General features: G+C 35.8%; 1 protein-coding gene across 1 annotated transcript; it reads right to left on the bottom strand.

The window, feature by feature from the left end:
- Window positions 1-8,957: 8,957 nt before the first annotated feature.
- On the bottom strand, window positions 8,958-62,093 carry LOC128552199 (uncharacterized; the record flags this gene model as incomplete). The annotated part of the gene is made up of 13 exons (XM_053533222.1): window positions 62,011-62,093; window positions 58,990-59,230; window positions 56,356-56,601; window positions 44,443-44,678; window positions 42,397-43,599; window positions 39,730-39,930; window positions 36,611-36,795; window positions 35,773-35,910; window positions 35,490-35,552; window positions 29,870-29,974; window positions 28,535-28,608; window positions 24,656-24,812; window positions 8,958-9,062 (listed from the first exon to the last, which is right to left on the bottom strand). Coding segments are annotated over exons 5-13 (1,881 nt in total), but the record flags the coding sequence as incomplete, so codon positions are not given.
- Between the last annotated feature and the right edge of the window lie 1,393 nt (window positions 62,094-63,486).

The raw sequence follows: 63,486 nt of genomic DNA, 5'->3' as shown, positions 1-63,486 counted from the left end.
GATCTACTTGCAATGTATCATAACTTCCTATTTAGAGCCTTATAGAAGAAAATAATGCCACATACAAGTATCACACTGGCCATAGCTTTCGCAGAAGCGGTGGTTCCAACGGAGAAGCGGTGGAGAAATATGGCCGACTGTCTATATTTACGCTCTCATCGGTACTTTTTCAAACGAGTGTTTCACGTTTGACTGAAAACAGCCAGTGAGACAGGAGCCCACATGTGTACTCTTCCAGCCACAAACACTTGTTCAGTACAATTCTTTGCCATTAATTTAAACACTTCTGTAAAGTTTGACGCGGGACTGCCGTTTTTGTAGAATTTCTATCAAAAATGGTAAAATCTTGTACAAAACGACCCCTGAGTACGTTTGCATCAAAATGTAAGTCTGACACTGTCAAGCAAAAACTTTTTCTCCGTAATCGGTGATTTTTCATTGCAAGCATACAAACTGATCGACCAAAAATGATTCCAACGCAGTGCGCGGTGGGTGCAATTGCAGCGCATTACGGTGGATCTTGTTTCTTTTATGTTCGCTATTGACTTTAAATTAGAGTGTGTGTGTGTGTTCGGGTTTAACGTCTTTTTCAACAATTTTTCAGTCATATAAACGACGGTGTCTACTTGGAGCAGAGAGCACAATGCCCAACTTTATAGTGTTGCCTCACTGGAATATCACGCCGTAGACACGTGACATGATACCCCACCCAGTCACATTATACTGACACCGGGCTGACCAGTCCTAGTACTACCCTCTTAATGCTGAGCGCCAAGCGAGGAAGCTACTAGAACCATTTTTTACGTCTTTGGTATGACGCGGCCGGGGATCGAACCCACGACCTCCCGCACTCGAAGCGGACGCTCTACCACTAGGCTACCGAGGCGGTGGCTTAAATTAAAGTAAACAGCATTTTCCCAGAATATTGATTGGGGTAGGACCGTGAAATCACTTGACATTAGATAGCAACAGAAACTGAATGTTTAGAATAAATATGATTTTGATTTGCACATCCGTAAATACAAAATATCAAGGGACAATATTGATATTCTGATTAAATGCTGTCCACATGCGACTTCTGCATCGTACGATAAACCAACTTGACTAAAGTATAATATAATTACTAATACGTAGCATACAATAACAAAATGCCATTGAGCAGCTGTGTTATAAGACTTTTTACACTTAGGCTAATTTACCTCTTCTTCAACAATATCCTTTTATTTTCAGACGTTTACCACAGAATCTCAAAGTGTCAAGGAAAAGTTTAGATTTTTTCGTAGTAACAAGATGCGATTATTTTATTGCCCTTCGTCCGTCATCTGTCTGTCCGTCGTCCGTCCACAATTTCTTGTGAACATGATAGAGACCTCATTTTTCAACAGATTTTAATCCCTGAAGGAGCCAAAATGTTCATCTTATGATGATAGCAGTGACATTTTACTTTCGACTTTAACCACATTTACACACAAATTAAGTCACAATAAGATCTCGGTTCCTATTGAAAACCATGTAGATTACATTGAATGTTCAAGAGATACTACCCGTGAAAGGGGTAAATTTTCTATTCTGTCCCTCTCAGCCTTATAAGGTTTCATTTATGCTTGGATGTGATACAAACTTGCATATGTGTGCCCAATCACATGATCGCGCTGCGTCATTTTGAGCTCGAAAGTGAAAGTGGAAACGTAAACAAAAATTATAAAATTATAAAATCAGGGCGTATGTTTTTTTATTCAATATATTGTGTTAATACCATCATTCGAAACCTATTTGAAAGTGCTAACCCTGGTCTTACAATTTTCCCGCAAAACCTTCTCGTTTTAACGCTATTCCTGTTTTACCACTTTCGACAGTATGCGCTCAATGTGCACGTCAGTTGAACAGGAATAGCATTACAACGAAAAGCTTTTGGTGGGGAAATTGTAGTACCGGGGATAGCACTTTCAAATTTCGAATCATGCATGATATAAACACAATATATAGATTGAAAAACTTACGCCCTGATTTTCAATTTTTGTTTACCTTTCTACTTTCACTTCCGAGCTCAAAATGACGTAGCACGATCATGTGATTAGGCACACTGTACATGGAATTTTTATCTTACTAATTTCTAGGTCAAGCTCGAAACTTTGTCATGTAGGGTCAAAAACTAGATCACCAGGTCAAATCAAAAGAAAAAGCATGTTGACACCATACGCCACATTCACGGCCTTATCTTCAGTAATGTTTACTAGTATCTTGATGATTCTAAGGCTAAGTTTAACACTGAAAGATAAACATAGAAACAGAGTACAAACAACTAACAACAGACAAGCAGAAAGAAATGTTAAATAAATGAAAGACAAAAACTACATTATCCTCTGAAAATTGTCACAGCGCCAATCAAACATACTAAGAGACCTTTAACTCCTTGTTCTAGTGCCAAGAGGACGACAAGGAAACAGCTCATTTCAGTTACTCTTATTATAACAACTGAAGAGAAATTACAGCCGGGAACATACTTAAATATGCTAAAACATTATTAAAAAACCTAAATAAATGACAAATGGTTGCAGCATGTGCAGTGTGTTGGAGAATACTCCCCCGCCCCCACCCCAGTGCGTACCCGACTTTGATATTATGTGGCCAAAACAAAAATAAGGGACAGCAGAAACCCTGTCAGTTTGTATATTAGGTAAGTTGGTCTGTTGTATGATGTAAAAGTCGCATGTGGTAAGCATTTAATCAAACAAACGATCTTGTCCGTTGTTATTTTGAATATAAGGGGAAAGGAAAATGAAGAAAACATTTATGCGTTAATATGAATAATCATAACTGAGGTGTATTCAGTTCGAAAGAACATGGCGTTATTATTTGGCAGTTGATTTCGTAAAATAATTATGATTTAAAATAAAGCTTTTCGTGTGTGCATTCAACAGAACGGAAGTACAAATCAATAGTATATTATTACTAAACATTAAGTTTCTATTGCAGTCCGATGTCAAGGTGATTTCATGGACCTACTCGAATCAAAATCCCAGGAAAATGCTGTTTACTTAAGTTAAAAGTCCATAACGAAAAATGATCCACCGTCATACGTTGCAACTGTACCCACCGCACACTGCGTTGGAATTATTTTTGGTCTTTTTTTTCATATGCTTGTAATGAAAATTCACCTATTACGAAGAAATAGTTTTTACTTGACAGTGCCGTACTTAAGATTTGCATCAAACGTGCTCAGGAGTCGTTTAGTACAAGATTATACCATCTTTAAAGGGAATTCTACCAAACGGCAGTCCGTCGTCAAACTGTACAAAAGTGTTTACATTAATGACAAATAATTGCACTGAGCAAGTGTTTGTGGTTGGAAGAGTACACATGTGGGCTCCTGTCTCACTGGCTGTTTTCAGCCAAACGTGAAAAACTCATTAGAAAACTTACCGATGACAGCATAAATGTAGTCAGTCGGCCATACTTCTCGACCGCTTCTGCGACGAATCCTCCACGACCGCGGCGTTGGAACCACCGCTTCTGCGAAAGTTGCGAAATTTATGGCCAGTGTGAGTATAGTATATTAAAGTGATACAGTGGCGGTTACAGCGGCTTAGTATAACAATTTCTATGTTAATAACTTTTATCCCCGCTAGTAATTTTTCGGTGTTGAAACTGACGACAAAAAAAATACAGATACTGCGTAACTGCTCGGCGACCTAAAAGAAAGAAAAAGATAGCATTTATAAAATTGAATATAACTTATAGGGTTGTAGAACCTGTTTTAGTTTTTTAAAGAAAACAGAAAATGCTATCTTGTTGTTGAAGCATATATTATGGCAATATTTGAAATAGCAAAAACATATTACAAATCGTCTAACCCAAAGGTTTCCATGAATATATAGACGGTTGACGAAAAGAAAATTAAAAGATTATTGACAAGTTCAACTGTATATAATTATTGAGAATATATCTAATCTGGCGTGCGTAGATTAAGTATGCATAATTATGAAGCTTAAACGTATACGAACAAATATCAATGTCTGAATAGTAAAAAATAACGTTTCTGAGTCTCTTTAATAATCAAAACTATTTTATTTCTTCGTCAAATTTAGACAAGTGACCGAGTATTGCAGTGCCAAAACGGAAGTTCCTTTCCGGTAAAAAACAATTTACTTGACTTTAATAGTGACATTGACCTTTGACCGATAACACTATGGGTCATGTGTGTGACAAATAGTCTGTCTAGTCATGGTGAACATTTCCGTGTAGTACTAAAAATTCTTCAATGCAATTAAAAGTAATGGAGCAGAAACAATTTTTACTTGACTTTTACAAGTGACCTTGACCATTTACCGACGAGCATAGATTATGCGTAGACACATTGTCTCATTATGGGTAATATTTGTATGTAGCACTAAGATAATCCATCAATGCATAGAAAAGTTATGGAGCAGAAACAATTTTTACTTGACCTTCAATAGTGACATTGACCTTGACATACAAGCATAAGTCATGTAATATACAAATTTCCCTTTACGTACCAAGATATACGAACCTAGCTTAAAAACATTTTGAATTATTACAGGCTCCAGATTTGCGGACACAAAGGCGGACAGACTGACGGAGCGTATTCCTATAGGCTCCCCGGTGTATTACCTTCATGTATCTCGGGATCGGTTTTACAATCATAGTAATTTCTGAGAACCAGATGCATCACCTTCATGTGATCGATGTATTTGCTTGGAGCTTTTGGCACAACATGGTTCCCACTTGTTCTGAAATTAATACGCAGCAATAAAAAATATGATCGTACTAACATAGATTGTAATAGTTGCGTGACTGACATCATGATGAGCGAATGCGTTGAAACAGTACCATGTTTAAAGAATCACTATAACATATAAAAAGCATAAATTACGTTGAATACAGAACAAGCAAAAGAAATATGGCTGAGCAATACAATCCACTTGTGGTTAAGGACAATGCAAGAAAACAGAAAATACCATTGTTTAACAGATATGAATCTCTATAAAGTCTTTTCGTAACTGATGTTTCGTCGATGACCCGAATCCGCTCACCTGAATATCTTTATCACCAGGTGAGTGTTACATGGACAAAACTTAAATGAAACCAATTTCAAATATAACTTAGTCAAAAAAATCAACGTCGTAATAATCAAAAGTCATCCTCTGTAATACAATTTTATGTTTTCCCAAAACAAAACAATTCGAAAGTTTACCTACATTTTATAAAGACATCTGACTAAATTTCATGCAAGCTATGTACAAGATTTGGTATCTGGAGTGAAACACTAAGGGTTTTTTTTCCTACGAAGCCCATAACAAAGATGCATGTGGAATATGCCTCTGTAATGTTTACAAGGCTTTTTTATAATCTGAAATAGTGATCTAGAGTCTGACCAAAAATGTCAAAATTTCAAAATTTACCTAGATTTTATAAAGGCTAACGTTCTAACTACATTTCATGTAGACCAAATACAAAATGTGATCTAAAGTGATAATAATTTATCTCTATACAAAATATGGTTTTCTACAAAAATAATAACTAGGAGTCATGGAAATCGAGCCTTTGTAGTGTTTTCAAGGCGTTTCTTTCATTTGGCATAGTGATATTGTTTGTAACTAAAGATGACAAAGTTCCACAAGTTATCTTAATTTCAGAAAGACAAACATTCTGACTATATGTCACGTAGCTCAAGAATAAAATGTGGTATCTGGAGTGGAATAGTAATATGTTTCTTCTATGATTTGGCCCAGTGACCTAGCATTTGACCAAGGTGGTTAGATTAAATAAAGAAAATATTGTGACTACATTACAGGTAAAACTGTTGTACCGTAGTGTTTTCAAGGTTTTTTTATTTGACATAATGACCTAGTTTATCTCATATCACCCCGTTTTAAACTCATTATCGATGTGAGTAAGAACATTCTGAATAGGTTTCATGTAAATATGATCTGGAATGTTAAATTATAATAAGGTTTTTCCATTTTTTGACACAGTAACCTAGCTTTTTACCCTTAAATAGATCAGTTTCACGAACAATATTCTGACCAAGTTTCATAAAAATCTTTTTGAAAATAAGGTCTCCAGAGTGTAAGCAATTTCTTTTTACACTCTAATTTAGTGACTTTACTTTTGACTGCAAAAAAAACCAGTTTCGAACTTATTATAGATTCTACCAAGACTTAATGTTGTAATTGTGTTTTCTACATATCAAGTGGAAATTGTGGCCTATTGAATGATAATAATATCTTTCTATGATATGACCTAGTAGCCTAGTATTTACCCCCAGATAACATAGTCACTAATTTTATCTACATGAATAAAAAAAACTATTTACCAGATTCCATTTACCTTAAATAGAAATGTGTCATCTAGCAATAAACTTTTTTCTATGATTTCACTAACACAGTATCAAAATCGTCAGACAAACATTCTATCGTTGAAATCAAGAAGAAAGTGCGACTTCTAAAGTTGAAGCACGATTTTTCTAAAATTTGACCTTCTGTCCTAGTTTAAATCCACGATAACCCAGTATCAAAAAGCGTCAAAGGTTGTATTGAGGTAAAAATGTTGACAAGCTTTCTCAAAAAATTGGGTCTCTACTGCGACATATAGAGTATAAACAAACAAATATGTGGGCAACGGGCAATCGACAATGGACCTTTATAACTACAATTTAGTTCAGGTGTCCTAAACTTATGAACTTGGTAAGACAAATGACGCGCAGTCTTCAACTTTGACCATTGAGAAAGCGATGCAGGTCTTGCAAGGGATATGTTGCCTTGTTAGTTTTTTATGTTAATTTATTTGGAAATCCGTAAAAAAATAGCATATCGGAGAATATAGAATAGCATCTGACATCTTACTGTACTCTTTATAATCGAGCGATTGTTCTGGACTTTCGACATGACATTTTGCCTTCTTATGCAAGTTATCTGCAGATCACATATCAATGGGTTAAACGTTAATTATAAACCGAACAAGGAAAACTACCTTAAATCTTTACTGTATATGTGTAGCATGCATGTGTCCTATTATGACAAGTCTTTTCATGTTGTTTGAATACCAGCCATTGCATAAAAAGCTTCAGACCAGACGTAAAAGAGACCTACAAATTTGACCTTTAAGTGTGACTATGATATTAAAGGGTCTGAGTCATGTCTTGTTATGGTGATTGTATGCTCGAAGTTGTTTGAATACCAACGTATGCATAAAGGTTACAGATTGCACAGGATAAGCGACCAATTGTTTTATCTCTATATATGATCTTAACCTTTGATCAAAGGATCTTGGTATTACATGCAATTAGTCAAGCTGTGAAGTAATGTAACCTTTGGATAAATTAGAATTTTGACATTTACAAATTTTATGAAGGTTACTGAATTTGACCCTGGCGACAGAAATATGTCTAACTTAAATTGATCTTTTCCTCAAATAAGTTCAAATTCGCATGTACAATTTGCAGATATTATAATAAAAGTTGTCAGACATTAGTTTTAGGTATCTAGAAGCAATCTTTTAGCAATAGGGTCATTATCGCCCTTACGAGCTCTCTTAAGTATGTCACACTGCCTAGTTTGTTTGTTTTGGGTTGTTTAACGCCGTTTTTCAACAGTACTTCAGTTATGTAACGGCGGACAGTTAACCAAACCAGCGTTCCTGGATTCTGTACCTGTACAAACCCGTTCTCCGCAAGTAACTGACAACTTCCCCACGAGAATCAGACATAATGTATTTTATCAAATCGTCACGAAGAACATACGCCCCGCCCGGGGATCGAAGTCACGACCCCGCGATCCGTAGATCTGATGTATGAAAAATATTCATCAAGAAATACAAAACAATTGATTAGAACAAGTATAAGAAGCGGGTACATAAAATGGCACATTGTCTCAACATGGGTGTAACATCTTTAATGATGCACTTACGAAAAGGGCATTATTTTAATCGTCTATGTGAAACGGACCGCTAATATGGTCATAGGAACCAGTCTTACCAAACTTGGAAGAGGATAACCAGCCTATTGTTGAATTTATGTATATTACTTCTTAGACTTGCATCTTTGAGCACAATGTTGGTTTAAATGTTTTCCATATGTATTTATATGTAAAAAATTGATACATGTGTCGGCCCCAAGTTTGATCTAAGGGATTTGGCTTTAACGAACTTGGAAGTTGACCATTAGTCTATGCCTTATGTAAATATATTACTTCCAAACCTTGCATTCTCACTTTTTAGGTTTAGATTGTTTAAAGTTTTCAGCATATTACTCTATAAAAACTGACATCCCTTTGCGGCCCTAAATTTAGTCAAAGGAAACACACTTAATAGGAAACAGTTAGCCAATTATAATTAATCAAACCCTAAGCCCTGTATTTTCTAAAAAAAATCATATGTATCAATGTAAAATACTGAATACTATGGCGGCTCAATAGTTGGTCCTTGGGTCCGTCTTTAAAATATTGGGCAGGGAACCATAAGTTAGATGCTCCATACAAAAACGCTTACCTCTAAGCCTTGTACTCTCAGAAAAAAATGTTTCCAATTGTTTATATAGTCATATAAAGAAAACATAAATGACAAACTTATGCTTTTAAGCAGATCTAAATTCTTTTGATAATTTGGAAACAATGTTGACATGATGAATTCCGCATCTGAAAGGCGGTTCAATATGAGCAGATGCTTTGTAGGAATAGCATCTAGTATTTTAGAACTGTCGCAAAACATTCTAAAACCTTTTTCTTTTACCGTCTCTCAGAATCACATCTGTAAGGCTTAACTCCAACTCACGCAATGGTCTCAGAGGAAAGGAAGACGGACGACACACGAAAAGCGATCACAACAGCTTATCTTTGCAGGTAAGCAAAACTTCAAAATTCTTAAATGTTACACACGAGATGAAATAAACAAAACTGTTCTATCTTCGTGCATGTCAATTTCGCAAACCGCATTCTTACCATTCTTAAGTCAATGACATCTTTCAATATAATCCTGATATATGGCGGTATAGTCTTGTTGTTTACCATATTTGCCATATGTCGAAAATATTGATCCATCCTTGGCTAAAACAGAACAAATACAAAATTATTCGTTTAGAAGACTTCAAAAAATGTGTGCAACTTATCATTCACTGTGCATTTATTATCAAATACTCCATAGTATGTTTTGTGATATATACAACTTAACAGAAGATTTAAGATGGTCGAGGGTTGGCTTGGAAAAAAATTGCACAGAGTTACCCAAGAAACAGTTGTATTAAATAATTCGGAGCAATTCCTGATTTTTTTAATTCCACTAAATACGTATACATATAGGGAAAACAGACTTCGCCGCTGTGCTTTCCGCCCACAAAAAATAATTCAAACGTTATACATAACGTCACCAAAGGAATATTTCTGTAAAATTACTGGACTAACGAATCGATGATTTCTAACAGGTAGATTTTTCTGGTTTTCAGAGCTTTATGTGAAGCGAAGCTGTACCATTTGAACAACTTTGGCAGACAACCATCATAACGATTTACGTTGAAGGATGGGCAATGGATAGAGGCGTGTATAAATGGCCAGTGACTGGTCACAATACTCCGCTCTGTGCATTTGATAATCTGCTAAACTTAAGTTATGACACTGACCTTGAGCTTGCATGGCTGACTCATGGGTTTTGCAAACCATCTCAATAAGGTGAACACTTGATCAAAGTTTCAAGAAAATCCTTTAAGTGGTTTAGCAGAAAAGGAGGGGACAGGAAATTAAAGCCTCAAACATTTGAGTTGTGACCTTGACCTTGTGCTAGCATGGGTGAATTTTTAGTTCTGCACATCGTCTTGATAAGGGGAATATTACAACCAAGTCATATTAAAATCCTTCAAGACATTTAGGAGATACAGAGCAGACACAAAACGGAAGGCTCAAACCTTTGACCTTGAGTTGTGACCTTAACCTTGAGCCAAATGGCTAACTCATATTTTTTGTACAGCGTCTTGATCATGAGGTGATCGTTTGACCAAAGTTTCATGAAAATCCTTCAAGAGGTTTAGGAAATGCAAAGTGGACACAGATGGAATTTTCTTCAAACCCTTGATCATGAGTTGTGACCTTGATCTTGAGCCGACATGGCTGAGTCATAAGTTTCATGAAAATCCTTCAAGGGGTTTAGGAGAAACAGAGCGGACACAAAATGGAAGGCTCAAACCTTTGACCTAGACTTGTGACCCTGACCTTTAGCCGACATGGCTAACTTGTAAGTTCTGCACATCGTCTTGATGAGGTGATCATTTGACCCAAGTTTCATGAAAATCTTTCAAGGGGTTTAAGTTATATGGAGCAGACACAATTGTTACGGACTAACGGACGGAAGGACGGACGGACGGAGTCCATTTCTATATCACCCAGTACTTGTGTCGGGGGATAAACAAGCCAATTCGATTAATTGGTATCCCCTGCCGAATTGGACTGTGGTAAGGAAAAATATTCGGCAAAAAGTTAAGGATGTTACTAAGAAGCAAATAATTTCATTACACTTTAACGTAAAAGAACAGATGACCTGAAGAGAGTACAATCACGTAAGACAACTGTAACGTGGTTGGTGGCGGAGGGAGGTACAACTTCACATGTAGATAAATATTCTTTGAAAGTTTGAAATGACCGGGTGAGGGTACAAAACTTCAGATGAGGATAATAAATATTCATGGAAAATAAAAAAATTAAAAAAAAACTTTTGTTGGGGGTGCATGATCGGGATGGTGGGGGAGATTTGGTGGAGGAGCGAGTTGGGGGGAGGGTACAACTTTTCATGTTGATGAATATTCATTGAAGGTTTAAGGGGGGGGGGGTTAAGAAAAATGAAAGAAAAATGTGGGTAGAGTGAGGCTGGTGAGGGGGAGGGGTTAAGGAGGGAGTGTGACCAAGGCGGTGGGGGTGACCAGGTGTGGGTAAACAACTTCGCATGTTGATAATAAATGTTCATGGACAAAATTAAGGAAGTTTAATGCAATTCTACCAATTGGTTAGTTTGTTATGTACAAATATGTGATTTTTTAAAACAATTAAAGGGCAATAACTCTAAAGTTACATAAGAGATCCTAACGAAATTATGTGTGCACTACCACATTATGGTGATCTAAATTCATTCTAAGTTTCATTGTTCTAGGTCAAATATGTCACAAGTTATGAAACAGAAATTGCCATATTTATAGTACCCTATATAGTTGGCACTAGAGGCAACTAAGAACCATAACTCTGGTGTTATTCGGGCCATCTGCCTGAAACTTCACGTGCCGCGCGGTGAATATTTATATGAAGTTTTATTAAGTATTCCAAATCACTTCCTAGATATGGCTCCGGAAGGACGGACGGACGGAAAGACGGAAGGACAACACCAAAACTATCCCTCCGCCTTCGACGGGGGATAATACCTTTTGGCAAGTGTTGAGAAATACCAATCAGAAGATATTTCAACCTTTAATTTGAAAGTTCAGTGAATTTTCAGTACGATGGATGATAAATGCTATAGTGTTTTATATGCCAGACTGTCACAAAATACGCCCGTCTAAATATTCATGTAATAATGTTGATGTTGTATGCCTTGTTAACCCATAACAAAGAGTAAGAAGGAATCAAGGTATTTGTGAGGTTTCATGTGGGATAAAACTGACATCGGATCAAAATTGTGTGAATGGACAAGGTTAATTTTGCAGATTTCGAGTAATTCAAGGGCCATAATCAAAGAGTTCTAAGGGCGATTTAGTTAGTTATCAAACTAGGCCGAGATATTATGCCCACAAACATTGTCACCAAGTTTTGTGAAGATCGGATGAAAACTGTTCGACTTAGAGGGTGGACAAGGCTAAATTCGCAGATTTCGAGTAATTCAAGGGCCATAATCCAGGAGTGCCTGGAGCGATTTGGCTGGTTATCGAACCTGGCCGAGATATTATGCCCATAAACATTATCAGCAAGTTTGGTGAAGATAGGATGAAAACTGTTCGATTTAGAGAGCGGACTTGCTTTTGGACGCGGACCAGCCACAGGTGTTCACATAATACGCCCCGCTCTTTCAGAGACGGGCATATAAAAATATGTACAACAGTAATTTTTTTAATATTTATGATAAGTAAAAGGTATACGTGTATGGTTTGAAATTTATTGAACATATCAAATGTGTGTGGGTATTGTTTTTAGAATCACTCTTTCTGCACAAAGCTGACATGAAAATAAAACTTTACCTAGAAAAGTTGTTGCCGAATGAAAGATAATTTAAACCACATGCCAAATTTCAAGAATGTCCAGTAATTTTAATTACTAAAATTGTCAACTCAAAATTGAGTTATTTTACAGGTGCACAGGGGACACATATTAAAAATCAGTGTAATATCCATTCATTATTAGTTTTCTGTTCATAAAAAACTATTGGTGGCCAACTTAAGATAAATACTATCAAACAATTAGTGTATTCCACACACAGACAAACTACAAAACTGAAAATTTTTGCAACAAAAACATGAAAATTCAACAGCATGTAATACTTTAAATGAAAAACAAGTGAATGAAGTATTGTCATGCAATACAAAGTCCCCTACTGGAAGGCACCTAAAGTTTTTACTGCAATATAACATAATGAACTGATATCTGTCAATTATGTATAAACAATATTGTACTATATATACAATATGTTATAACAAAACACCTGGATTAAAATTTGCATATATAAAAACCTACAGTTGTTTTCATATAGCATTTTTTAGCCGATTATCAAAAAGGTATCATATGAGTTATTTATAGTAAAAAAAACAAAAACAAAAACAAAACATTCTATATATGTCCACATAAAACTCTTTACCAGGTAGAGATAGGTGAAAATACACCTAAAAATTGGATGTAACATGCATGTTGTACCACAGAAACTGGTCTCAATTTTTCCCTACGGCCTGTAATACATAAGTTACAATATAAGCTATTTATAGTAAAACAAAGAGACATAATTCCAAAAACAAGAGTGCGTCATGGTGGTGAACATTTGTGCCGAGTTACATCAAAATCCCTCCATGCAAAAAGAAGAAATGCTCCGGACAAAATCATTTTTGTATCTGACTTTTGGCCTCTATGTGTGACCTTGACCTTCGACCTAGGGACCAGGTTCTTGCGCAAAACATTCCGACCCATAGTGGTGAACATTTGTGCCAAGTAATATTCAAATCCTGTTTTGCATGACAAAGTTATACACCGGAGAGGAAATATGTCCCATTGACCTTTGATCTCCAAGTGTGACCTTGACCTTTAAGCTAGGGTTCTGGGTGTTGGGCATGACACATCAACTCATCATAGGGAATATTTATGCCAAGTAATATTAAATCCCTTGATGAATGACATTAATGAGTTCTGGACCGGACAGGAAAAAAACCCTATTGACCTTTGACCTCCAATTCAGACCTTGACCTTTCAGCTACGGGTCCGGGTTTTGCGCATTACATGTCATCTTATCATGGGGAACATTAGTGCCAAGTAATATTAAAATATCTTCATGGATGGCAGACCCTGTTCATGCCATGTTAACATTTGACTGCCAAGTGTGACCTTGACCTTTGAGCTAGGGGTCTGAAAGTTGTGCATGACACATCGTCTTATTATGAGGTACATTTGTGCCGAGTGATATTAAATCCCTTCATGGATGGCAGAGTTACGGACCGGACAGGAAAAAGGCCATATTGACCTTTAACCTCAAATTGTGACCTTGACCTTTAAGCTAGGGGTCCGGGTTCTGCGCATGACACGTCATTTCATCATGGGGAACATTTGTGCCAAGTAATATTAAAATATCTTCATGGATGGCAGAGTTATGGACCGGACACAAAACAGACCCTGTTCATGCCATGTTGACATTTGACTGACAAGTGTGACCTTGACCTTTGAGCTTAAAAATCCCTTCATGGATGACAGAGTTATGGACCGGACATGAAATTGCGGACTGACGGAAGGACGGAAAGACGGACGGAATGATAGAATGACGGACGGACGGAAAAGCGCAGTCCTATAGTCCCCGAAACTGGTTTTCAACCAGTAGGGACTAGTAAGTGGCTTTAAACATAACTAACACATTGTAATCACTTAAGTTTACATGCACTGCTTATTTAAAGTATAAAAATGACAAAATGTCATGCATGGTAAAATAGAATAGTAAAATTCATACATACTTTATAATGTTACTGAGAAGGTGCACAGGGGACAAATTGCAGCAAAAATAATTATTGAATATAGTAAGACTAGTGAACATTAACATATGCAGGTAAACTTAAAAGCTTCAGAAGCAATAGAAGCTGATGTTTCCACTTTTTAACTTGAAAACAGGCAACTTCAAAAAAATGCAAACAATGGATTTTAAATTGTCCAGTTTTTCTTATATAAAGCTAAATTATAAAGTAATGCCTAAATTGTGTGTACACATTGCTAAGAATATAGAACTACCACAACATATTACAGTAATGCCAAGGTAATTGATGAATGTTAAACAAGAGGGTCATTGACCCTGAAGCGCTCACCAGTGTACAAGGCTTCAAGTGTGTTTGTATAAGTACAGAGTTAGGTTTCTTCTATGTTAGCCTATATTATATACATGTCACATACACTTTTGAACCTAGGGCAATAATTTGAAGAATTATGGTAGACATTACAGATTAGATTAGATTAGATTAGATTAGATTAGATTAGATTATCGATTCGATTCGATTCGATTCGATTCGATTAGATTAGATTAGTTTAGATTTAGATTTAGATTTAGATTTAGATTATTTTAAGATAGGATAGGATAGGATAGGATAGGGATAGGGATAGGGATAGGATAGGATAGGATAGGGATAGGGATAGGGAGCGGATAGGATAGGATAGGGATAGGGATAGGGATAGGGATAGGGATAGGATAGGGATAGGGATAAGATAACATAAGATATTTTATTGAACAAAAGGTCAAAGACCCGTGAGTTCACATTGTATATATAAAAAGTGCATAGTATATTATGTTCAATGTTGGTACAATCATATAAAGCTTATTAAAATTACAGAAGTTGATAATCACTATAAATTTTCATTAACAATGTACATGATGAGGCAAAGTAAGATATAGCATAAATGTGCCTAAACAAAATATGTCACGGTGCACAATTTAAAGCAAATTATACTTTCTAATATAAGATTAATAAGCATGCATATAAATTTCACGTATAACGTGACATGTTCATCTCTATTCTGGTAGACCATAGTTTCTGTAATGACTAATTAAAGTAGAGATCAACTTTAAATAAAGCAAAAATATGTCGTTTCATGATTTTCAAGTACAGTGTAACATATTACGCTGACTTGACCTAAAACTTTCTATAATTTATGAAAGGTTATTAAGGTAAACGGTTAACAGTAATGTGCACGTATGAATATATAAATGCCAATTTGTGATAGTTTTTAATGTAAAAATCAATATGTAGCATAATGCTCTATGTCTTAAGGAGAAAAGTGTTAGTTATAATATATAGGTCTACGGAGTTCAAATGCCTTGTATACAAATATTGACAGATTTTTCTGGATCTGGAAGTTTTCAGATGTCAACAACTCTATAAATGTTGGTATGTTTCCAATGATATTTCTTAATATGATTTTGTCTAAGATCTTTATATATCTGACATTCTAACAAGAAGTGGAACTCATCTTCAATAACATTGCATATAATACACCCTCTTTCATTTCTCGGTATTTTGTTTGGTTTATGCCATCTTCCTGTTTCTATATTACACGCCAAGTATCAAGGCTCTAGCTATTATTGATTCAGAGAAGAAAAGTGACCACGCCCCCTGGCAGCCATGTTTTTTGACGAATCGAAAGAATTTAAACAATCTTGATAGAAGGTCACACAAGAACCATTCGTGTAAAATTATTCTAAAATAGGCTTGCAGTTTCAAACAAGAAGATTTTTAAAGTTTCCACTATATACATATAGGGAAAAGTGACCACGCCCTCTTGCGGCTATGTTTTTTGACGAATCAAAATAATTTGAACAATCCTGGTAGAGGGTCACACAAGAACTATTTGTGTAAAATTATTCTAAAATCGGCCAAGCAGTTTCACACAAGAAGATTTTTAAAGTTTCCGCTATATATATACTAGTATAGCGAAACGTGGACATGTTTTTTATACGCCCGTTTGAAAAACGGGACGTATTATGGGAACGCCCCTGGCGGGCGGGCGGGCGGCGTCCACAGACCTTGTCCGGAGCATATCTTCTACATGCATGGAGGGATTTTGATGAAACATGGCACAGTTGTTCACCATCATGAGACGGAGTGTCATGCCCAAGAACCAGGTCCCTAGGTCTAAGGTCAAGGTCACACTTAGAGGTCAAAGGTCAAATTCAAGTATGACTTTGTCCGGAGCATATCTTCTTCATGCATAGAGGGATTTTGATGAAAGTTGGCACAATTGTTTATCATCATGAGACGGAGTGTCATGCGCAAGAACCAGGTCCCTAGGTCTAAGGTCAAGGTCACACTTAGAGGTCAAAGGATAAAAGAATGAAAACTTTGTCCGGAGCATATCTTCTTCATGCATAGAGGGATTTTGATGAAAGTTGGCACAATTGTTCATCATCATGAGACGGAGTGTCATGCGCAAGAACCAGGTCTCTAGGTCTAAGGTCAAGGTCACACTTAGAGGTCAAAGGATACAAGAATGTAAACTTTGTCCGGAGCATTTCTTCTTCATGCTTGGAGGGATTTTGATATAACTTGGCACAAATGTTCACCACCACAAGTCGCAGTGTCATGCGCAAGAACCAGGTCCCTAGGTCTTAGGTCAAGGTCACACTTAGAGGCCAAAGGTCAGATACAAGAATGACTGTCCGAAGCATTTCTTCTTCATGCATGGAGGGATTTTGATGTAACTTGGCACAATTATACACCATCATGAGACGAAGTGTCATGCGCAGTTCCCTTCTTTAGAATTACTTCCCTTTGTTATTACTATAAATAGCTTATATTGTAACTTTTTCATTACTAGACGTAGGGAAAAATCGAGACCACTTTTCTGTAGTACAACATGCATGTTACATCCAATTTTGAGGTGTATTTTGACCAATCTCTACCTGGTAAGGATTTTTGTGTGGACTTACAATTTTTTTTTGTATTTTTTTTTTAAAGATTAACTTCCCTTAGTTGTTACTATAAATAACTTATATTGTAACTTTTTTATAACTGACCGTAGGGAAAAACCAAGACCACTTTTCTGTGGTACAACATAGTTGTTACTTTCTAATTTTAGGTGTATTTTAAGGTATCTCTACCTGGTAAGGAGTTTTTTTGTGGACTTAGAAAAACAAAAGAATTACAATGATTACTAAACAACCACAAAATTAAAATTACATCTGCAAATACAGGTGCTAGAGTAAAGAAATTTGCTGTGACGGGCGTATATTGTGACATTCTGGCACTCCTGTTGACAAATCAAAAGAATTTCAAAAATCTTGGTAGAGGGTCACACAAGGATCATTTGTGTAAAATTATTTAAAATCGGACCAGCAGTTTCACGCAAGAAGATTTTTATAGTTTCCACTATATACATACAGGAAAAAGTGACCACGCCCTCTGGCAGCCAAGTTTTTTGACAAATCAAAAGAATTTGAAAAATCTTGGTAGAGGGTCACACAAGGACCATTTGTGTAAAATTATTTTAAAATCGGACCAGCAGTTTCACGCAAGAAGATTTTTAAAGTTTCCACTATATACATATAGGGACAAGTGACCACGCCCCATGGCAGCCATGTTTTTTGACGAATCGGAATAATTTGAACAATCTTGATAGAGGGTCACACAAGGATCATTTGTGTAAAATTATTCTAAAATCGGGCCAGCAGTTTCACACAAGAGGATTTTTAAAGTTTCCACTATATACATTATAGGAAAAAGTGACAACGCCCTCTGGCGGCCATGTATTTTGACGAATCAAAATAATTTGAACAATCTTGGTAGAGGGTCACACAAGGGCCATTTTTGTAAAATTATTCTAAAATCGGGCAAGCAGTTTTATACAAGAAGATTTTTAAAATTTCCATTATATACATATAGGGAAAAGTGACCACGCCCTCTAGCGGCCATGTTTTTAGACGAATTGGTATAATTTGAATAATCTTGGTAGAGGGTGACATAAGGACCATTTGTGTGAAATACTTTTAAAATCGGATCGTGCGTGCATGCGTCCGTTAAGTCGTCCGTCCGTCGTCAACATTTGTGTTTAAACGACATCTTCCAAAACCACTGAATGGATTTTGATGAAACTTAGCCAGGATATTTCTTGGGTGGTCCTCTACCAAAGTTGTTCAAACGGTTCCACTTGGTTGAACACAGGGGCTGCCAGAGCTAAAAACAAAAACAAAAAACTTCAAACGACATCTCCTCCTAAACGGACGGACGGACGACGGACACAGCGTGATCACAATAGCTCACCATGAGCACTTTGTGCTCAGATGAGCTAAAAAGGGTGCACAGGGGACGTCACTTTTAGCTTTGTGAGTGTTTGACAATCCTTTAAATGTGAAGTTGAAATCTGCTTTTGTATCCATTGTAACTCCCTTTTAAGGAAAATAGAGTAAAAAAACATTTTATATAAAAAATGAAGAAAGTCTGACACTCAACTTCTGAAAAGATGCACATGGGACATTTTTGGGTGTAAAGACATTCATCAAGATTCTGAGAAAGTTGATTTATTTAAAAATCATATTGTGTCTTCAAAGCTGAAGGGATAAAGATCTTAGAAAAACATTCAACTTAGTAAAAAGTAATGGGGTTATGAAATTGTAGTGTTCAACATTTAAATTTAGTATTTTTTAACTATTTTTGTGAAGGGGAGCCATTCCAGAATGTGAAATATTGGTAAGAATAAGAGGTAGTTTATGAAAAAAGTGCAGAGTTTATGTTATATAAAAGAATCAAAGCTATAACAATAAGGTTGGTTTTGAAAAAATAAATCAGTTGAAAACTAGTCTTCATGTAAAATGTCACACTTTTCGGAGTGCACAGGGGACAAAATGACCGATATAATTTAATATAACTTTAAAACTGCTTGAGCCATTATGCTGAAATTGCACACATTTATTGACTACACATGTACACTGATTTGGATATAATTTGCCCGAAAACACTTTCTAAAACTGAACGGAATTAAAGTAAGGTGAGAGAGAAGAAAAACTTTCATTATTCTGAAAACAACCCATATAATGGTAAGCTAAAACTGAAATAAAAATTTTCAACATAGCACTTTATATTATCTTTAAAGTATAAATTAAAACAAAAAAAAAACCCTAAAATATCAAAATTCACCAGTTTTTAAAGTGTTTTCTAAATATCTCTCTCAGATGCACGGTGACTTCAACATTTTTTCTTTCTATTTTGAAGCATTTTGTGTGTCATTGAAGCAGCAAAATATTTTTAAAATCTTAACGGCAGACGTTTTTGGTAGATTTAAGTACATTTGTTTTTCTATTGAAAAAAAGTGGGTGGGGTAATTGAGTCGACATGTTAAAATGAAAGAGATTTGTTAGAGACATTTATGCTTATATAATACTGATTTCGCCTTGTATTCATAGTAACCTGTAACAGCTGAAATCTCTTTAACATTAAGTGGGATATTATATGTTGTTTTTTTTTTTTTATTTTTACTTAATTTTAGAAATGAGTAAACAGTAGGTGAAGAAAATGTCCTATAAAATACTAGAAATACATTCTGCATGCCCATGGGCAGAATGTCGAGCCCGCCAGCACCTTTGGCCTCTAAGTGTGACCTTGACCTTAGACCAAGGGACCTGGTTCTTGCGCATGACACTCCGTCTCATAATGGTGAACATTCCTGCCAAGTTACATCAAAATCCCACCAAAAATGAAGACGAAATGCTCCGGACAAACTTCAATTTGACTTTTGACCTCCTTCTGCGACCTAGACCTTTGAGATATGAACATGGGGTTTGCGCATACCACTCCTCATTGAGGTAAACATTCATGCCAAATATAAACAAGATTGGTCCATGCATGTCAAAGTTATGGTCCGGACAAACTTCAACTTGACCTTTGTCCTCCAACTGTGACCTTGACCTTTGAGATAGGAACATGGGGTTTGCGCATGACACTCCTCATTAAGGCAAACATTCATGCCAAATATAAACAAGATTGGTCTTTGCATGTCATAGTTATGGTCCGGACATAATCGGACGGACGACGCACATACACAGACCCGCCAAAGTGACGATAATATCGCGCTCACCGCTAAAGGGCTCGACAAAAACGAGTGCGGTGACCTGTGCTTTTTCTGCCCTTATTTGTCTTAGAAACTAATATTCTTAAAGCACACAGGGTATAAAAAAAACTTAACGGGAGAACAAAATTGACCCTACATCCTTAAGAAAGGTTTGTGCCCGAGTGGTGTCTCACGGGTCCAAAGTAATAAAGAAACGCTGAAAAAGTTCTCAAATTTAGATGATCGCTCAATGTCTTATAGAAGTTTGGACCTGGATATATTTTATGAGCCACAGCGTCGCGTTGACAGCATAGTGTGGCTGCAAAAAGGTGACCGTTAGCCAGTAACTGCAAAACAAGAGGGCCATGATGGCCTTATATCGCTCATCTGAGTACCATTGCTCTTAATGATAGGTTCAAGTTTTGACATAGATCACACAGGCATACACTTTAAATATCATTAGGATAAATGTTTTCTTGTAACAGTCACTTTTGACCTATGGGTCACATACTAGTCATAGCCAAACTCCATACCAAGTTTGAGGGTCCTTGGCTCAAATACTGCATTTTTGTACTAGCATGACTATTCTATTCCTTATCCTGGAAGACTTAAATAACACTGAAAACCAATCTCATTAGATGCTGCTGAGGTATATTCATTTACATACAATAAAGGCAGGTAATTTGTCATGAATTCAGTCAAAAGGTATCTACCCTGATTGTCCGAGTCCATCTGATGGCATAAATGACATTTCAAGTCAGTATCTTCACTGGTTACTGAGATACACACCCATTTTAATTTGAAACAAAGGGAGGTAATTTGACATAAAATTAGTCCATAGTTACCTACCCTGATTGTCTCAGTCCAACTAATGACAATAATGAAATTTCAAATAAGTCCTATAAATACTTTCTGAGATAAATCCATTTTTATTAAAATCAGGGGAGGTAATCATGCATTGGTAAATGCATGTAGACTAAGACGATACAGAGTACAAGCCTTTACAACAATATATTAGAAAAGTAAGAATTAGTACAAATTTCTTACCATGGAAGACATAAATAATGTTTCAAACCAATCTCATTAGAAGCTGCTACGTATATTCATTTAAATAAAAGATAAAGGGAGGTAATTTGTCATAAATTCAGTCAATACGTATCTTCACTGATTGTCCAAGTCAATCTGATGGCATAAATGAAATTTCAGATCAGTATCTTCATTAGTTACGGAGATAAACCCATTTTAATTTTAAATAAAGGGAGGTAATTTGACATAAAATCAGTCCATAGTTATCTACCCTGATTGTCTGAGTCCAACTAATGGCAATAATAAAATTTCAAATGAGTCCTATAAGTACTTACATATACAAATTCATTTTGATTAAAATCAGGGGAGGTAATCAGATATAAAATAACGCCAGAACCTATGATTGGATCTGACAGATTCATCATCGAATCCAAAATTTATTGTTGTTGAAGATATTTTGCAAGTTTGTATCAAATCAAAGTATAAATGAAGTCTCTATATGACTGCACAAGCCAAAAACAGCAAATCTTGGCCCTTTAAGGGTCCATAACTCTGGAACTCACGATGGGATCTGGCCAGTTTTCGAAAGGAACCGAGATATTATGCCAATACAAGTTGTTTGCAAGTTGAATTAAAGTTGATTGCAAAATGTGGTCTCTATCGTGTTCACAGGCAAAAAAGCAAATTTTAGCCCTTTAAGGGGCCATAACTCTGAAACCCATGATGGGATCCGGCAAGTTTTCGAAAGGAACCGAGATATTATGCAAATACAACTTGTGTGCAAGTTTTATTAAAGTTGATTGCAAAATGTAGTTTCTATCGTGTTCACAAGCCAAAAATGGCAAATTTTGGCCCTTTAAGGGGCCATAACTCTGGAACCCAAGATGGGATTTGGCCAGTTTTCGTAAGGAACCGAGATATTATGCCAATACAAGTTGTGTGCAAGTTTTATTATAGTTGATTGCAAAATGCTGTCTCTATCGTGTTCACAAGCCAAAAATAGCAAATTTTGGCTCTTTAAGGGGCCATAACTCTGGAACCTATGATGGGATCTGGCCAGTTTTCGAAAGGAACTGAGATATTATGCCCAAACAAGTTGAGTGCAAGTTTGATTAAAATCAAATACAAAATGTGGTCTCTATCGTGTTCACAAGGAAATTGTGGACGGACGGACGGACGACGGACGAAGGGTGATCACAAAAGCTCACCCTGTCACTGCGTGACAGGTGAGCTAAAAGTGTCACAAAGGTTTTGTTTTCCATCTTCTCAAGGGGTACAGTTGCACAAATTCCTACACCGTCAGGAATATCAACCGCTTGAAAGTTTTATTGAGATAAAGTACTGAATGCTGTTTAACGAAAATACCAAACATGCGTCCAAGGGCCGGTCTTCGCGGTCTCCAGTTGATCTGTGGATGTTATGTCAAAGCTGCGGCTCACAAATGAGCCAAATCCTTTTCAATGACTGAACAAGATGCTGACAGGGCACAAATATTTATTGAAGAAAGCACTTGAGAGTGGTATTTTTCAGTTACTCAAGACCATACCAATGGAAGACTACTCTGCAGCGTTCACTTCTTGGATTTTTTGACTGCGGAAGTTCATCGAAGTCAAAAGCCAATACTAAGAAGGGTGTGGGAACTAGTTTTATAGGTCTGTACTCACACTGTGTACCATTTTCTAGCACGTAGCATAAAGCCTGGACTCGGTATACGGAAATATAAATTGTTTAATGTATTAATGGCAGCCCGCGAGTAACTGTATTGGAACGGCAACGTTACTGTATTTCTAAAAACAAGAGCTGTCGGAGGACAGCAACGCTCGACTATTCAACAGCCTTGTCAATTGAATGAATACAAAAGTCGGAAAAGGGGCATAATTTTGTAAAAATGCAGGATTATGGAACCTGCACAGTGCTTATCAGCTCATGACAGTGAACAAGTGTGTGAAGTTTCAATCCTTTCCAATTAGTGGATACTGAGATACCAGCTAACATACAAAAACTTAACCAAAAACTGTTTAGTGGAAAAAAGGGGCATAATTTTGAAAAAAAGTAGAGTTATGGGACTTGCTTAGTGCATGTAAGATTATGACAGTGAACAAGTGTGTGAAGTTTCGATCCATTCCCATTAGTGGGTACTGAGATACCAGCTTACATACAATAACTTAACCAAAAACTGTTTAGTGGAAAAAAGGGGCATAATTTTGAAAAAAAGTAGAGTTATAGGACTTGCTTAGTGCATGTAAGATTATGACAGTGAACAAGTGTGTGAAGTTTCGATCCATTCCCATTAGTGGGTACTGAGATACCAGCTTACATACAAAACTTTAACCAAAAATTTCTAAGTCGAAAAAGGGGCATAATTTTGACAAAATGCAAAGTAGAGTTATGGGAGTTGCACAGTGCATATCGGACCATGACAGTGAACAAGTGTGTGAAGTTTCAATCCATTCCCATTAGTGGATACTGAGATACCAGCTTACATACAATAACTTAACCAAAAACTGTTTAGTGGAAAAAGGGGTATAGGTTAGAAATAAAAGTAGAGTTATTGGACTTGCTTAGTGCATGTAAGATGATGACAGTAAACAAGTGTGTAAAGTTGCAATTCATTCCCATTAGTGAGTACTGAGATACCAGCTTACATACAAAACCTTAACCAAACATTTCTAAGTCAGAAAAGGAGCATAATTTTGTTAAAAAGCAAAATAGAGTTATGGAACCTGTACAATATAAGGCAGTTTATCACAGTGAATAAGTGTGTGAAGTTTCAATCCATTCCCACAAGTGGTTACTGGCATACAAAAACTTAACCAAATCGGGACGCCGACGCACTGACGAGTCCAATAGCTCTACTATTCTTTGAATAGTCGAGCTAATAATAAAAGAAAAAGATATTAAAACGTTCGACACGTTAAATAATTCCACATAATATCTCAAAATCAGCCTCTCGTGTGTGGATCTTTTAACAATCGGCTAAATTCTCAAAAACAAGCACACGAACATACACATATTACTTCTCCATATTAAAGACAATATGTGTATTAACGACTGTGAGAAGTTTCATTAAAATCTACGTTGTAGCCCAGGAAAACGTCTAGCAAAGATACAAATTGTCGACCCTGTCTTTTTTTAATTTACCGAATTGTCTAAGTATGCTCTGAAGTTTTAAAAATTCAGGATTCAATGAAATTCTACATTGTCCTTTTTTATCTGACTGCAGAATTACCTTAATGATAAAGAATAAGTAAGGATTTAGTTCTTGGTTTGGTGCATCAATAAAATCTACGAAAAATAGTCCCGGACGAATACGAATGAACATGTGCGTATATGGTCGAAGGAACAAGAGAAAGTTATTAAGGGACACATACCTTTGCTTTCTCGACATCTAATTTTTTGCCTATGGTTGTAAGAAGTGTACATACTCCTTCGAGATCATCTAGATTTTTGAGGGTTAATAGTTTGAATACACAGTCATGCATAATATTCTCGGTCAACATGTTTAATTTAAACAGTTCTCCAAACAACCTGAAATGACAAAATAAAGTAAATTCATACAAGTCACTACGAATATCGTTTTTTATATACTGCTTTCGTAAGTTAATGGCTGCGAGGAAATTAACAACCCTGGTACAAAGATCCTTTCAGTAAACATGTCACGATGTAGAACATTTTGAGCAAATTAAATTTCCGTGGTAAAAAGATTATTTTATGTAATTAGTGCGTGAAATTAAAACCAAGTGTGCCCACGTGCAGAATGCCGAGCACACCAGCTGTCAAGTGTGACCTTGACCTTAGAACTCGTAAACACGTTCAGCTACTAATATGGTCTGATGTTAAATATATCCAAAAATCAAATCCCGTAAGAAAGCATGCCCACTCACGCATATGTTCGTATTCATTAAACTGTCAAAACAGTCTTAAAATTGCTTTACTTCTTTTATATATTTTACATGAACGGAATTTAGTCTCAAATGCCACTGTCAGAGTTTTCAATACTTCATTGTAACAAAAATATCAGGTAGTTACTGAGATAACTAGAAATTGTTTTTTCACGAAAAACGTATGTCTCCCGCCACTTATCACGCAGAAAATGTGCAGAAAACATAAAAAGCAAATTAATGCCCATAACTCCTTGGAACATCACTGAATAATAACATTTCCAAAATAGACACAACTATGCTTGGAAGGGGTAACTCCTGTAAAGCTTGTAGTAACTCCAACCAATCGTACTGGAGAAGTAGCATTTGACAAATCATAGATCGTGATTGCTGAAAATCATTTAATCAGAACATAATGATAATATGCACGACTATGCTTCACACTAACCACTTGCGAAGTTTGGTGAAATTCAGCCTAATTGTATACCGGGAGTAGCGTAAACACTGTAAAATATGACAAATCAATGACCATAAATCTGCTGAAAATCAATGAACCAGAATATGCCGATTATATGTATAACTAGGTTTAACACTGATCTCTTCTGTAAGGTTTGATGGAAGTCCGTCCAATAATATAAGAGGGGTGGCCAAAACATAGTATAATTTGATGAATCAAGGGCCATGACTCCGCTGAAAATCATCAAACCCGAAAATGTCGGCAATTTGCACAATGAGGCTTGGCAATGATCACTCATGTCAGGTTTGGTTCCAAGCAGTGCCCCTATTTTTAATTTGTTTTCTGTCCGTCTTGCATTTTGTGTTGAGTATGTTGTCTTGTTTGTTGTTAACGTTTGTTTCCTCTTTCTCTTCACTCTCTATATTGCCCCCTCTCATCCTTTTCCCTTGCATTTGCGCTTCCTTGCTTTTGCATTCCCTCTCCTTTTACTATAAGTAAGTTATCGTGCCCACCTTAATTTTGGCTGCCGGAATCCTTAGGCGGCGCCCGACTGTTGTTTTTTTCTGCTTATGTGTGTGTGTGCTTGTGCGTCTGTGTGTATTGAAATGTGGCCAAAACATTATAAAATGCGCACAACTAGGCTTGGCAATGCTGACTCTTGTGGACTTTGGTGTAAGTCCGTCCCGTGGTGTCGGAGGAGTTGCGTGTGAAAACTTTGTGACATACAGACATACAGACAGAATGACAGACCACACTAAATTAATATGTCTCTCCTACTACATGTTCGAGACATAATTACAATGAAGACCTTTTGAAATTAAAATGGGGTTTTAGAATAATTAAAAGTAATGTGATTGTTTAATCTGATCTTGCTTATTATACCTTGGTATTACAGAACACAAAAAGACACCAAAAATCACAAGAAATGCGCGAGGGAAATTGCAAAAGAAACGCGTCAAAATGGCTGAAATAACCACGAAGTGGCGAGTTCTTAGTCAATGTTTACGCATTCGAAATAGAAGACATACATTGGCGCAGCATACCCGGATAACATGAGGGTTTTTGGATGGTAGCACCAGTCGAATATAATAACTTATGAAATAAATGGTCAATCACAGTATTGAGCTTGGATTTTGCCTTGCTCATTCGGTTTGACCATCAAAAGCTAGGAACCAGTCAAGTTCAGTTCTTCAGTGAATCAGTGAATGAAGGCATGTGAAGTAGTATACTACCATACCTTACAGCTCCCATCCGAAAACCCTCATTATTGTGCATACTATTTTCAGAAACTGTGGTAAGCACATCTGTTTAGAGAATCGGGCAAAATTTACTCTGTCAATGGTCGAAATGAGTATCTGACACAAACTTATACTGTTCTCAATAATAAGAGTTTTATAGAAAATATTTAGGGACATAAGCTCTAACTGACACGTCTTCTTGTCATTTTAACTGTTATTTTCTATGTCATTTTATCTGTTTTGGATAATTTGACTGACTTAGGCAGCAGTTTGTTCTTACGACTAGCATGTGTTACTTACATACAGCTTCTTTCTGGTTCAGTTGACTGACTTTGGCAGCAGTGTGGGTAAGAAAAGGAATATGTAGTAGTTTAGATTACATTCTTTTAGTTGAGGTATTATAGGGGAGTCTGTTTCTTTTATTATTATAAATATTTCTTGAGGACTTTTAGAGTTTGCTTGTCTGGGCGGCCATAAAGACCTGGTCTACGTGAGGTCTATATGTTGTGGCGGAATTTTATTTCACAGATTCACAGATAAAGCAAGAGCTCGTAGAACACGAAATGCTCCCCCCCCCCCATGCATTCAGTAATTGTACAAGGAACAGAAATTATTTGGTCACTGTTCTTGGTAAATGTGATCTTGACCTTTGACCTATTGACCTTAAAATAAGCATAGGTCATCTGCTGGTCATGATCAGTCGCCCTATTAATTTTCATGCTCCTAGGCCCAAGCGTTCTCAAGGTATCGTCCGGAAATGGTTTTACTGTTCTGGGTCACTGTGACCTTGACTTTTGGCATACTGACCTCTTAATGAATAAGGGTCATCTGCTCGTCACGACCAACCTCCATATCAATGTTAATGATCCTAGGCCCAAGCATCCTTGCGTTATCATCCGGAAACCGTTTAACTGTTCCGGGTCAATGTGACCTTGACCTTTGACCTACTGCCCTCAAAATCAATAGGGGTCATCTGCTGATCATGATCAACCTCCCTATCAAGTTTCGTTATCCATGGCCTAAGTGTTCTCAAGTTATCGTCCGAAAACCGTTTAACTGTTCCGGGTCACTGTGACCTTGACCTTTGACTTACCGATCTCAAAATCAATACGTGTCATATGCTGGTAATGATCATCCGCTCTATTAATTTTCATGATCCTAGGCCCAAGCGTTCTTCAGTTATCATCCAGAAACCGTTTAATTGTTCAGGGTCACTGTGACCTTGACCTTTGACCTACTAACCTTAAAATCAATCAACTTGCATATCTCTTGTTTTAATTTTGTCTTAACAAGCTACGCAAACTCTCGAACCTTCCAAAGAACCACTTGATGGCCATAAATTACAAAAAATGGGATAAGACCCTACCTACCTGTCGAGTGTTATGCAAACAAAGGAGAGCAACATGACAGAAGCACCGACGTTCCACAAGCCAGACGGATGACTTACTCGCATTAAAACCCAAATGGGACTTGAACACACAAGAGGTCAGGGGCAAATTATTCGAAATCAGTGACCTTAAGCACTCAGCAACGGAGTCCCCAAGACTACTATAGTATAGATTCAACTAAACTAAATTTAGGACTACCATTACAGTACTTATTTAAAGGCTTCCATTGTTGTTACCATTACATTTGTAACGTCAGTTTCACATTTACATGCATAATCGAGCTCACCGAATATTTCCTAACGACCTTTGTTTTCTACGGTTTATCGGTCGTCTCAACTGGTCATCTGTCCATCCATCTCCCTGCAGATAAAAAAGCAATGACTAAATCGTAGATTCACTTGTTGCGTGTGTCCGTGGAATTAAAACCCAAACGAAGAAAACCGCACACGTCGAAACCACGAACAATTTTGCTGCTGAATCTGTTAAAGTAAGATAAAATAGTGTTAAAATCAGAAAAAAACTAGAGCTGCTTTTGAGAAAAGCGCATGTCTCCCACAACTGCCTAATCATCTAGATTGGCATTTCTTCTCCATTATATATCTGAGTCAACCATGCACCAAGACCTGTACCACCGGTATCGATATTTTCGGTAATTCAAGGGCCATAATTCCTAAGTGCCTTGGCCGATTTGGCTAGTTATCGAACTTGGCCAATGACTTATTGGCAAACACATCTTGTTCAAGTTTGGTGAAGATCGGATGAGAAATGTTCGACTTAGAGCGCGGACAAGAACAGTGACAGACTGACGGACGGACGGACGGACGGGCGCACACACAGACATGAGTATATCAATGTAACGCCTTCAAACCTATGCCACCACGGCACATATTTACAGGGGATAGTAAAAAGTAAAAAGTATGTCCATGTGAAGTCGGATTGAAATTAGAATGGTGGTGCTTTTTTACAAATTAATTGTGGACGGATGTACAACGATCCTAAAAACTCACCTGTGCCTAGTAAATCTTTGATCATCAAGTGTCTCCTTGACTTTGACCTTAAAAATGCGTTTTACATACTATATATGGTAAACATTAACAGTATATTGCTGATATGCAATGACATTGAAATCTCGAACAGACGAAAGCATAAAACGATAAAAGCAAGTTAGACTCTGTGACTGTTATTTTCTATCCGCCGTCAGCATAAAATATTTTGGCATACACATACAATATAACAGATATTAATAGTATTTCGTTTCTTATAAAAATAATTGCTTTTATGTGATGTTACATTAAGTTCATCATGTTAACAAGCAATATTTAAGATGTCGCACTTTCACTGTATCATCTTATAATTTCCATTCGTTACAAAGACGAAAACCGAAGACATTCAACTTATTAAAAATTATCCAATATACGTCTTTCACTACATTAAATTGTCTTTACATATTTACTTCAAATGTAGAAAATTCTTTCATCAAATGTATTTAATATAATAGATATTTGAATTATATGTGTATATAAAGATATAGTAACAATAGACTGTTAAACACTTCCCTTTTAGTGGCAGTACACTCTTACACTTAAAATGTATTGTAATAAACAACATTAAACATCCTTACGTCTGACAGTTCTGATGGCTTCTCAAATTCTTTCTGACATAATGATAATATTAAAGCACGAAAATTCACCATTTCTCCCGATTTGGAGTCCGACGGCACTTTAATCTGTAATTTAAGAGAAACAAATGTATGGAAGTAGTGTAACGGATATAATTAAAACCTTGGGAAGACTAAAATTAGCTGTTTTTTTTTTTTTTTTTTTTGCTATATTCCATTGACAGTGTGCATAGATGAAACAGACAGTGACTATATAATATATAGTTATGTATTTATGACCAGTTATGGGAGAAATCAACAAACATAAAATGTTGTTTTTTATATCATAAAAGAAGAATATATATATATACCTATCCGCTGATAATATCCACCTTCATACATTTTACATACATTTTCCGAAATTATGCATTTTGTTAAATGCCTAAATTTTTTAGGCACTTTGTAAAATGACTAAAGTCTGCCTCAGCTAATCTTTGACCTTTAACTTATTTATATTGCGGGTAAATTTATTATAATACCAGAAGATCAATATCTCTGAACAAGTTTGTCATTTCTTATGTGTCTCACCTATTTTTTGACCTTTGATAACTTATCTATACTGCGGGTAAATTTATCATAAATAGCATCATTAATACCAGATGATCAATATCTATAGACAAGCTTGTCATTTTTATGTGTCTCACCTATTTTTTGACCCTTGATAACTTATCTATACTGCGGGTAAATTTATCATAAATAGCATCATTAATACCAGAAGATCAATATCTCTGAACAAGTTTGTCATTTTTTATGTGTCTCACCTATTTTTTGACCCTTGATAACTTATCTATACTGCGGGTAAATTTATCATAAATAGCATCATTAATACCAGATGACCTACCCAAGAAATTCTACGGGGAACAGCTCTGAACTGACCAATAATCTGAAGCCAAAATAAAACAGTGGTCAAAAGTGAAAGAAAAACTAAATAGGTCCTTTTCCTAACAACTGACCAGGAAGACAAAATATGACCTACATTTGTTTAAAACTCTTTGTATTCGATATTCAACATGCACACATTTCTCATGACTTACACTGACAATTATTTTAAACAAGAGCTGTCAGTTGACAGCGAGCTCGACTATTCTCAGTGCTTGACAGTATAATATAAGCTATGAGTAAAACTTTAACATAACAATAAGCATATTCTAAGTCGAAAAGGGTCCATAATTCAGTCAAAATGCTTGATAGAGTTGCCTCCTCCTTTTTACAGACTGGAGTCATGATGGAAAACAAGGACGCAAAATATGAAAGCAATATCTCAATGGACTTTGAAAATATTTGGGGTGGTACGCAAACTTTAACATTACAATAAGCATATTCTTAGTCGAAAAGGGGCCATAATTCAGTCAAAATGCCTGAAAGAGTTGCCTCCTCCTTTTTACAGACTGGGGTCATGATGGTAAACAACTATGCAAAATATGAAAGCAATATCTCAATGGACTTTGAAAATATTTGGGGTGGTACGCAAACTTTAACATTTGTGTGACGCTCACGCTCACGCCGACGCCGAGGCGAGTAGGATAGCTCCCCTATTTTTCGAACAGTCGAGCTAAAAATTGTGCTGAGGCCATGCTAGAAAGTTTAGTAGTGCATAAAACTTAATCAAAATAATGTGTAAATTCCTTTCAAGAAATTTTACGATATTAAGAAACGTTACCTCAGATATTGAAGTTTTGGCTTTTTAGCTAAAGTTTTTGTTTTTTTGTTCTCAATGATGACAATTTGGTTTATTGAAATGTAAAATGTGTATCCAATTGGTATCACATATTTGTAACAATATAGGTAGACTGTTGTTTAGTTATCATTTCAATAAATCATTTTGAAAGTGTTTCTTATGATTTTCTCATTTTGAAGCATTTCTCTGACTGTTCAGGAGAACTTACTACAAATAGTTGCCCTTTCTTCCGTTCCACTCCCCCGTCCCCCCACAAGTCCCCCCTCTCACACAAAACACATATATACCACCCCAGACCATGTGAAATTGCAGCTGTTGTAATAGTTCTATATACTTATTACTTTAGAAACTAAAATACTTCTGCTATCATCACGTGAGTCATTTACTTCAATTTTTGATTGAGCGGCATGAAACACACGTGCACTTTTCCTGCCAAAAGTACGTATAAGAAACTTATACTTACTTGGATTCCGAGTCACCATAAAAATGAGGGCAAGGGAAAGATAAACAACAGCATCGCGATGCGGAGCAAGATACTCCCGAAAGTAACACCTTTGACCCCTAAGTGACCTTGAAGTGAGCCATCAAGAACATGCGCTCTGCAAGTCGTCTCGATGATTGGACATTTGTGTCAAGTTTCTTTGAAATCCTTCAAGGGGTTCAAGAATTACAGAGTGGACGCGAAATTGCTAACGGACGGACAGACGGACACCGGGGGTATAACATAATATATCCCTTCGGGTGTATAAAAGTGAGAGTAAATTGAAAAGAAAGCATCGACAGCGAGTAACAGCGCCGTTTTAGTAATTCGCTACCATTAAGGGAGCTCAGGTTTTGCAAAATAGAAAAAAAAGATGGGTAGGTTTTATTAAAATTTACCTGCAACAAGCAGCTAACGCCTGACGGCGTTTTGCCTGGGTTTTCCGAATTAGTTGATAAAGAGTTAAAGTACAATAAATAACCTCTAAATTAATAAGCACTTTTGAAGGAAAAAGGGACTAAAAAGAACTGGATAGGTATAAAATGAAATTAAAGAAATAAATTGGTGTAAAAAAATCAAAGAAAGAAAAACACCATTTCAAAGTTTATATCCCTGTGACCTTGACCTTTGACCCCGAAATCAATAGCGGTCATGTAGAATCAAGACCAACATACGCATGAAGTTTCAAGACCCTAGGTGAAATACTTGTCCAGACACTGAGCAGAAAACGTTTTCAATGTTTACATCTCTGTGACCTTAAGCTTTGACACAGTGACCCCGAAATAAATAGAGGTCATGTTCACATCAAGACGGATATACCTAGTAAGTTTCAAGGTCCTAGGTGAAATACTTGTCCAGATATTGAGGAAACAATTTTCAAAGTTTAGATCCCTGTGACCTTGATCTTTGACTCAGTGACACCGAAATCAATAGGATTCATGTACACATCAAGAACAACATGCCTATGAAGTTTGAAGGTCATAGGTGAAATACTCGTCCAGATATTGAGCGGAAACCATTTTCAATGTTCAGGTCCCTGCGACCCCATTTTTACTTTGGACCAACTAGGGTAATAGGGGATCATTCTGGAAAAGTTTCTTAAGTTTGAATAAGTAGTTGTTGAGACAAATTAATGAATAAAAAAGGTTAACATGAGACTCATTATCCCATCCATCCATCCGCCCGCTCATCCATCCGCCCGGACAGCCCTAATCTACAAGCCGGATTTTTCTTCGAAAACCCGGCCAAAAATTACGAAATTTAAGTATACGAAATGGATACAATTTCATCCCTTATCAGTACAGAAAGGTATGCTCACTTAAATAAATATAAAAATAGTCCAAATAAGAATTTCAAAGTTATTGTTGATTTTCATTGATTTACATATGACTGATTGTGAACATCCAAAATCAGCAATGAATAATTATTTTTTGAATGTTATCTGCACTAAACCTTGGCAACATATTTATCAATATTCTACAAAAAGTAATTCATAAAAAAATGTTAAATAAGTTCACTTTCATTTATTTTCATTTTTGCGTTCTGTACGTTAAAACACAGTTTTTAATTTTTTTTACAAAATGAATGCATAGGAAAAGATATGATGGCCAAGAAACGCCATGTTCCAAAAATAACAAGTGACCGAGTATTGCAGTGGCAATACAGAAGTCCTCTACCGGTGAAACAAATAATTGATCCTTCAATGCAATTAAAAGTAATGAAGCAGAAACAAATTTTTACTTGACTTCCAATAAAGACCTTGACATTTGACCAACAACCATGGGGCATGTGTGTGACATATTGTCAAATCATGGGGAAAATTTCTATGTAGTACTAAAAGAATCCTTCAATGCAATTTAAAGTAACGGAGCAGAAAAAAAATGTTTACCTGACACTGACCTTTAACCGACAAGCATAGATCATGCGTTGACAAACTGTCTCATCATGGGGAACGTTTATGTGTAGAACATATATATAAGATAATCCATCAATGTATATAAAAGTTATAAAGCAGAAACAAATTTTACTTGTCCTTCAATAGTGACCTTGACTTTTGACCTACAAGCATAAGCTAGCTTGAATACTTTTTGAGTTATTGCAGAATCAAGATTTGCGGACGGACTGACGGACGGAGAGTATTCTTATAGTCCCCTCCGGTGTTCCACCGGTAGGGGACTAAAAAGCTGAGGCACAGTATTAGATCTATAGTGTTCTGTTTTTATCAATATTATTATATTGATATACATGTATAGAGAATAATAGGTTAGTGCCGTAGATGAGAAAGTTTATCTGGCGAGGTGGAGGAGGTTATCGGGTGAGCCGAAGGCGAACCTGATAACGTCCGGAGCCGAGCTAGATAAACTTTCTCCATCTTAGGCACTAACCTATTATTCTATTTATCTTGTCATTACTTCATTTTCCGATATTTGGCAATTTATTTTACAAAATAAGTGTGCGACGACCGTTTTAATGAGGTCATATTCGTAATGACGTCACTTATATAATGACGTAATCACCGACACAGTAATGTGATTACAATTAAAAATCGCAATAACTTCTTCGTTTTTGAATAAAAACTCATTATTTGACCACTCATTTTCTTAGTTCAGACATTTCCAACACAATGGTGATGGTTTCAATGCAAAATTTCTTATGACAACAATATCGATCATAAGGTCACATGATCAACTGACCGTATATCACTGGTCACGTGTCAACTGACGGTATACCAAGAAAGATATACGGCACCCTGATATCGGAAAAAAAACGGCGTTTATAAAGAATGGGACTATTTCATTAAGGGCAGAAACTCTGATGTTGTTAGAAATAAGCACTATTTGATATCAGAAATTGAACTCGCCTCCAAAAAAATTGTAAATCTAACAATTCATAACATCGCGAAATAAATGACGTATTGTTTGTTCTCATGTCTGGTTATTACGAATTCAGTATTTTCGTAAACTAGACGGGTACAAAAATTAAGAAAAATGCAAAGAAAATATTTGTTTATTTCATATAAGTATTACTGCTATAACGTTAAAGGAGTAATAGAAGTAATATTGTTGTTATTGCTCTACTGATAACTTCACGCTGGTAAAATAATATATCAAAATATGTATGTCTTCAGAATATATGAAAAATAAACGTTTTAATCAGAAAAAACTTTTACTTTTGCCCTATATATCACACTTTAACAAATTAAGTTCAGTTAGATATGAAGTGCAATTTCACAGCTATGATTCTGGATCAATGTCATTATAATATTCCATTAGTAATCAATTTTGTTCTTCAGGCCACGAGGTCAAGCATATGAAAACAAATTTTATTTTATATTTCATAACATATTTAGAACATAGTTAATAACGAACAGATTGAATTCTATATGACAAACCTTGTAAGTCGATCTAAACGAAAGGTTTTCTTACCATTGACAAACATCGGCACAGATTGGCATAAACAACACAGCGGCTCTGATCATCACTAATTGCCTGAAACAAGAAGTGTATTGATGTCTGTTACGAGTATCATGTTTCCTCCAATGCGCTGCATCACTTTAAATGGCCATGCTCCGCATTTTGTTTCATGCTCAAAAACAGATACAAAATCTTTCAAATAAAAAAAATACAATGAAATAAATCTAAATTTTCAAAGTCTTCAAATCTATTTCAGCACAACAAAGAAAGCAATACTAATGTTTGATGCATATACCTTTTCAAAAATTATATCAACAACTTCCTTCAATTCAGTTTCCGATTTTATTGGAAGAGCTTGTATCTGGGGAACAACTGTTCGAAACGTATCCTTAGTAAGCCTGGCTAGTAGTCTTTGCGTTTCTCTGTATAAGTGCTGGCAATGTAAAATAGTAATAGATAAGATTGCTGTCAAATATAAACCAAATTAATACAAGATCCTGTACACTTTTGCATAAAAAATGTCTGCAAAGTCTAACCCTATTGACTCTCAGTTCATATAAATAGATAACAAGTGCGTAGCATAAATTAGTTCACTACTGACTGCACAACTGATTGTTTATCATTACTGTAGTTTTCAAGAAAGAAAACAATTACGAAATAAATCGCAGTTAAATAGTTTCTCATAAGGCGTGTTAAAAAATGAGGACAAATGTTACCATGCGTACTTTTACACGACCATATAATTTATACCCAAAGCGAGAATATGTCTAATAATTATAGTTTTCTTTTTCTTTCAATATGTAAAATATTGTATATTTATCTTGCTACTTATTATTCATATTTATCGGGACCTCCGTGGCCGAGTGGTTAAGGTCACTTGCCCCTCATCGATGTTGGTTCGAGCCTCACTCGGGGCGTTGAATTCTTCATGTGAGGAAGCCATCCAGCTCGCTTACGGAAGGTCGGTGGTTCTACCCATGTGCCCGCTCGTGATGAAATAATGCACGGAGGGGCACCTGGGGTCTTCCTCCACCATCAAAGCTGGAAAGTCGTCATATGACCTATAATTGTGTCGGTGCGATGTTAAACCCAACAAAATAAATAAATAAATTCATATTTATCAATTTGATTACCGGGCTACCATCTTCTAAGCTTTCGCCGAATGATTGGTATTTCTTCTCAACATCTCCTTTGTCGCTGGTTACTAAGGCTGGGCTTACAAAATTTCCTGCAGTCATGTCTGGGAGGCCATGGCAACGCTGAACTTTCAAACCTTTCCCACACAATTTATGTTTTCTTCTTAAAACATATTCTACGGCTGAAAATACAAGCTTGGATATAAATATTTGCACAGAAAATAAGTAAATATAGCATGCTATTCTACCTAACGCATAATTAACAGGCAGGAAAAGTGACTTCACTCATATCTTTATAATTGTTATTACATGTATGCATTGATCGTTGGCTTAAAAACTTTCAAGGGGATCACAAAAGTCTTCGAGACAAGTAACCGTCCGGTAGGCGTGTTGTTGCAGCAACAAAGGAAAACATTGGTGCCGTTAGTGGTATAGTAGAAGAAGACGGTCAGTATACTTTTTCCAAATAGGTCATACTATGGACATTTCAGAAGGAACCGTCCATCATATTCTGATTGACTGTTTGAAAATGAAGACGGTTTGTGTTAGAGGGGTTCCCATTTGTTGACACCAGCCCAAAAGTCCAAGCGTTTAGGTTGCGCAAAAACAAACTGCTGTAAATATACATAAATTGAAATCCCAAAAAAAATCCGAGTTGCTCACTTGGGATGAAACTTTGGTTTATTATTCTGAGCCTCAGCGATGCATAAACAACAAACAATGACTTAGTAAAAGTAAGGCAAGTCTGGTATTCCAAAAAGGACAAAAAGTGCAAACAAGTTTGCATTCTATGCTTTCAAACGAATTTTTCACAGATTTTATTATATGCTATTTTCTTCAATTCTAGTTGTCCCGTCGTACAAATTCGGTAAAACCATCACAGGCAAGTTCTACAAAAATAAAGTACTCACAGGTGTCAAAATATCTATCAAAATAAACGCCGAAGTGGTTTGAAAAGAACACAGCCTATCCTGGACTATGCGTCAGTCCACAAAAGTCAAATTTTACAGCCTTTCTTAAAACAAGAAAAGGTTTTTTCCGGTTATACACTAAACTTTTTCTCCTGACATAAGTCCACGTGACTTTTACATTTCCCAAAATACTTCGAAGGGATAACGTGAAAATTTTCTTGACCTGATTAATAATTTAGGCATACGATCAGATCACCAATGACTGAATCGCACTCGTAACTACTAACCCGTTTATAACAAAACCGGGTTATGTAGAAGTCTTACAGCGATGGAGTGAAAGTTCAACCAATGTCAAAAGTTTAAAAAATAAACCGAGTAGCATGCAATAAAAACAACAGCGGCATATATTTTGCCTCCGTAGTCGATAATATTATATTCATGCTAAAAGCCGAAAGCGCTCTGGATTAATATTAAACTTTTGACACTGTTTGAACATTCTACTATTTTTTTCATATGTTGTTGTATCCTTTTATGATCCAGTGTGTTTAAAAGGTATTTTGTTTTTATCTTACTACCCCATTCAAAAATGCAAAGACAATGTAAAATACTAGAAAACAGCGACAAAACAAACAAATAAATGAACACTGTGGGCCAGTCCACGCATCAATGCTATTTTAAAATACAGTTATGTGCAATAATAGACAAGAGTGCCATGAAGGTCCTGTATCGCTCACCTGACCTATTGACCTTGAGATCATCAAGATTAACATTCTGACCAAGTTTCATTAAGATATGGTCATAAATGTGGCCTCTAAAGTGTTAACTAGCTATTCCTTTGAATTGACCCCGTGACCTAGTTTTTGATCCAACATGACCCAGATTCGAACTTGACCTAAAGATCATCAAGTTTAACATTCTGCCTAAGTTTCATGAAGATACAATCATAAATGTGGCCTCTAGAGTGTTAACAAGCTTTTCCTTTGATATAACCTAGTGACCTAGTTTTTGACCCCACCTGACCCAGATTTAACTTTGACCTAAAGATCATCAAGATTAACATTCTGACTAAGTTTCATTAAGATATGGTCATAAAAGTGGCCTCTAAAGTGTTAACTAGCTTTTCCTTTGATTTGACCTGGTGACCTAGTTTTTAATCCGACATGACCCAGATTCAAATCTATCCTATAGATCATCAAATGGCCTCTAGACTGTTAACAAGCTTTTCCTTTGATTTGACCTGGTGACCTAGTTTTTGACCCCACCTAGCCCAGATTTAAACTTGAGCTATAGATCATCAAGATTAACATTTTGACCAAGTTTCATTAAGATATGGTCATAAATGTGGCCTATACAGTGTAAACTAGCTTTTCCTTTGATTTGACCTGGTGACCTAGTTTTTAATCCTACATAACCCAGATTCAAACTGGACCTTAAGATCATCAATATTAACATTCTGACCAAGTTTCATGAAGATACAGTCATAAATGCGGCCTCTACAGTGTTAACAAGCTTTTCCTTTGATTTGACCTGGTGACCTTATTTTAAACCCAGATGACCCAATATCAAACTTGTTCAAGATTTTATTGAGAATAACACTCTGATCAAGTTTCATTAAGATTGGGCCAAAATTATGACCTCTAGAGTGCTAACAAGCTTTTCCTTTGATTTGACCTGGTGACCTAGTTTTTGACCCCAGATGACCCAATATCAAACTCGTCCAAGATTTTTTTAAGAGTAACATTCTGACCAAGTTTCATTAAGAATGGGCCAAAAATGTGACCTCTAGAGTGTTAACAAGCTTTTCCTTTGATTTGACCTGGTGACCTAGTTTTTGACCCCAGATGACCCAATATCGAATTCCTCCAAGATTTTGTTGAGGGTAACATTCTGAAGTTTCATTAAGATTGGGCCAAAATTGTGACCTCTAGAGTGTTAAAAAGCTTTTCCTTTGATTTGACCTGGTGACCTAGTTTTTGATCCCAGATAACCCAATATCGAACTCGTCCAAGATTTTATTGAGGGTAACATTCTGACCAAGTTTCATTAAGATTGGGCCAAAAATGTGACCTCTAGAGTGTTAACAGTCAAATTGTTGACGACGGACGGACGGACGACGGACGGCGACGGACGACGGACACGGGGCGATCACTAAAGCTCACCTTTGAGCACTTCATGCTCAGGTGAGCTAAAAAAATGAATACATACCATTGTTGTCTTTGAACTTCACATTAGCCTTATTATTTTTCGAGTTGATCTTAACCTCCAAAACGTTTTCCGTTTCATGTGACCTATCTTCAAAGAAATGTTTGAGAAACTCCTCTGTAATATCTGCGGGTAGATTAGATACTAGAATAGTTGTCGTCACAGCCTGAGAGTCTTCCTCGGACCCCAAGCTGTAGTCTGGTTCTGAAACATTTATATCCATCTATTACATTATAAATAAACCCAAAAGTAGGTTATATGGATTCAAAGTACCTTTTGAGTTGAAAAAGAATTAGCTTTTTCAAAACCGTAGTTGTCAGTTATAAGAAAGTTGTTTTTTTTCCCAGAATATGTATTGCAACATAATTTAAATACTGTTAAGGTAAAACATTTAAAGCTGGTATCATGGCGTTGTGATTTCTATACAACAAGCTGTCTTAACAATCGTAAATAAACAAAAGTACCCGGTAAGTCAGTGTAAGGAACAATATCGATGTTTCCAGTACAGACTTGTGTGCCCGGTCGGACGAGGGTTTGTTATGGTACAGATGTGTCACTGAATGACCCCTTTTCAGACTAGCTATGCATGAATGGCCCCTCTTTGTATCAAATCAAATTATACAAATTTTAGTTTAAAAGTTACTTGAGTTTCACTAAGGTATAGGTAAATTTGATAATAAAATTTAAATATGCATCTTATGTGAAATTGCTGATTTATTTTCAATTTAAAAGCATAATAAGGGAAGTAAAAACACCATGATTTATTTCCCTTACAAAAAGATGTTGTTTTCAATAAGAATACCATCTCAAAATTCTAACATTGAAGTTGAGGGTACCGGTGCCGATAGAGAATTTTGTCGAAGAGGGTTGCCGTGCCGGGTGCAGAGAGTCAAGAGGGATCCTGTGAGACAAAATTGCACCGACTGAGAGGGATCCCGTGCATTAACGAAATCGAAAGTAGGGCGTTTTTAAGGAAACATGATAAAAATAACCACATAAAAGGTATTTACAAGTAAGATGGGATCAACGACTTCACATATAAGGTACTTTGCTATATTCAAGAAAAGTCGTATTTAATTTCATAAACATCGCACGATGTTCATCCAAGCCAGTACCCTCTGTCTACATTCCATTTTCGTTTGGACTTGTGTCAACTGATAAAACAAATGTAACGATAAAAAAGCAATGGTATATAGCTACGTCTTTCCGCGGTTCGTATGTTTTTTATGCATAAAAATGTGTTCAGGACGAAAATTTCGATTTTCCGAGCTCACTGACGTTGGAGTTCATTGTTTACACAAAGAGTGTCCTGTGCGCGAACAGAGAGGGATCCGTTTTCTCATTTTCCACAGAGAAGGACCCGATATGCATATACACCGTGCCAACGGTTTAGGAGATGTTGTTTGGAGATTTTTTTTCATCTTTAGCTTTGGTGTCCATTTTTATTTTGATGGATCTGAATGACTGGAACAATCTTTGTAAAAGGCCACTCAAGAAGCATGTGTGTAAAATTATTTCAAAGTCGGTCAGGCATTTTCCGACAACTGACGGTCGTGTTTTTGACAAATCAGAATAATTTGAGCACTTATAAGTTAGAGGATCACCAAAACACATTTCTGTGAAATTATATCGAAATAGGGCAAGCATTTCTGAAAGAATATGTTTTAATTTCCCACTATATACATATAGGGAAATTTTACCACGCCCTATCCCACTAGAGGTCATGTTTTTGACGAATAGGAATAATTTTGGGAGGGGTCATCCAAAACATATTTCTGTGAAACTATTTTAAAATTGGACCAACGGTTTAGGAGAAGATATTAGCTCTGTAGGCCATGCTCTTGACGAATCAGAATTATTTGAACAACCTTCGTAAAAGGTCACTCATGAAATATTTGTGTAAAATTGCTCTTAAAATGGACAAGCAGTTGTTTCTGACAAGAAGAATTTTTAATTTTCCACTGTATTTACATACAGGGGAAAGTGAACATGCCCTCTGGTGGCAATGACTCTGAACATTTTGAATATTCTTGACAAAGGGTCAGGCAAGCATATTCAAAATGAAATTATTTAAAAATCAGTTCAACAGTTTCTGGCAATTTTTTTAAAGTTCCCGCCATATACATGCAGAGCAATGTTACCATGCTCTCTGGCGGCCATGTTTTTGACGAATCAATATAATTGTCGTTTATATGTCGTTTGAAAAATGTTGACACTAACGGACGGACGGATGGACGGCGAGTCATCACAATAGCTTACCTTTAGCACGCTGTTGCTCAATTAAAAATACTCCGAAAGCGTTTTTGTAAGTTTCCGCATATAAACCACTTTAACCATTGTGTTTTAATAATTATTCTAAAACTTTTAAGATGTTCTTTTATATAAACAAAGAAGGATTTTACCATGTATTGTCTTGTCGATTAAAACACGTTTTGCAAAATGACCTACTTTTGGCTATTCCAGTTTACTCCGTCCATTTACGCCTAAAAGAAGGATTCCAGATTAATATCCCTTCTTGGTGTAATGCAAACGTGTTAGAATGGAAATAAATTTTAGTTTTTCGTGTTTTGTTGGCAAATAAAACAAGTTTTTTTCGTTCAGATGCAAACAAAGCACGCAAAACTAAAATCTATTTCCCAATTTCAACACCAGAAATAAGTTATTTCATACCTTTTTTCTCTTCTGACTTTTCTGACTCTTTAGCCAGGATTCCAGCTATATCATCGGACAGCTTTGGAGCCAAGTCCGCCGTTGCATAAACTTCTATCTTTTTTGAACCAGTATCCGAATCATCAAGTGAAACAATTACTCGTCCATGACACATCTCATCCCATTCCTTCATTTTCTCTGACCAAATATCTGTCTTTGTTACTGAAGCTGATTCGGGACTTGTCAAAATATCATTTTGAACAACCGCCGACCTAATGGTATTTACTGTCTTGTCAAGCACTTCTTTGAAAGGGCAACAAATAATCAGTCTCTGATCACTCACACACCAGCTTGCTATTAGGTTTTTTCTCTTCAGCCCCTCAGAAATAAAATCAATGGTTTGTGGCAATGTATACAGCTTAGCTGACAAACTTGGTAGAGTGTCGCTAAATACTGTGATCAACGCATTTTTCGCATCACATAAAATCATCTTAGCACCGCTTACTTCATTGGCACTACCCTCCAGTTCGACAATGCATTCATTCATATCTATATGAACCTTCACGTCTGGAAAATCCATTTTCAGCTGAGTAAATTTCTCTAGCTTTTTAATCAGATTGATCTCTGCTTCACTAGAGAAAACAACTCTAAGCTTTGTGTACTCAATTCCTTGTTCATGAGCAGTAATTATTACATCTATGTATTTGGACGCTAGATTCACAACAGATGAATTCCCAACAATAATAACCATCCCTTTTTCCTCGTCAAAATCGCACTGTATATCTGCTGCACCATTAATATTTCGTATTGTTTCCAAACATATCTTTACCTCTGGGCTTTTCAGTTGTTTTTTGTAGACACCAATTTTATCCATTACTTTTTCAAATATCTGCTTTACTCTTTGTCTCCATCTGATCTGAAATCTGTTAGACTTCAAAGATTTGGTATCTGCCGTACAGTTTATTTTTAAAACATGTCTTTCTCCGTCAAGTTCTGACCAATCGGTCTTCGCATGGCAAGTATCTAATTTATTTTCAAGCTTTGTTTTGTAGGCGTGTGTCTCCTGTACAAATTTCAACTTTTCAATATTAATTTCACAAATGACAATCGTCGGTGAAACAGTTATGTTCTCTTCTTCTGGCGAACGAACACATTCGTAAAATTTTCGTACTTCTAAAATCTGGTCGCTCAGTCGATGCTTCTTCTCCAAAACACTGTCTACAACTGTAAAAGGTCTATATTAAATTCAACTTATTAAAAACATGATTTTAAAAGTAGCAAAGTTTTACTGAATTGACAATCGAATTATATATTTGAAATGTGTATAATACCAATATCTAGTAATTCAAGCAATTTGATTGGTTTAGCCGAGATGGCCACTCATTGATTAACCCCTTTTAGCATTTTGTATTTGATCGCGTATTTCAGCATTGCGACAATGCCGAAACATTGTAGTGATATTTGAAAAACAATGATATGTTTCTCAGTTCAGAGTGAAACATAAAAGTATGAACACTCATTTGCTTACCCAGATCATTTCCTATCGGATGATATTTTTGATCAAAAATTGATAAAAACATGTTTTTGAAACGTTTGATTCGGAAATCAAAATAATTTAAAAACGACACGTCGGTGTGGAAATCTTAGAATTATAAGGATTTACTTTTTCTGGCGCTCATGCATGTGTTAACTTTGTCTTTTACGCACACAATTAACATGAAGCGTCTTCAGAGCTGTTTTAAATGTGAGCGTTATTAGACAGGGTTTAAACCGTCACCTTAGTGCAAAAAGTGAATAAGTCCTTCTTTAAGTCAATGCAGTTATCCACTTCTTGCACTGAGGTGACGAAACATGCATGAACACCAGAAAAAATATTTTATTCCTGTAATGATTTCAAGTGCAAATAAAAGTTCCTTTATTATATCACTGTACATTAAATACTAATTTCTGACATTCGGTTAAATGAAACCCTGATGTTACAGAGCGTATAATGAAATCGCACTTGACTTTGTTTTTAACTTAGATTGTTTGGTAACTTGCATGACTTATTGTCTAAAATCAAAATACCAGCGTAATCATCAAAACAAACAAGACACGAGTTGCAACCAGCAAACAGTTCAACATGTCGCACAGGGCCCCCATTGCTCCGTTTCGTGTTGTCGAAATAGATCTCAACAAAATCTTCAGACACGTCCTTTGGTAAATGCTCAACATAAATACAGTCGGTTACTTCAACTGGAAAAATTCTATTGTAGCCCCTTCGAGAATGAACTTCTGGTTTCCGTTCTTCAGTCTGGTGAAATCTGAAGTAAAATATATGCAGTTAGAAAGAGTATGTATTCAACATTTTGCAAGTCGGCTATGATCAAACTGAAATTCGAAAGGTTGTTGCTCTTGGAAGGACAACTAATTACGTATTCTATCTGATAGGAGAGAAAATATCTAGTTTTGTAGAGTGATATTTGCTTTTTAGAGGTGTCGTTAACAGTGTGAAGTTTCATTAAATTGTGTGCAAGGGTTCGGGAGATTAGGCGCGCACAAGACTGCATATGCAGACTCTATGAATAAAGTATAGTAACAAAAAACAAAGTCCCATAACTCTGCAGAATATTTTTCTGAAAGAACCTAACATGCACCATGCACAAGTAAGGTTGGTACTGATCACTTGTATGAAGCTTCATTAAATTGTGTGCAATGGTTCGGGAGATTAGGCGCACACAAGATTGCATATACAGACTCTATGTATATAGCATAGTAACAAAACAAAAACACAGTCCAATACCTCTGCAGAAGATTTATCTAAAAAAAGTAAAATGCACCATGCACAACTAGTGTTAGTACTGATCACTTATTTGAAGTTTCATTAAATTGTGTACAAGGGTTCAGGAGATTGGGCACGCACAAGATTGCATATGCACACTGTATGTATATAACATATTAACAAAAACCAAAGTCCCATAACTGCGCAGAATTTTTATTGAAAGAACCAAACATGCACCATGCACAACTTGGGTAACTACTGATCCTTTGCGTTAAGTTTCATTAAATTGTGTGTATGGGTTCAGGAGATTAGGCGCGCACAAGATTGCATATGCAGACTCTATGTATAGAGTAGAGTAACAAAAAACAAAATCCCGTAACTCTGCAAAAGAAAAAAAAACCTAACATGCACCATGCACAACTACTGTTGTTACTGATCACTTGTGTGAAGTTTCATTTTAAATGTGTCAAGGGGATGAGGAGTGTGGTGTTCACAGACGGACGGACAGACAGACAGACAGACAACCTGAAACCAGTATATCCCCCTTACAACTTCGTTGTTCGTGGGGTACAATGAAATCGTATGTAATAAATACCGGCTGGATTATATTAATCATAAAAGTATATCCTAGATAATAGCTACGCCGATTTCCGTTAATCACGGAGGGGGATACAACATACGTATTCCCAAATGGGCACCGCTTAATATCATATGTTGTGCTTCCCGTAGACTAAGTACATATGTGGTAAACATTTCACTGACAAACAGGTGAGATTTTTATTTGTGAGTGAATTTTGTGAAAATGACATTGTTTTGCCAAAATATCGCGATGGATGTAGTGCAACCGAGCACGTAAGTGCATTTACCTTACCTGTATTTGTAGAAATGACGGAGAAAAACTTATCCTCCGTGAATGACTGAAAATTAGCAACATTTCTATCAACAGATGGAAATAAGTTGTAATTGCCCTGCGCCTGCTTAAATTTTGCAGTCGAAACCTTCCGTATGTTAAACCCCACCCAGAAGAAAAAATATATGGCGGTCACTTTGCTAGAAAAGTATTCACCATCAGTATTGGCGAAATACCGAATGGGCTACATATGTCGTGCATAAAATGTTTTAAAACTCTGCAGATCTTGAGCTTAAATGCTACCTGGATAAAGAAACGAACTGGAAATACGTGTCAAGTATATGTTACATCATTCCAAATATTATATACATGCGTATTAAAGGGTTAACCTGTGACCTAGGGACAAATAGAAACGAACATAGCTTTAAGCTTATATTAGATGTTGTAGAACATTTCCAGTAAGGAGTCTCTCCTAAATCCGAAGGCGTTACATGTGTTGCTTATGTGTGTCGGAAATATACATGTATAGTTTGGTGTATAGTACATAAGTTGCCGATACGGTCTGCGAAATTATATTTTCATGAACCAAGTGTTCTTTTCATATTTGTTTTACCCGTTCATGTGCGCCTCTATATACATCTTCGTGGTATTTTGCATCATTCCCTGTGGAAATTGTCTGTCCATGAATCATGTACGTGAACTGAGTTATTGAGCCTAATATCTGTGTCTCAAAAATAAAATGTAATAAATACTTTAGGGTCATGGTGTTTCAGGAGGTAATTTTGGTTTGCTCGATACAGAAAAATGTAATAAAAGGACTAAATTAAAGATAAAGTGAGAGAATTAAAACGAAAAGGTAGGATATTTATTGTTCTATGACAATTCGTTGGCTGAGCGCAAAACTATTGTAACTGTATATAAATAAAGAACAAGATACAATAGTTTCGCGCTCAGCCCTCGAATTGTTATCAATGTCTTCTACCATTCTGTGAAGTTTCAATCAAATGACTTTTATACTTTTCAAGTTATGCTCCAGATAAGCCTTATTTGTTATAATAAAGGGATATAATAAAAACAAGAGGGTCATTGACCCTAAAGCGCTCACCTGTGTACAAGGCTTCAAGTGTGTTTGTATAAGTACAGAGTTAGGTTTCTTTTGTGTTAGCCTATATTATATACATGTCTCACACACTTTTGAACCTAGGGCAATAATTTGAACAATTACGGTAGACATTACAAATCTGATATCACACGCCAAATATCAAGGCTCTAGCTATTATTGATTCAGAGAAGAAGATTTTCAAAGTTTCTAATATAAAAGCCTATAGTAAGTACATGTCAGACACAGGGGCGTGGCCTTTTTTTTTACCTTAGGGCAATAATTTGGACAAGTATGGTATACATAAAGGGAAAAGTGACTACGCCCCCTGGCAGCCATGTTTTCTGACGAATTGGAATAATTTGAACAATCTTGGTAGAGGGTCACACAAGAACCATTTGTGTAAAATTATTCTAAAATCGGGCTAGCAGTTTCACACAAGAAGATTTTTAAAGTTTCCACTATATACAGATAGGGAAAAGTGACCACGCCCTCTGGCGCCCATGTTTTTTGAGGAATCAGAATAATATGAACAATCTTGGTAGAGGGTCACACAAGGACCATTTGTGTAAAATTATTCTAAAATCAGGCTAGCAGTTTCACACAATAAGATTTTTAAAGTTTCCACTATATACATATAGAGAAAAGTGACCACACCCTCTGGTGGCCATGTTTTTAGACGAATCAAAATAATCTGAACAATCTTGGTAGAGAGTCACACAAGGACCATTTGTGTAAAATTATTCTAAAATCGGGCTAGCAGTTTCACACAAGAAGACTTTTAAAGTTTCCACTATATACATATAGAGAAAAGTGACCATGCCCTCTGGCGGCCATGTTTTTTGTCGAATCAAAATAATTTGAACAATCTTGGTAGAGGGTCACACAAGGACCATTTGTGTAAAATTATTCTAAAATCGGGCTAGCAGTTTCACACAAGAAGATTTTTAAAGTTTCCGCTATATACATATAGAGAAAAGTGACCATGCCCTCTGGCAGCCATGTTTTCTAAAATCGGGCTAGCAGTTTCACACAAGGAGATTTTTAAAGTTTCTGTTATACAAGTATAGGGGAAAATGACCACGCCCTCTGGCGCCCATGTTTTTTGACGAATCAAAATAATTTGAATAATTTTGGTAGAGGGTCACACAAGGACCATTTGTGTAAAATTATTTTAAAATCGGGCCAGCAGTTTCACACAAGAAGATTTTTAAAGTTTCCACTTTATACATATAGGGAAAAGTGACCACGCCCTCTGGTGGCCATGTTTTTGAACGAATCGATATAATTTTAAAAATCTTGGTAGAGAGTGACATAAGGACCATTTGAGTGAAATTATTTCAAATTCGGACCATCGGTTTAGGAGGAGATATCGTTTGAAGATTTTTTTTCTATTTTTAGCTCTAGCGGCCCCCTATGTGCAACCAAGCGGAACCGTTGAACAACTTTGGTAGAGGACCAGTCAAGGAACATCCATGCCAAGTTTCATCAAAATCCATTCAGTGGTTATGGAGGAGATGTCTTTTAAACACAATTGTTGACGACGGACGGACGCACGCACGGACGGACGACGGACACAGCGTGATCACAAGAGCTCACTATGAGCATTGCTCAGGTGAGCTAAGAAAAACTAGGTACGGCATGGTTATGGTTCTTTGACACTGCACTCCTTGTCAATGCCCTCTATCATTTTGTGGAGTTTCAGTCCAAATCATTTAATTCTTTCGAAATAAATGCTCCGGAGAAGCATTATTTTGTATGATAAAGGGAGGTAATTCAACAAGAGGACCACGATGGTCCTGAATCGCTCACCTGTCCCCACATGACCCAGTTTTGAACTGAGTATGACGTCGTTTTTTCTATTATTTGACATAGTGACCTAGTTTTTGAGTCCATATGACCCAGTTTTGAACTTGACCTAGATATCATCAAGATAAAAATTCTAACTATTTATGAAGATCCAATGAAAAATATGGCCTCTAGAGAGGTCACCAGGTTTTTCTATTATTTGACCTAATGACCTAGTTTTTGAAGGCATGTGACCCAGTTTTGAACTTCATCTAGATATCATCAAGATGAACATTCTCAACAGTTTTCATGAAGATCTCATGAAAAATATGGCCTCTAAGAGAGGTCACAAGTTTTTTCTTTTTTTAGACCTACTGACCTAGTTTTTGACCGCACGTGACCCAGTTTCGAACCTGAACTAGATATCATCAAGATAAACATTCTGACCAATTTTCATGAAGATCCGTTGACAAATATGGCCTCTACGGAGGTCACAAGGTTTTTTTATTATTTGACCTACTGACCTAGTTTTTGACGGCACGTGATCCAGTTTCGAACCTGACCTAGATATCATCAAGGTGAACATTCTGACCAATTTTTATGAAGATCCATTGAAAAGTATGGCCTCTAGAGAGGTCACAAAGTTTTTCTATTTTTAGACCTACTGACCTAGTTTTTGACCACAGTTGACCCGGTTTCGAACTTGACCTAGATATCATTAAGCTGAACATTCAGACCAACTTTCATACAGATCCCATGAAAAATATGGCCTCTAGAGAGGTCACAAGGTTTTTTTATTATTTGACCTACTGACCTAGTTTTTGACGGCACGTGACCCAGTTTCAAGCCTGACCTAGATATCATCAAGGTGAACATTCTGACCAACTTTCATAAAGATCCCATGAAAAGTGTGACCTCTAAAGTGGTCACAAGCAAAAGTTTACGCACGGACGCACGGACGGACGTTCTAACGAAACGGTATTTATGTGACACCCCCATTGTTCTCTCTATTGTTCTAACAGTCACATAAAAAGAAAAAAGTCACATAAACAGAACGGAATGAATGACATCAAAGAGAAAGTACCGTTATGCAGTCACTTAACCATCATTTCGCGGGCACGACGGACGCCGCGCGATCACAAAAGCTCACCTTGTCACTTTGTGACAGGTGAGCTAAAACCTAGGAACGATAGGGTCATTGTTCTTTGGCACTACAATTTGTCTTAAGGCAGTTCTGCACGTTTGATAAACCGGAAGTGATGGCGTAACGTCATTTATCCGGAAAATATAAAATAAAGCCTGGATTCGGTGTACGGATATGAAAATCATTTTATGAAATAATGACAACCTGTGAGTAAATTTTTTAAAATGGCAGTGTTGCTAGATTTCTAAAGTCAAAATATGATATTAAAACATATGACACGTTAAATAATTCAAAATACTGTCCCAAACTGGCATGAAATATTCGGTTCATTTTAATCATGGTTAAATATCTTAAAAATAAGCATACGGACCTATACATTTTATTTCACCAAATTAAAAGACATATGATCAGTTACTACTGTGAGAAGTTTCATCAAAATCTACATTGTAGAAAAATTTCTATTCGCAAAAATGTTATGAAAGTTATGATTTTCCCATAGACTCCCATTATGAAATATAGCGTGAGGTTCAAATTTTTCAAGTTAGTCTATCAAAAAATCAAGCACATGAACCTATCATTTTTATTTGCTAAATTTTCTAGGTATATTCTTCAGTTTTGAAAAATGAAAGTTTAATCAAATTCTACATTGTAGAAAAATATTCGACCCAAACGTGCAGAACTATACCTTAATGGGTTCTATGACTACCTGAAGTTCCAATCAAATGCCATTTATGCTCAGGACCGAAAAACGGACAAAGCGGTAACTATACATGTATGCTCGCCATTTTCGGGAGCATAAGAGTAACTATGCTTGCTTGGTACAGCTCGCAGATCTTTGTTATCTATTTTGACATTTAAACATCGCATTCCCGTAACAAAAAAGGAAAATTTTAACAAATATGGAAATATTGACACAATGTAGAAATAGGCAATTCAACATTTTATCCCTAACGCACAACAAGGCACTCTCTTGTACCGGGGATCATAACATTTATCTCTAACGCAGGCTTAGGAACTACTTACAGAGTTACTGTATGTAACAAAAATATAGTCCGTTCATTTAAAATGCTAGTAAATGATTTCTTTTAAGGACTATGCTATTTCGACAATGCAAAATTCGTATGTAAAACTGAGATTGTCGTAACAACGCGAGAAATGCACGGGGATAAAAAGAAACTAATAATTATAAGAAAATGTATCTTCGAATAAATTATAAAGTATCAATGACACTCAAAAACATGTCCCAACAGTGCACTAGAAGAAAATGCATAGACATTTTCGGGGTAAGTATTTGGTACCGTAAGTCTCTCATATATATACAATATATATATTCTTCAATCAAGGATATGTCAGTGTAAATGAGCTGAGCGTTAGCTTTCTAAGAAAACGCCGTTAAACTATGTTACACGAACCACACGTGCGCCGCTCTTTTACAAAACTGTGTCCGCCATGTTTTCTTCAGTGAACGAAATAAAATGAGTATTTTACCTTAGATTTCCTTATTGTAGAGTACGATTGACTTTCTAATCTAAATAAAACATCACTTTTTTATAACATCCCACGGTCCGATCTTTCTGATCACTTAACGATCACTCACAATTACAAAATAAAACCAACGTGTCATCAAAATTATCACTTTACACGGCTTCATGGACATCCCGGCCTACTAACATTAAATGTGTAATCATGCGCCAACCACACAAATGATGAAAGATCGGTACTTTTTCAAAGACATGTTTTATTTCCTGTAATTTTCTGATATTCTAACCTTCAAACAACCGAATTGTATGCACAGAAATAACGAAACATTTATGCAATATAGCTTTCAGTATAAATTTTCGATCTATCTTTTTCAAGCCCAACAACAGACATGTATATGTCACAAACCCGGTCTGTCCTCGAAATCAGTGTCAAAGGTTACTAGAACATAAATACAATAAATAAACAAGCGCTTACTATGTTCTTGTAAGTCCTGTAAGATGAAACGGGTCGTGTTTATACATTCATATATATTCCGTATCGGGAACATTGACAATCACAAGTCGATCCATACCACGAACATGAAAACAGTTACTTTTATGCCTTTGTTTACATTTCAAAAGTAACTATTCCCATATACGTTCAAGAACGTAAATTTCGTGCTTTCCGACCCACATGGTGTGTAAACTTCTGTATTTAAAAGTATGGTGTATTCGGCAAACCATTTGTAACTTCCGACGTGGTAAATGTCATTGTCGGTTATGTTTACGAAATTTAATTGAATATTTATGTTTTATACTTGCAAAAGAAAAACTTGATGGTCATGGTCGCTGGCTTCGAATTCCTCGCCCATCACCGACGTGGGATCAAAAACCCACTTGAGGTGTGAAACTTTTCACGTAAGGAAGCCATCCAACTGAGGTTAGTGTTTCGATCTAGGTACTAGTCTGAACCTCAAAAAATGTCTGGAGGGACCCCTGGAGCCTTTCACCACCAACAAAACCTGGGAAAAGTTCATTGTGTCGTTTCGGTGTTACTCACAATCAAACCAAATAAACATTGTTCCCGTTTTTGTTTGTTTGTTTTATATAAATGAATATGCAAAAAGGGTTTGTTTGTTTCAGTGTAACGTCAAAATATAATATTACAATTATATATCAACAGTGAACGCCACATGCATTATTTGTTCACGAGGGGTTATGCTTTAATCTTACAGGTAAAACAAATATATTCCTATGGTAAAGGTAAATATATATGTATATGTGTATGTACTCGTGGAATTAAATGTTAAGTGTAAAAAGTATATATTCACAGTTCAAATCATCCATGCTAAATAATACGTACGATATGTTTGCTTTCTCACTGTCTAACATGTTCGAAATGATTTATTCGATTTTTATCATAGAGTTCTAGTTTATTTTTCACCTTAAAATAAAGCAAACGTGTTCAATATAATTTTAAACAAACTCTGAAGTTTAGTAGGTTGTAGCATTCTCTAGGTCAATGGTATTTTTATTACCTTCTGTAGTCAGTCATTATCTATTGTAAAAAAAAAAAATCTTTTTAACCAAAGTGGAAAAATTCAGGTACTTGAAAATGCAGCTTTCTAAAGTTAGAATTCTCGATGTCATTTGTCAGACATACCTTGTAAATAAATAATATTATTACAAAATTAATACTGCTATTTCTTTTGTTGCACTTTGCGGACTTATGATAAAGTTATTTATGTGCATCTGTTCACAACGAAGCACTGACCCTGAGGACTATGTATGGGAAAATATAAGAGTGAACTAAGTGTTGACTGAAAAAGGGCAATATTTATTTTGCCGAACAATACTTTAACAAATATATATTTTCACATATCTGGGCGAAAAATACGGCTTAACAAATACATATTTTCACATATCTGGGCGAAAAATACCGCCATTGCAAAACAATACATTAAAAAAAATATATATATTTTCACATGTCTGGGCAGAAAATACCGCCGAAAAATACCTTAACAAATTTATATTTTCACATATCTGGGCGAAACATACCGTCCTTTACAAATAGATATGTTCTCATGTCTGAATGGAGTTACAGTCCAGTACCATAACAAATATATATATTCACATATTAGGGCGGATATAACCGCCGAAAGCATATCAAGAAATGTAGATGAATTTGCATATTAAGAGAAATCTTTCAAAATTAGAAAATTGTCACTTGAAAGAGGAGGCGGAATGGCATGTGGTGGTAAGATAAAACCAGAAATTAGCCAAAATAAAATTAAAGAAAGAAGCGTGCTATTCACTCTTGAATGCTGACGAAGAAGGAAGATGCAGTTTCACGATTGGTTCTACGGTATAAAAGGAATTCATTGATTGGCTTTTACCGTAGTATATAAATTAACATATTTCACCGATTTGCTCCAAATGTACAACAATGACATAAATAATTTTATCTACCTATAAAATTCATATATATATGAGCAGTACAATTCCTGTAAATGAGCACTACGTAAGCGCTCAGGCCCCTCTCGCACACCATACCTATAGTTCGGACTTCTTTAATGTGAAAAGGCATGTGCACAAAAATGACAAATTTTGCCTACACTTGGTAAATTGTAATGTGTTTTTTAGAAAAGTAATAAACGGAAATAGAAAAATAGCTCTCAGCTCATTTACACGGATAGTTTAGCTTTATTATGTATGTTATAGTTTTTCGCAGTTATGCATGATGACATAGAATACTTACCCCGAAAATTGTGACACGAACATACTGATAACTTTTCCCACTTTACTTTTTAAATTAAAGTAAGAGTTCAGCACTTCATGGTTTTGATGTATTGTCACGTTGGAATAACGTTTGTTTTACAGTAACTTCGAAATTAATCAGAAATAATATCATGTACCCCATCCACCTAATTCATAATTTCAAAATAGCATAGGCCTTAATGATGTTATCACTTGAACAGACTGATTTTGATAAGGGACCAGTATCTCACCAAAACATATACTTAAACCTTGAAAATGTCGTTTCGAAGTTGTCAAACAATACTGACATTAGCCTGGTGCAGAGAAGAATGTGAGTGTAAGAAACGAATTGAAGACAACAAGGTATCAAGCCTTCACTTTAGCTCAAAATCTGCGGAGTTTAAAAATATCTAATGCACGACATACGTAGCCCATGCACAACATATGTAGCCCATTCGGTTTTGCGCCAATAAATATTTTTCTAGCAAAGTGATCGCGATATAATTTTTCTTCTGGATGGGGTTTAGCATACGGAAGGTTTCGAGGGCAAAATTTAAGCAGGTGCGGGGCAATTACAACTTATTTCCATCTGTTGATAAAAATGCTGCTATTTTTCAGTCATACCGGTTCAAGAAGGAAAAGTTTTTCTCCATCATTTCTACAAATATAGGTAAGGTAAATCAATTGTGTGCTTGGTAATGTATACTCGGTTGCACTGCATCGCGATATTTTGGCAAAACAATGTCATTTTCACAAAATTCACTCACAAATGAAAATCTCACCCGTTTTTCTGTGAAATGTTTACCACATAACTACTACCGGAAGCACAACATATGATTTTAAGCGGTGCCCATCTGGGAATACATATGTTGGATCCCCCTCCGTGGTTAATGGTAGGCTAAACAATCTACATACTAGAAATATAATTTGTTTTGAAGTACAACACCTTCTGAAAATGTTCATCCAACATTCGTTGGAAATCCTTAACCTTATCTGAGCAATTTGGCACAAATTCTTGTTCTTAAAGGCAAAGAAAATCTCCTATATAAGTGACCCCCACCCCCCACTTCCAAATACCAGACTTTTTAATCCCCAATATACAAGATCCTGCCTGGTCCAGTCTGATAAGGGTCAATAAAACCCCTGTAGACTTGACATGTAGCCTGATTATTGTCAGAGAATCATAAATTTTATTGCCTACAGATAAATTGGTTATTTCCTGTGTTTTGCATTTTATTGATTGGAATGCTTTTTCTTTTCTTTCTTAGAATGTACACAAAATTAATTTAATTGATGTTGAGTAATGTCCCGACCAATTAAATAATAACTCTTATAGCAAAGCAATTCTTCTCACTCCTTAACAATTAAATAATATCTTAAAATTTAATAAAAGAAATTAAAAGTTTGTTTATTCAATATTATGATCTTTTTATCAAAAGTAACAAAATAAAACCAGAAAAAGAAATGATAATTGCTGGATTTTATTAGAAATTAAAGAAGCGTTCAGTTGCATTTTTAATAGATAAAATGGAATATGGACAGAGATTTTATATATTAAAAATGCATAATTCCCCTTGTGTTGTCTAAATAACGACTCTTTTATGTATAATAAAATCCAGCAATAAAGAGATATCATTATTCAAAATACACATATAATTTATTATTTCTAAAAGTTATGCGCCTGAATGCATTTTTTATATATTTGATTAAAAAGAAAAACAAAAAAAAACACAGCAATGATGAAATGTAAATGTTAAAAAACTTGAATATTGAAAATATGAAAAAACATTGTTGTATCTTATCACTTTGTTTATTTAGCCCTAATTCAATCAAGCTTTCTAAACATGTTATAAAGGTGAGAACTGATTTGCTATGAAGGTGAGAAATATCACCTGTAATTTATATACTGCACAGTAGCTATACAGTAGCTTATTATAATAAACAGAAGCAAGTCTATCAATGGTCCAGTCTTGTGTATTGGCCCTTACCACCAATACGCAGACCTTATCATTCCCATAGGCTACATACCTGGCATACCAGAATCAGTGTCTTTAAGTCACCCGCATTTATCCTTATAAACTGTATTTACTACAATTAAAACAACTGTAAAAAACCTAGTACCTATCTGAGAGTATGAGGTCACTAAAACAACATCTTCTATTTCTTTATGATACGCAAGAGTTTTAGTCTTTATTCCCGCTTTTGCCTCCAGAAAGTATATAAGGCATTCGTCAGATATTTCCTCTTTCAGTCCCTTGATTAGAACTTTATCATCGTACAAAGGTCGTTTGTTTGGAACGGTACATAGCGTAACTTCCACTTGTTTGCCACTTATTGTATGATCCTTTTTGGTAACTGCAATTGCATCTGAAAGTTGATCGTTTTTATTATAATAGTTCAATAAAATGTGAATGAGAGGACCTCCGAGGTTGCTGTTCTGACTTTGAATCAGTTGCCCTACATCGCCGTAAGTTCGAAACCTCGATTGAGAAATTCATCCAGCTCGCTTATGAAAGTTCCTGCCCTTGTCTGAAATAATGTAGGAGTCTGCCTCCACCATCAAAAGCTGAGAAATCGGCATATAACCTGTAACTGAGCCAGTCTGACGTTACATCCAACAAAACAAAAACTAGAGGGTCATAATGACCCTATATCGCTCACCTTTTAAACTTTGCCTTGGAATCATCACGATAAACATTCTGACCAAGTTTCATGAAGATAGGGTCATAAATATGGCATATAGAGTGTTAACAAGCTTTTCCTTTGATTTGAGCGGGCGACCTAGTTTTTGAACCCACATGACCAAGTTTCGAACTTGGCCTAGGAATCATCAAGATAAACATTCTGACCAAGTTTCATGAAGATAGATTCATAAATGTGGCCTCAAGAGTGTTAACATGCTTTTAATTTGATTTGAGCGGGAGACCTAGTTTTTGACCCCACATGAGCCAGTTTCGAATTTGGCCTATGAAGCATCAAGATAAACATTCTGACCAAGTTTCATGAAGATAGGGCCATAAATGTGACCTCAAGAGTGTTAACAAGCTTTTCCTTTGATTTGACCAAGTGACCTAGTTTTTTGACCCCATATAACCCAGTTTTGAAGTTGGCAAAGGAATCGTCAGGATAAACATTCTGACCAAGTTTCACGAAGATAGGATCATAAATATGGCCTCTACGGTATTAACAAGCTTTTCCTTTGATTTGAAATGGTGACTTAGTTTTTAATCCTACATGACCCAGTTTCGAACTTGGCCTAGAGATCATTCTGTGCAAGTTTGTATTAAATCAAAGCATAAATGAAACCTCTATATGGCTGAATGGGCCAAAAAAGAAAATTTTGCCCCTTCCAGGGCCAGTAAATCTAGAACCAATGGTTTTCGAAAGGTATCAAGATCTTATTGTGACTTAAGTTGTGTGCAAGTGTGGTTAAAATCAAATGTAAAATGTCACTTCTATCGTGTTCACAAGGTAAAAAATAACAAATTTTGGCTCTTTCATGGGTCAATTAGGGGCCGTAACTCCGGAACCTATGATTGGATCTGAAGGATTCATCATGGAATCCAAGATCTATTATTGTTAAAGATATTTTGCAAGTTTGTATCAAAACAAACCATAAAAGAAGTCTCTATATGGCTACAAAAGCCAAAATAGCAAATGATGGGATCTGGCCAGTTTTCAAAAGGAACCGAGATATTATGCCAATATAAGTTGTTTGCAAGTTTGATTAAAATCAATTGCAAACTGTAGTCTCTCTCGTTTTCACAAGCCGAAATAGCAAATTAGGGCCCTTTAAGGGGCCATAACTCTGGAACCCATGAAGAGATCTGGCCCGTTTTCGAAAGGAACCGAGACATTATGCCAATACAAGTTGTGTACAAGTTTGATTAAAATCAATTTCATAATGTGGTCTATCGTGTTCACAAGAAGTTGTGGATGGACGACGGACGGACGGATTGACGGACGACGGGCGATCACAAAAGCTCACCTTGTCACTATGTAACAGGTGAGCTAAAAAACATGTGAAAACGCCTAAACTCAGTCAAATCATTCCATTGTACAATCGATTTTAGTAGGTTCGGTAAGTTACGCTTGGATTTTTGAAATGTTACGGAACGAATATTGTTTTTTTGCCGTGCGTAAAAATTTAATTCTATCTATCATTATACAAAGATATGTAGTAATGATTCAAATAAAACTAACACTAACTTGCAGCCTGTGTAACTATACCACTCTTTAAAAAAAGTAGTTAAGTTACTTCGTAATAAACTGTATAGACAACATTACTCATAAGACAGTAACTGGAACTGAGTGATTCAATGAAATTGTAGTTAAGGTTCAAAATTAATTTAGATGGAAATGCTATGTGCTTTGTTAAATGTAAAGAAAACTCTTTTCCCGGGCACCAGCCTTCAAATAAAATAGTAAAACTTTAACATTTATAAATAACATTCGACGATAATTTTAACAGATCTAGTTTAGAACACGTGCTAAATAATCTAAAAGTTCTTTTGGAAGAATAAATCGCAACTAAGCAAACTAATAGCAAAAACGCTATAACTGAACCCTTTCAAGGGAGGTACTAAAAATGCAACACCTCTATAGCGCGGGGTTTATGATTTATTCAATGACTGGTTTATCTCTCAAAAGTATTCGGTACGATATCGTAAATTGGTAAAACATTCCTCAATATTAACTTCAGCAGAATTTAGGCACAATTATTTTCTCTCAAACATGAAATTCACACAAACTTACCTTCTGCGTTTTCGAAAATGATTTCAGCTATATCCTCCTCATAGTTAAAGACAATGTCTTTGACATCCCCGCCACCAGAACGCCTTCTATTCTCGAAATAGTACAGAATGGCATCTTCGGATGCTATTTCGGTAATGCCTTTCACTCGAACCTTTCGGTTGACTGCCGAAGAAATTTCTTTGGCATCGTTTAGCTGTTCGTGCATATTCCAAGGTTCTTCAAAATTCGACTTCTTCATCAACTAGCAATCATATAAAAAGTATTCTCCAAAGAACTTCTGCTAGTGAGAATTATTTTACAACAACAGTACTAGTGTTTCAAATTAACTGGACTATTTCGGCAGTTGATTTCGTGCAGTGCTCAATTTGCTCTTAAGCTACGACAATATTCTCTTAAAATCACAATGCTATTCTAGTCTCTAACAAGAGAGTCATGATGGCCGTAGATGGCTCACTTGAGTTACACTGCTTGTTTGAACAGTTTTAGAAGATAATTATGTAAGTAATGTCTGTGAGATTATTATGAATAGTATACTTGTACAATCTTCGTAAAGGACCAGCAGTTTCTGACAATGATTTTAAAATTACACATATAGGAAAGAAATGGCCACACCCCCTGGCCGCCATGTTTTTTGATGAATCAAAATAATTTGAACAATCTTGGTAGAGGGTCAAACAAGGACCATCTATGTGAAATTATTCTAAAATTGGGTTAGCAGTGTAATGCCCAAATTGTATATGAACATTTCGGACCCTTAAATGGGATTACTGACCCAAGACGGGATTGTTTAATACTACGTTTATTCACTGTGGATGATACAAATTAACTGATTAACAGTATAATATAGGCATGTATACATTCTCAGAACAGGCACGCTATACGCTAGTGTGGTGCAGGAGAAATGAGTTACATTTCATGAATTGGTGACCATTACAAGCAGTTTCATACAAGAAATTTTTAAAGTTTCCACTTTACACATACAAGGAAAAGCGACCACGCCCCCTGGCGGCCATGTTTTTGGACGAATCGGGATAATTCGAAGAATCATCGTTCAGGGTTACATAAGGACCATTTGCGTGAAATGATTTCAAAAGCGGGATAACGGTTTAGATGTCATATGAATATTTTTTTCTATTTTAGCTCTAGCGGCCCATATGTGCAACCAAGCGGAACCAAGCGGAACCAATTGAACAATTTTGGAAGAGGACCACCAAACGAACATCCCGGCAACATCATCAACTTCTATCAACGGGTTTCAGAGCAGATGTTGATTAAAGAAAAAGTGTGGACAGTGAGCTAAAAAGAGAGTCCGAAAAAAAGGATTCGATGGATCAGCTGTCTCCTACAAATCACCTGCTCAGTCTTTTTTTAATGAAAAAATACCTACCAAAATAACCTTTTGTGTAGAAAAATCAACAAGCTTTTAAACTTTACACAAATATGTACAAATACTAGTTTACTATAATCATGATGATAGAGATACTGTGGTAGTTATACATTTTCCTATTTATATTTTCCCAGTAGATTGAGACACTTTCAAACATAGATGGAAAAGCCCCCATCAGCTGTATTCAGATCTATAGTATACGTTTCAAAACTAAATTTTCTACAATTTTCAAAACATCTGTTAGTTTGGCTGCAACTTATAGCCCTATTCATAACGACTATTTATCAGTGTTTTGCAAGATGTGCATTGCAATTTCATTATTGTTTTATTATTGGATAGCTTTGTTTGGGAACAAAAATGTATGTAAAACATATTTTGCTTATTGATGCATTCATTAAGCCATATTCTAAAAGCTAAATAGGCGACTTTGGAGTTTTACTTACAATGGTTTCTTTAATTTTTAGTTTCAAATGGCTTCTGTTGTAATCAAAATCAAGGCAATAAGTAACGTGGAATAACTAAACCACTTTAAAGTTTACCTAACAGCCATCCATGATAACCTGGTACTCCTAGATATATTTCTGTGTACAACACACATAAAAGAATGAAACCTCTCGCATTTTCTAATTTGTCCAAATGAAAAATCAAGATGATTTAGTATAGATATTTCTAACTAGCCTCATTCTAAAGATGTATGACGTTTGTAAACAATTTAACAGGCTTCTCACGATCCTCTTAGAATAAACTATAACAGGTAAGCTTGCACCCATCCGTGAAAATTGTCAATTTGAGGGATAATCAAATTCAGAGAAATGTAATTTGTCGATAATTTGTGCTTGCTAGTTTGTTTACCTCTGTAAAACTCTGCTGTATAATGGTATGAAATAGAACCTGAAAATCAACAGCAAAACCCCAGGTATGGTTCCTGAAATTTTCGTGGGTTCTCCGCAAATTGAGGATGGGCATCTTTGATTGAAAGTGGTGTTTTTGACCCTAGGGTGTTTGTGTATTTAAGCGAAATCAATCCGTTTACTCAACGAACAGTTGATTAACTCGATATATGGTAAACTACAATGTGCCACTTTCGATTTGAAATATCGATCGTCAATGATACATAGATCTATACATTAGTTTCTGTTTTACACAATGTGTGTGTCAAGTTTTAATTAATACAGAGAAAATGTAAATTCATGCTTCCTAATGCACCTTTGAAGTTATAAAATAAATTGTCGATCTCCATGTCATTTCTGATTATAGATTAGTTTATAAAGCTTAGATCTACATGAAGATCTTAGTGACATATCTATGTGTCTAAATCTGACACATAAGGTTCATTTCCAAACTTTGATTACTTACAAAATGTCTTACATAAAACAAATTTTGGTCTTTTATAAGTTATGTGATTTCAATACAGCATAGGGCAAAGTATTATGTTTTGCAATAGATCTAAGTTCATCTTAACAGTTTTAAGACTTAAAACTGTTAAGATGATTAAAATGTGATTAATTAGTAATGTTACTTAAATTTTAAAAGTAACATTACTAATTAATCACATTTTAATTGTCAACAAATTCTTAAAAACACTTGGAACTTAATGAGTGTAAAAAGAGTTTAAGTAAAAACGTTAAACTCACCTAGGCCATAGATTGTGTACTAATATGTTGAAAAGTCCTATTTAAAAAACGGAAGTAGATAGTAGATATGCAGATCGATTAAGGTTACAACACACTAAATAGTTGTTCTTCTTTATACTCTATATAAAATTGACATATTTCCAGTGGCTGTAGCACAAATCAGGACGCATTTTAATGTCTGTAACTTACATTTTCTTGAAGAATATTGTCAGTGCTGAATAAAAATCAAAAGAAAAGTGGGAGTCATGTTAGATGCAAGAAAAATATTTTCAGTCAAACACACAAACTGCAAAATAAGCTAAAGAAATAACACCCCAAACTGTAGTGGTGGTGTGTAATCTAAGTATTTCATCATGAAAATGCTACCTACATGTCAAGGATAGATCTGTCATGTGATTTCAGCAAAAAAAAAAAATGCAAAGAAAATAGCTCTACAGAGCAAAAAACTAAAGACTATTTAAGTCCGCCATTATGCGACTACATGTACCATTTTTTTCGCGCCATTTTCCTATTTAGTGCCAGGATGCCTTAAAACTTTGGGTGTAATTTTTCAACATGGTCATTTCCATCAAGTTCGGCTAGAATGTATATATGACTTTGAAAAATGATGAAAATAAAAGTAAGATATTGGTAAAAATGCAAGAAGAATGTAAATTTTCTGCATAATTTCAAAAGCGTTTAAAACGAATGTGCTAATTACTTTCAGAAAGTAAAGGATAATCATATGTCGATGTTACTCATCCATGGAAAAAAACATCTATAATGTTCGGAATTAGAAACACATTTGTTCGGAATCTTAGCCACTGTTCAGATAGCAAACATCAAGTCCTGTGATATTTATATAAAAAGCCCCTAAAGTTCGTAAATACATTAAAGCATTGCTGAAATAACAGCTTTACCAAATGCAATCAAAATCTTAATGATAAGCGAGTATTTTCCGAACAGTGTTACATCACGTTTAAGTGGTCGGTAATATAAGCACTACTATCTTCTGCACATTATTTTGGTTATTAATAAGAATATCTTGCAAAAATATTATGCCAATATAATAAGTTTGTACTGCAAGTCACTTTCTGAGTACTCATTTTTTATGGATTTTTGAGAGAGAGAAATGTGTGGATTAGTCCCTTTAACTAGACTAGACATGTTAAAAACAATTCTCATGTTCGGTCAGGTGCTTTTGTCCATTTTCTAAATTTTATTTGATTAAAATTTGATAGAGCTGAAAAACTGCGTGATATGAGATAATTGCATTGTTTTAGATATGTAAAATTAATTACGTTGATTCTGGATATGATATTCTTTTAAAGGTGGTCAGTCTGATTTTTGTCAATTCGTGGATTTGTTCAAAACACTTAATTTACAATGATGTAATCTGCTGAAAGTCATTAGAAATGCTGCTTTAAAAGTATTTTATACATCCCCTCCCCCTTTGTCTACTAGTATCTTGATTAGACTGGAAATAAATGAATGCCG

This window comes from Mercenaria mercenaria, unplaced genomic scaffold, assembly GCF_021730395.1.
Source record: "Mercenaria mercenaria strain notata unplaced genomic scaffold, MADL_Memer_1 contig_2144, whole genome shotgun sequence".
NCBI lineage: Eukaryota > Metazoa > Mollusca > Bivalvia > Venerida > Veneridae > Mercenaria > Mercenaria mercenaria.
Note: the sequence above shows the minus strand (reverse complement) of the source record. Positions and strands in the feature narration are given on the sequence as shown.